This window comes from Macrosteles quadrilineatus, unplaced genomic scaffold, assembly GCF_028750875.1.
Source record: "Macrosteles quadrilineatus isolate MER2022 unplaced genomic scaffold, UCM_ALF_1.0 Scaffold_8__2_contigs__length_117827958, whole genome shotgun sequence".
Classification (NCBI taxonomy): domain Eukaryota; kingdom Metazoa; phylum Arthropoda; class Insecta; order Hemiptera; family Cicadellidae; genus Macrosteles; species Macrosteles quadrilineatus.
In genome coordinates this window covers 15,462,864-15,534,952 of record NW_026542601.1, presented here as the reverse complement: position 1 = coordinate 15,534,952, position 72,089 = coordinate 15,462,864, and the positions used below count along the sequence as shown (strand labels likewise).

Sequence of the window (72,089 nt, the reverse complement as noted above, 5' to 3'; positions counted from 1 at the left end):
ATGCAATGGAAGGTGATATCGTTGACTAGGCCTATACACTTCTCAGTTGATAATTACTCTTTCTACTGTAGGCTGCAATAACATTTGTCTTTATACGTGTAAACTAGCTGTTCTGAATTATAGGCCTACACCGTTTCCCGTACGTAGGACGGGCTAACACCTTGTTTTAATTGTGTCAAAAGTTGGGCCAACATAGCTTATTAGGCCTAAGCTTACTATGCTAAGTTTGAGGAAGCAATGATACTAACATTAAGCTATTTGATGAACTATAGAAAGATAAATAAAGTAGGAGATAGAGGTAACTGTAAAATATTGCAGTAGACCCAAGTAAACATTAGGGAAACTTTAGGTTACCTACTCAATAATTCATGGTAAAAATTAAATAAGCTTAAACTTAGTACAAGGAAGGGTAAATTCATCGTATTGAGATCCTGAATAATTTAAATTTTAAAACTAAAACCAGGCAATTTTTTTAAGGATACTGATTTAGAAGTGAAGTAACTTCTGACTCATCTGGTCCCACAGGTGGAGACTGCAGTTCTCCTTGCTCTTCTTCCCTGTAAATATCCTCATTGCACTGATCGACGTCAAGCTTTCTGAAAGCTGAACTCGATGTATTTTTAGCCATTGTCCAATACTACAAGTTAAAATTAAAATGTATAAACTTGTTAGCAAAGGTTTGGGTGTTTTACTTCTTTTAGGTTAGAAACAATAAAATATCGGACAATGGAGAGTGGAGTGGAGACGAGGGAACTGACAATTGACAACTCGACATCGACAACGACGACAACTGGGGCCCTATTTTTGAAATGGTTGACTGTTGAGTTGAGTGCTGACGATTGACTCAACTGTCAACCATTTCAAAAATAGGGCCCCTGAACTGAACTGACAGTAGTGACAGTGACAGTGACAGACAACTAGGGGACAAGCAGAAGGATGTAGTGTACAGTTGTGCAGACTATAGAGCAGAGACAGACACCACAGAATATAAAGCCCCGCGCGCACTGCGCCGTCACGGCCGGCCTTTTCCAAAAGTCGTTCCCATGTAATGTAATGGAGGTGCGCGCACTAGGACGGCACGGCCGTCACGGACGCCACCACCGCCACCGACATCTGTCAGAAAGTTTGGAGGAGCGAATCTCAGGACAATTCCGCGGCGTCCGTGCTGTCCCAGTGCACGCACCCCACGGCACGGACGTCATTTAAAGTCATATAACGTAGATAAACCGTGAGAGTATTAGCTTCCACAATTTTGGAGCTTAGTGGTTGTGAATTTAACTTTCAATTATTAATACGAGATAGCTTAGTTTAATAATTAATTAATTAATTTAATCTTCTCCTAAAATTAATCCAACTACCACCACGTCTTCGTCGATATCCATAGCTCCCACACTCTCACTGCTCACAGCAAAACAACTCAACTGCAAAATACATCAGTCCAAAATGCTGTGACGGCCGTGCCGTCGCAGTACGCGCACCCCCCCCCCCCTGAAAAAGGCGGTGGCGGCGCAGTGTGCGCGTACCTTAGTTATTTGTGCAGCTAGTGAGAAAAGTGAGCAATTGACTCACTCGAGAGAAATCCTTACTCACGAGCCGTAGGCGAGAGAGGAATGGTTTCTCGAGTGAGGCGAATGTGCATGTTCTCTCACTGATTTGAGAAAGCAAAGTGGCCCATTCGCTCATCAGTGAGACAACATTGTCTCACTCTAATTACTTTGTCTCACTCCAGATTTGCAACGTGAAGGCACGAAATAGTGAGCGCGTAACATGCAGACAAGGTCGTATGCGCGCGAAACGTTGGCAGCACTGGCTGTAAATCAGCTGGTCAGCTGTTGTAATGTTGTATTAGTCACAGCATTAAATGTCTTATTAATAGTTCACTTCTGTATAAAAATATGTTAAGTTTCTTTACCAACTTATTTGTTTTATGGGAACTGTAGGAAAATAATATTTTTTAAGTTAAAATTTTTAGACGTAAAGAGATTGACATGACTATTGCAAAACTGTATTTTGTTTTTTGTTGAATAAATTTGTTATTGTAGTTACGAGGCGAAGAATCAACTGAGATTTGTGGAGCCACGGCAGTAAGTAAGTAAGTTATTCGCGAGAGGTGCAATTTACTGTGCATGCAATGGACGAAGGCCCATGTACCGGGGAACAAGTCTTGGCTTGGTATAGACTAAATCTTTCTTTGTAGTAAAACTATAACTTCAGGTTCAGCATGAGCATACTCTCCAAAATACTTTGGTATGATGGATTACCTGAAGACAGATTATTCTGATCCAAGCGTATATTTTTTACTGTAAAGATTATTGTAATACAATTTACTTTAATAAATACTAATTCAACGGAATACAGCCATGATACAGCCCAGCTGACCAAATTAATTATGTAAACTAAAAAAAAATCCTTAAAAATTGTTTAACCCTAATGAGTGAAACATTGAGTTGGCGCGAGTGCACTCAAACGACCCCATTGCGAAACACTCATCACTGAAACACTGACTTGTGACGTTGCCAATTCTACCAGGCCGCGGCCTGAAAGGCAGCCGTGAATCTAAGGGAGTATGCTTAATCTATGGCATTAGTATTTACTGTTCACTGCCATCGCCATGCCGCCAGACGTGACTGACTTTGCTTTGCCTTTTTTGGTGGAGTAAAAAAACCGATTGACTTGAATGGTCGAATGGATAACAATAATAATTAACAAAGAAGAAAGAACAATTTTCGAATTTTCTTTCATTAAGTTCATTTAACTTAACTTATTTCTATAATGAAATAAAATAAATTGATGCGTCAAGCCGCCAACGAATACATCCGTTAATCTAATCGTTTTTTTTCTTTACTTCATTGGGTTCATTTTTATTTCATTTAAGATTTAAGAAGATTTCCAGCTTCAGCATTTTGCTTTTGCTTTTGATTTTACTACTGAGTACTGAGTAGTGAGTACTGACTAGTGACTTGACGACTTAGGACTTACACAATACACAGACGGTCGTTCAGTCGTTGCTCGTTGGTCTGTGGCAAGAATAAAAATATATGATTGTGAACAACTAGAACTAACATTAAATTACCCAGTTTTCGTGTATGAAAATGCATTGATTTAGGTAAGAAAATAGTTTTTATCTAATTAAGTAACTAAAAGTTTAGTCACTCATACTCCTCTTCACAGTAGTACAATAGGCCTAGACCCACGAATACTTGAAAAGGGTGTTTTACACCAGTATTCGTGCATAGACCTAAGTTACACTATAATCTTAAGGTAGTCTGTTTAACACATGTTGGAAAGTTTAACTGAGCTTGTCTATGACCAGTATTTTAAGGCATTGAACAGTGAGTGCTGAACACAAGATACTGAGGGATGTTATTATGCTTAGGGCCTACAGTACTGTAGGCCAACCTGCAACTTGGGAGTAGACCTAACCTTACCAAGGCCCAGCGCACATGGTGTGACTGTTTTACAACTGTCATTGCAAACCATTTGTGCGTGCAACTTTTTTGTGACCTCGGCAATGTATTGCAGTGGGGAGGCCCACTCGCCCACTTGATGCAACTGGTTGTTGGCGATCTCAAAAAACATTTGAAACCAGTCACGTACAACCGTGAGCTCGCGGTTGCAGTTGCGTTGCAGACTTCAGTTGCACGAGACCACGGGGGTGTTTTAGTGGTGTTTTGGGCTGCACTTAACTTTAGGTCCTACACTCATTCGAATGAAAATATCGAACAATCGATTGTTTCATTTGATATATCGTTTGGTTAGTTAGGTAAGGTTAACCTAACCTAACTAACCAAACGATATAGCCTACCGGTATCGAATTTAACAATCAAATTATCGATATTTTCATTCCAATGAGTGTAGGACTTAAAGTAAATTGCAGCCGTGTTTTAGAGGTATTTTGATGGCCGTAGTAAAGTAATAGGCTATTCCAAAAAGGTGTATTTTGTCGCACTGTAAAAAGATTTAAATTTCCTATCCACAGTCAGCTCCTGACTGTGACAGCGCTCGGAGCTGCTACAAACAGCCTAGAACCATTCTAGAACTAACATTCTTGCACAAATAAGGGAGAACCCAATGATCCTTCGGTATTGATAATAGCTAAAAACGTCTTCTTTGTCTGAGTCTGACATAGTAAGCGCACTTAGGGCCTTAAAAACAACTTAACTGCACTTTAAATTAACACTCCACTGATTGCACAATAGACGCAATTGTTGTTGTAAAACAGTCACACCGTGTGCGGGCTGAAGCTTTGTTTCAGTTGCAAACTGGTTTCAGACGCAACTGGGTTGCAACAGTTGTTGTAAAACAGTCACACCATGTGCACTGGGCATAAGGCTTGATTGCTCTAGTCAGGAAAGTTAACAACCTTATATAGGCGACTTTCATTCACAGCTCACTAGTCCATTATGTTGGCTGTCTTGTGGCCTCCGAAAACTTAGCTGCCATTTAAAATGTTGGAAATATAAGTTAGCCTAGGCCTAGGCACCTATTAATTTAAGGTAAACGCAATAGTAGTTAGTTGACACTTAAATGATGGAATGGGAATCCAAGCATTAAATTCTCAATGGGATTTATCAAAAAAATAGGTAGTGATTTTAAAAAAACATTGAGACTTTGTACAACCTTTGAAGATAATACACAAGTGTAAGCTATTAGCCTAACTTTTTTCAACTGAATTAACTGCCCTAATTAAAAAAGGGTAATTATTTAACCCTTTCAGTGCTAACTTATGCGACGATATATAGGCCTAATTGTGTATCTTTTTCTCAAAAAGCGCTATGGAACAATAATAGGCTATATCGTTGTTTGTGTTTCATCTGAATAAACTTAGTGCTAAGCGACGATGATAGGTATATTGTTCCGGAACGTCTTTCGATCATGTGAGTTTAAATGGGCGGGCATAAAGTTATCAGTTGACTCTAAATAACACCTAATTAACTCTAGCATTTTTCAAAAACTTACCCAAAAAAATCATTTGTAACTAATTTAGTTAATTGTCAAATGTAACAGTTTACACAAGAACCAGTAAGTTGATTGACACACGAATTTGTGTTCTCTGTTGTGAGTCGGTGGCTCAGTCGGTAGCGTCGCGGACTTCGGGCCCATGGCAGCAGTGTCGTGGGTTCGGATCCTGGTCACTGCCACTAACTTTTATCAGTACAGTTCACCTTTGTACTGTACCGGCTCACGCCTTGCTTTGCTGGATACGTTCCACGCACAGATCTGTAGTCTATGTGGACGGGCAAATGCAAGGTTAAAAGAGGCCGCCAACCTCTTTTAAAAAATAAAAAAAAAAATAAAAATTTGTGAATTTTAACTATAGTTGACACCCAGCACTATTTAGCTGTCCTCACAAATAAAATAGCGCTTAAAAATTGATAAACTTTTTTATAGCTGTTGCAACCGAGTTTTTATTTATTAAAAAAAATATGCATTACATTGAGATATTGCCAGTGGGCAGTTTAAAGAGTTAACCGTACCTCACAGGCCTCTTTCCAGGAACCGATTTCACATAATTTTGCTCTCACCCCTCCACCACTCTAACCCTATTAATCAGTTGAAGCCTAAAGAGTCGTATTTAACCACATAGCCCGCTCCCGTAAGACCTGCTATTGTATGCTATTTCCCCTTAGCAGTTAGTAGGCATAGCCTCCTCTAATAGAAGGCCGCGACAAGACAAAAGTTGCAACACTGCTGTACTTGCAAACCTTAACAGCTGTTAAATTTATAATGGAGCTCATGGGTAATGTTGTTTACACTTTTGTTATTACCATACAAAACAACATAAAAAAGTGAAATACACATGCCAGTGTGACATTGCCACACACAAACTCTGTTGCCTTAAGAAGGCTATGGTATACATGCATTGAGTGAACCTCTCTTAAAACTGAAATAAAAAAGGTAATTTTGGATAGCCAAAGAATTGTTTAGGAAAATTTACCAACAGTAGGCTATACAGGAATGAAAAAACATTGTGTGCGTGTGCGTGTTTTTTTAAAAGGGTTTAATTTTAATTTTTAAAAAATCATTTTTTTTTTTTTTTTTACAAAATGAGTTGCAATAACTGTTCAGTTAATGGTTGTGAAAGAAATAAGCTGAAAATCCAACTTAACACTTTTTCTTCTTCCCTGTAACTAGACCTCCCAACATTGTGTGTGTGATTAGGTTTTCTGTAACAAGGGTCTAAACTTAATTTTTTAAATATCATTTTGCTTTATTTTATTTTTTTCAGAAAAAATGAATCGCAATAACTGTTCAGTTAATGGTTGTGGAAGAAATAAGCAGAAAAATCCAACTTTACACTTCTTCTCCTTCCCAGTGACTAGACCTCACATATGCCAGGCTTGGATAAATAATTGTGCTAATGATGCATTATTTAGTTGTTCTGAAAAAACTTTAAATAAGAAAGTAGTGTGTGAACTGCACTTTGAAGATGATTGTTTTTTAAACACCATGAAAACAAGAGTGCACACTAGTGCAATTCCTACAATATTTGATCCAACATATGATACGGTTGTGGAAAACAACCAATTAAACAACAAAATAAATCCAAAAGCGACTCAGATTGAGTTCAGTAACGATGAAGGTGAAGCAATTGAAGTTGAAGTTGATATTGATACAATACAGTTAGGAAAAAAGAGAAAAAGAACCCCAAAGAAGTTTGTAAAACAGAAATGTCATCCTGAACACACAACCATGTCGAGTGTCTATGAGGAGCATTCACACACAGAATTGTCTCCTGAGCAAATCCTCCAGACTCCATTGCACAGAAAATTAAAAAATGTCATGGAACACCAGCAGACCCCAAAGTTAGTACCACTTGGAAAAAAGAAACTAACCAAACAAATAGACGTGTGACTAAGTTAGCCTCACAGAAAGTAAACTGATTGCATAGTAAATAAATGCTACAAGAAACTTATGACTGTGATAAAAACCGTGTTACTTGAGATCATGTTCACGGTAACAAATCTCATGAATTGGACATTTTTTAGTTACCTGTACAGATTATGAGTTTTACCTTCATTTCAGTGCCTATATATTGTTTTCAAAGTCAAAGTGTAGGCTAATTAATGTTTTATCAAAATTGTGCTGGATTAAATAATTTAAATTAAGGATATTTGTATGCCTCAAGATTAGCATAAAAGTTACCCTATTACAACAAAACCATATTTTACCAATTTTAACATGTCACTTGACCGTTATTATGTAAATACTAAATAGATTAGCTTATTGTTTTCTGTGCAGAGGTCGTTTACTGTACAGAAAAAAGATGCTTCAAGACATCCTTTTAAGATAAAGTAACTTTTCAGGAAATAATATAATTTGATTGTTAACAAGGGGTATTTTATGCTAACACTTAAAAAATAGTATAAAACAATTCTCATTTTGTACATGTTTTTATACTCTACCATGTAGGCCTATGTTTTATGCCAATGGCATTTTGTAATAAAGAAACTACAAGACTGAGTAACACTTTTTAGTAAAAAAAAAACATCAATTCCTTGTTAGTTTTTGTGAAAAAACTGAACTTTTAAATAGTCTTTTTGCACTATATGTATAAGCCTTTTAGGCCCTGTACACATGAGGGCGGCAGCCGCCGCGGTTGCTATTGTGCAGGAACCGTGGCGTTTGAAAGTACAAAGGAGCAAATGGGACCGTTCACATGCAACTGCCCACTTCCAATCAACCGCAACAAACCCAATCAACCGTAGATTTCCCTTCGACCGCCGCAGCTCCCGCACGGTTGGAGTTAACTAGAGTTGGAAGAGAGCGTACACTGAGGGCGGCAGCTTGCCGCACGGTAGACCTGCCAGTACTGTATTTACCCAGATTGGATGTTTGGTCTATTGTTAGTACTTGATAAGTCTTTTCAGCAGAAAAACTCAACTAACTCTTGCCACGCAATCTTTTTTTAGTTTATATCCCAAATGCATCTTCTTTTTGTACTTCTTTAAAGAACAACATTGAACTGTTCTTTAAAGAAGTACAAAAAGAAGATGCATTTGGGATATAAACTAAAAAAAGATTGCGTGGCAAGAGTTAGTTGAGTTTTTTGCTGAAAAGACTTATCAAGTATAACAATAGAAAAATAATTGGGTAAATACAGTACTGGCGGTCTAGTGACGGCCAAGCTGCCGCCCTCATGTGTACAGGGCCTAACAATGGACTAGAGACTCTGGATTATGTATAAAAAAGTCTCAAGTAGTATTATCCCATACTCTAATACGAGCAATGTTTGTATGTATGTTTGCACAAAGATCTCAAAAACGCCTCCGACTTCAAATGTTGTAAGTAGTTTATTTCTGGCCTTAAAACGAGTTTACTGCAGTTAGAACTGCCAACAAAGATCTAATTACGTAGAAAAATGAAACTGAAAGTCACATTTTTTTTAACATTTGTCTTATGGGTTGCTAAGTAACCATCTTGGCTGAATTAAATAACAAGAAAAGGTAAACAAAAGACTTGCAAGTTAGTTGTCTATCCACAGTATACTTACTAGCAAATTACAAATACAGTACAAAAGGAAAAACATCAGTTGTTGCTATTGAGCAAAGACTATACTGAAGATTACTCGATACATTGTAGCAGGACTTTTTTTCTATGATTATAGTAAAGGGTTGCAGTGTGGAGTGTGGGAACTGTTTATGACGTTTAGATTAAGGTATCTGCAATCCTAAAATGCTATTGGAAGGGAGGGAAACAGGTCCGCGACGTAGGAAGTGGTGAAGGAAGTAGTAAAGGTAAGCAGTCCGGAGTGTAGGAACTGTTAATAACAATTAGAGTAAGGTATCTGCAATCCTAAAATGCCTGCGCAATGCTAAAATGGGAAGGGAGGGAAACAGGTCCCCGGCGTAGGAAGTGGTAAAGGAAGTAGAAAAGGTGAGCCATCTGGATTGTGGTAACTGTTTGTAACGATTAGATTAAGGTATCTGCAAACTTTTTGCAGATACCTTAATCTAATCCTCACAAACACGACGTAGAAAGTGGTGGTGAAGGAAGTAGTAAAGGCGAGCTGTCCGGGATCTGTTAATGAGGATTAGATTAAGGTATCTACAATCCTAAAATGCTATGGGAAGGGAGGGCATCAGGTCCGCGACCTAGGAAGTGGTGAAGGAAGTAGTAAAGGTGAGCAGTCTGGAGTGTGGAAACTGTTTATGATGATTAGATTAAGGTATCTGCAATCTTAAAATGCTATAGGAAGGGAGGGAAACAGGTGTGTGACGTAGGAAGTTGTGAAGGAAGTAGTCAAGGCGAGCAGTCTGGAGTGTGGAATCTGTTTATGATGATTAGATTAAGGTATCTGCAATAATAAAATGCGATGGAAAGGGAGGAAAACAGGTCCACGACGTAGGAAGTGGTGAAGGAAGTAGTAAATGCGAGCTCTCCAGAGTGGGGGAACTGGTAAAGGAAGTAGTAAAGGCAAGCAGTAGTGTGGGAACTGTTTATGACGATTAGATTAAGGTATCTACAATCCTTAAATGCTATGGGAAGGGAGGGAAACAGGTCCGCGACGTAGGAAGTTGTGAAGGAAGAAGTTAAGTTGAGCTGTCCGGAGTGTGGGAACTGTTTATAACAATTAGAGTATGTTATCTGCAATCCTAAAATGCTATGGGAAGGGAGGGAAACAGGTCCGCGACTTAGGAAGTGGTGAAGGAAATAGTAAAGGCGAGCCGTGCGGAGTGGGAACTGTTTGTGACGATTAGATTAAGGTATCTGCAAACCTAAAATGCTATAGGAAGGGAGGAAAACAGATCCATGACGTAGGAAGTGGTGAAGCAGTAAAGGTGAGCTGTCCGGAGGGTGGGAACTGTTAATGAGGATTAGATTAAGTCAATTATTTGAGTCAGACAAAATAATCCATTTACTCCAAAAAAATTCATATTGGAGTCGTGTGTGGGGAATTCCTGACACTACAAACAGATAGTTAAGCTTCAAAACAAACCAAGTATGCCGTAGAAGTCCATGGAAAATTGTCTCCTCGTTCAGGGCCGATTTACCGAATAGGCACGGTAGGCACGTGCCTAGGGCGCTAGGCAATTGGTTTTTTTGAGGGGCGCCAAAAATTGGAAAATAAAAAAAATATTTTGTAATTGTATTTACATGCGATCGCGGTAAACCTCTGATAATCCAACGTGGCCGTGTTGACATCATTATCGTCTCCCGTGGCCGTATAGACATCATTATCGTCTTCCGCGATCGCGGCAAATTCTAAATATTTCCCACGGTCGTGAAGAGATTATCGTCGTCTACCGCTAATGAGGCAAAATTCTGATCTTTTCCCTCGGTCGTGTGGACATTATTATTGTCTTGCGCGATCGCGGTAAAATTCTGATAATCCCTCGCGGCCGATTGTGATCCTTCGGTAATGTAGAGATCGTAATCGTCTCTAGCGGTCGTGAAGACGTCGTAATTGCCTCCCGCGATTGCGGCAAAATGTTGATCATATCCCGCAGTCGTGAGCAGATCATCATCGTCTTCTGCGGTCGCGGTAATATTCTGATCATCCCTCTCGGCCTTGTGTAGACATATTATCGTCTCCCACGATCATGTAAAGGTCACTGTTGTCATGCGCGATCGTGGTAAATTGACAATTCCAGGTAGAAATATAACATTATTCATGCATAATTCCCGGATTACCCTTTTAAAAGGGCCCACCCTTTTATTTTAAAAGGGTCACCCTTTTATATGGGTGTCCCGTAAGTAAACAGCCAAACTCTATGGGTCTTCCAAAATGGTTCTATGGGTCAATATAAAAATAAAATCGAGAATAGAATTATTTTTTCTAAAATCATGGCTTCATTAACCAGATATTCGCCATTTCATTTTTTTCACATTAACATTTTTATCTTTAAGTTTTTCAACCGATCTTTATGAAACTTGGCATAGATGATATAGAGAGAGACCCATGTAAAAAAAAATTGACCTTGACTTATCATACAATTTCAAAATGGTGGCCATTTATTTTAATTTTTTTAAATCAAACTCCAAAAAAATGGCAGATTTTATGAAAAAATTTACTAAAACACTTTTATTTGGCATTTTTAATTCCCTATCGATCGATACCAAGTTCAAAAAGATCGAATCAGAAATAGCTGAAATATTACGGTTTTTAGTTGTAAAATGGGGTAGAAAAAGGCTAAGCAAGTCAGGTTTGTCCCATTTTACAACTAAAAATCGTGATACTTCAGCTATCTCTTATTATTCAATCTTTTTGAGCTTGGTATCGTTTGATAGGGAATTTAAAATTCCCAATAAAAATGTTCTTGTCGTTTTCTCATAAAATCTGCCATTGTTTTGTAGTTTAAGCTTAAAAAAATTAAAATGGCCTCCATTTTGAAGATTTATGATGAATCAAAATGATTTTTTCTAACATGGGTGTCTGTTACCTTAACATACATACCAAGTTTCATAATGATCGCTTGAAAAACTTTAAAGATAAAAATTTCATGTGAAAAAAAAAAACAAAATGGCGAATATCTGGTTCACAAAGCCATTTGTGTTATTCTTGATTTTTGTTTTTTTTTACCCATAGAACCATTTCCTGGAGTTTGGCTGTTTACTTATGGGACACCCTGTATATTTCAAAGGGGCGCTACTATTAGTTGTGCCTAGGGCGCTGACATTGTCAAAAACGGGCCTGTCCTCGTTATTAAAAGTTTATCAACATATAAATGTGATATTTTAGGGTAGGTAAGGTAATTTGGGTATTGTAACGATCGTGTAAAGACTATTTACCTACTACAGTTTTTAAAAACTAGACTTGACAATTCAGTTCTTAGAATTAAAAAGGTTTACTTACTTTACAGTACTGTTTTGTTACTTACCAGTACAAGTTTAGGCAACTGAGGTTCAAGAATTGAGAGAAAAGTAGTAAAATTGTAAAACCTCGAACATCACTCATCAGCTGTTAAGACTAATTTTAATAATTGATTAAACAATGAGTGAGTGGTTGGGACAATAAGTTGTATCACAATCAGTGGCAATGAGAAGTCATTAAGGTAAGCATAACCTCTCTATGAGTAGTGATTTTTGTAATTAAAAAACGGTCTTAGTTAAAGTACGATTAAGTATTAATTAAGAAGTTACAGTAAAACCTCACTAATTCAAAAACCTCTATAATTAGTAACTAATGTTTCTCTGTCCCCCTCAGAAAATCTCTGAGATTCAAAAAATAATATACCTACCGATTGCAGCCTCCACAATTTGAATTTGCACATACTCGAGCCACCTGGTTGTTGTGTAAAAATGTCTTTGAATCGAATGAATAAAATTTGAGAATAATGGATATACATCTTTTGGCTTGGTTTTGAAAATTATTAATCGGTTATAGGTATTGTAATGTAATGAACATTTTAATAATATCCTCTAATTTTAAGATGCAAGACAGTCAGTAATTATTAGCTATTCAGTTTGTTTTAAAACAGAACCTGCCTTAGGCTTTGCTAGGGGAAGCAATTCCATTATTGGCAATATTATACATTGAGTTTTTGTTTTGTTGTTATCCTAAATTTTTGCCCCGCTCTGAATATTTGTACTGGGCCCCACATCATCCAAGACTGGCTCTGGTTTCAAGATTACATGCAAGAGGTATTATCCGACCAAAGTATGAAAAATACTCTTCTTACCAAACATAAGATTTTATTTATTACAATAAACTATATACAACTTACACATATATACAAAAAATATATTTACAAATGCATGCAAAGCATTTTCAATTCACTAGGTACATACATACAAAACAACTTTAATCAATCACAATAATTATTCACTTAATCTATTTGTGCGTTGTGTTCCAAGAAAAGTATTGTTCGTACAAATACGGCTATGATTGCGTTATTAGAAGCAAATCTTTCTTCAATTGATCAAGAATGCTACCTCGACAGTGCCATAAACAGTAGACATGATTTACAAAACTGCTTCTACTCTACTTAATACAGGAAGCATTGCATTTGAAAGGCTTATTTTAATTAGTCTGTCTTATTGTATCAAACATTAAGAAACTTAAGCTTAGACATTAATGCATTATCACCACGTGTCACCTATACTCAGCAGAACATCATTTTTAATAAACCAAAAAAGGGTTTTGCAAGTTGGAAATGTTACTTTCCGTTCCTGCAAATAAATTAGTTAACCACTATAGACTCACTAAGACTTGCCAAAAAATAAAATAAAACTATTTTCACTTTTTGTTTATTTTTAAAGTGAGATACAGTGTTCACTACTTGAGCTAAAATATTTTTTTTTACTTGAACTTGAAACAAGACCAAGGTTAGGACTTTTAAAATGTTAAAAAATGCTATTTGTGTAAATAAAAGAAAAAGAAGATTGTTAGCCTGCTGATCCTCACTTTTTGGTCTGGTGTGAAATTCACCATTATAACTTAAATTGTCAGGTTTTTGTGATAATCCCATTGGCTTAGCAACATATAAAAAACTCCAGGACATTGTGTAATAAATGCAAAGACTTACTTGACTCATAGACGGTAATAGGATTACAGATATATATTTTTCCATGCAATGAATGTAGTTGGCATATCTATTTCTGAGTGTGCTTCAAGGATATCCATGGCCGTAGATAATGCACTTTATGCATTCTGGATAACAAATTGAGGAGATTGAAGCCTACAAGAATTTTAAAGTAGAAATACAATGATACTTCACTGTTATGTATTACTACATGAACAGTTATAACTTCTAACATATAAATGGTGTTGACAAAGTTACAAAAATTGTTTACATGTTCCATATTGTCGCAGGGACAAAAATGTAGAACTCAACACAAAAGCAATTCTTTCTCAAAGGTTATTTTCTATTGTTATTATTACATTTCCATAAGTCGAGTAAGGTTAAGTCAAAATACTCTAAAGGTGGGTAAAAAGCATTTTAGGGGTTCCTGTCTGTCACCAAACAATTACCACACACTTTACTAACTCTAGAACAGCAAATGATCGATAATTATTTAAGATGGGGCCGCCACCTTAGAATGGTGTGAGATGACTGTGTAGCTTTGTTACTGACCAAGATCAGCTGGTTCTTCGATAATTTATTTAAAGCCCAATGATCTGGGACAGCTGGGTCCAGTTTTGAACCATAAAAGAATCGTTGACCTTTCTCATGATCAAACCGGCGACATTTTGATAGCCACTCAGCTACCCAGCCAGTCAAATACAAATATAACAAACTTTACAATGTTACACAGACACATTGTTTGGACTAAAAGACAGCAGCAGGATTTTACTCTAACAAAATTAACCAGCTAACATGTAAATTTCAGAGAAGAAATAATAAGGCAGGAAAATTTCAATGGTACACTTTTAAGGCGACTAACTGGGGTCCTAATGGTCTTCCACTCATCAAAATACAACCAAAACCCCTGTATTGTGGTTTTATCGTCAATTACATCTCAATCCTCTTATCCATAAAACCGGTTTTGGGGATTGGTCAGGCCAAAACAACATTTACATAAAAGTTCTTTGTTTCATTCTTTTCTGTGACGAATACTAGTACTAACATGGAACAAGAAAATACTGCACTGGGAATAAATTATACAATAATGACAAAGCAAAAACAACCTGTGGATAACAAGAACCCATACTTATCTCTCTAAAACAAAATTAAGAATAAACATCTTTAGGCCTTATTTCATAGAATCGCATTGTTCCATTAATAGTACAGATATACATTTATTACATTTAAAATGTGTGTTATATAACAATATGGCAGTATTACAGTGAATATTAAATCACCAAACATTTTACTTACACCTATGGTTGTTTGATAAATGATGTTTTTCCCCCAAAATAGTACAATGCAAAGATCAAGCTAGCCTATCAACATTATTAAAAAAAAAATTTAGACCTGAGGTTAATATTTTGAACCTTAATCTCTTGTTTACCTATATACTTTAATGCAAATTAATAATCACACATATTTAGCCTAGAAATATTTGCATGGCGAAAATTCTTTAGATTAAACCTCTCCTGTAGTTAAAATCTGGTTGGTTGATACTCTATAAATCCCCCTTTAACACTTTGGCTGTGCCAGGTGTGGATGCGCCCCACGACACTAGTGATGATGTAAAAGTCCATAAACACAAGGAGGCAGTAACTGCTCCTGAATTCTACCACAAATTGTGAAAAATAAAATATCTGTAAATTGAAAACGTCTAACAGATTTTTACTTGAAACTTAGAAAAATTCAGGATTACGTCAATATTGTGTATTGTTGGTAATAACAAACTAAACTTGTAGAGGGACAAGAGTGGAGGGTACCTAAATACAGGGTGACACAAAGGAACCGGACGTTTTTTTAACAGCTGTTCCATTGTTGTCGTACGTTGTAGGAAGATTGAGGTTATGTCATTACCTTCAGTAAGGCTTGCCATTTTTGTTGAAATGGCTTAGTGGACCCTAGACCATCGCGTTTTCGCATACGAAACTTCAGTCCAAAATGGTGAATCCGTCGACAAAACCCAGTGGGAATTTAGTCGACATTTTAATATTGAACGCCATGGAACGGTTTCAAGCCGAATTACGCTATTAAGGTGGGTTTTAGGGTTCCGAACAACTGGAAATTTAACAAGAAAGAAACCACCAGGCTTCTAGAACTTCGAGAACACACGAAAACGTTGCCAGAGTGAGTGCAGTATTGAATGAATGTTTCCTAACAAGGTGATTTCTCTCTTTGGTGACATACCGTGGCCACCAAGGTCACCTGACTTGTCCTTTAGTGATTACTTCCTTTGGGGGTTTCTTAAGGATCGTTTTTATGCTCACTAACCACGCACTCTAGAGGATTTGAAGTTGGGAATCACAGAAGATATCAATGGCATTGAACAAGACCTCCTGACCGGAGTTACAGATGATTTTCAGACCAGAATGAACATTTGTAGAGAAGTACATGGCCACCATATGCATGACGTCATTTTCAAAAAATGACTGTTTTGTAACAAATGGCAAATGTTTACCTCACTATGTACAGTATTAAAACCATTTTATTCCATGTAACTACTGTGTACTACTTATTTAAAAAACGTCCGGTTCCTTTGTGTCACCCTGTACAATATTCTTTTATACTAGAAAAAATTGCTGAGCTAAAACTTATTTGAAGAAACAAAACTATGAAATTTTTAAAATTATTTTGTAACTGTTCAACCTTCCACTAATAAATGGTAGTAATCAGAAATTTGTCTTTTAATCAATGCTCACTAAATATCAATTAAATTGATGTCATGGACACAGTAGCAATAGTGTAATACACTAGTGAAAAGTGTTTACAGCAGCAGAAGAGGTGCATGATTAAAAGGTGAAGCAGATGAAGATGGCAAGAATGACAACATTTCCCTCCAAGTCATAGGCTACCTCACATTCCTACATGTAATATAGCCTGTGGTATAGTTTATCTATACAGCTAATTACAAGTATACATAATACATATTAAGTACAAAACCATTCATAAAGATAGATGCACCTAAGTTATACATTCTTGGAGACTTAATAATCAAGTCGGTAACACACAAATGCCATTGAAACAAGTACGCTATGAGTCTTTTACGTCACTTAAATTAAATATGGCAAACACAAAAACAGTTAAGTTACTGACAAGAACAATTCTCACCGAGACAGCACAGTAAAATAATTGCACCTCGTAACGTAAAGACACAACAGATAAGTTACCCGTAAAGTCGGCCTGTGAGTATTTACTGTCTGGCTTGACGCTACCTCTTACGAGGCCAGTAACTGCGGAGATCAGCCACCAGATGTCATTGTGACTTGCAGCTCACCAACTTACGACCCCTGGCCCTTGCTTCTTGTCTTGTGTTGGTGTACTCGAACCACAATACGTTGGGGATTAGAGTTGTGTCCCTCAACAGCAACAGTTCAGAGATTCGCCTGTGAAAGTTAATTAATAGTTGATTTAACAAATTTATGTAAGAGAAACAAACCATAACCTCTTCAAACCTTACACTTTTCTTTATTGCCCACCAAAGAGAGAGGAAGTAGTTGTGTAGAAGTATTATAACCTCTATGTGTTGTAGAGCACATAAAATATTCTTCTGAATGTGTTTTGAAAGTGGTAGCAGCTTTACAAGTTCAAACATCATCTAACTTAGCAATAATATATGATCCATCCAAATTTTTTAGATGACGTTATCACATCTTAATGGTAACTTCACAGTAACTTAACAAATAACATTCAAAGGGAGTTTGGTAAACTAAATCATACACTAACACTCGTTGTTTAGTGCTTTTTTAATGCCCTATTTTTCATGTGCTGAGAAGCTAAATCAATATTACTCTTTTGTACTGTTTCTTTACTATGTAGTTTTTACTATACTGAAGATTATCCAACAGCATGACTCCTAGTCAACATGAATAGTCATTTCCACCCATACAAATAAAAAAAACTTTCTACATTGCTTAAAAAAAAGTACAAAAGTATCCGTGTGTAATATTTTTTTGGAGAATGGGTAAAAATATTCATTTAGTACTAATGTTAATAGCAAACATTTGTCAATGAGGTACAATCAATTTTTTACTTTACGAAAGAAATCTGATTCAGAATAACACCAAAAATTACGACCAATACAGATTATTCTACCACTATGACTGTATGAACAAATGGTAAATATATAAATATTATTAATATTGGTTTAAGTAAAATTTATTATACTGTATAATTCAATGAATAGCCTGACTTACCATGTGACAACAATAGGAAAATATGGAGTCAACACAAGGTATGTAAGTGCAAACCATATTGTTCCAAACAAGAAGCCCACTACGGCACCCCATACCACTTGCTGCCAAGTGTGGTATTGCAGATAAACCCTGGAACAAAATAAAGGCCAATCGCAATGAAATTTGAAGCATTAACATGCCAGAATTTAGCCCTGCCATCATCTTAATTACTTAATTAATGTTCCTTCTGTATATTAGGGAAAACTTTACAACTTCCGTCACTCAGGAAAAGCAGTGGTATACAAATATATTGTTAAGTTAATAGTATATTTCATCACTAGGGCATAATAAAGTAACGTAGTTTTGCGCAAGGTTTCTCGTCATGACGAACATTTTAAGTATTATGAATTGTAGTTTTCTCAAAAGTTCCATTTAAATATTTTAGTTATGGTACTTTGGGTTGTATATGGATTCCATTATAAGCTACAAGCAATTAAATCGACTATATATAATTTTGATACATTCAATTTAATTTCTTGCGATTGAAGTTTACAACAGGTGGCTTGTACTCCCTGCGGAGTAAAACGGCTCTTTACTCCCTAGGGAGTAAAAGAGCACTTTAAACCCGTAACGCATGTATTAAAAATAGATGTTTTTGCTGCAGTAGGACAAAAAATAGTTTTAAGTTTGTTTAATACAATAGAAGAAGTAAATAGTAAACAACACAGCACCGTCATTAGTTGGGGTCCATATGTTTGACAACCTACAAAGGAGTATGTTTAATCTACAACTATCATAATAAATGCACAAACAACCATCAACTGTTCACTCACCTTGCTACACTGACGACAACGGCTAGCGAGACACAAGACACTGTGATCACTGCCTTCCACACATTCTCTAGAGTTGTGTTGTTGTTCATATGGTGAAGTCTACAACAGTCAACACACATGTCAAACAAATAATAAATATACTAAATATACACACCATGAAAAACAAACAAAAAATAACTTTCATACCTCTTAAACTGATGTAGTAAGTAAGTAGGCCTAATTAATGTTATTAACTAAAATCCCAAATAGGATTGGATAAAAAAAAAAAATCTAATTTCAACATTGAAAGACCGTTGTTACAGTTTCAGTTTAATTGAGTAACTTATTTTAAATATACTAAAATCCCAGTTTTCCAATACCATCCCACTACAACATCCCATTAACGCGTTCAGTGCGGCATACCTTCAACCAGGCGCTCGCCAAAGGTCACCTGGGCGCGCCACCAAATCAGCAAACGCAATTGGTATTCAAATATTTCAGTCTGAAGAATAACAAAAGAGCAGCGGTGATTGTGCTGCGTTGCGCCAGGAGTGGGCGTAGTTCACTGAAACACCCAAAGGTAGCAGCACTGCCTGGATCCGTAGCCAGTGTCTTTGTGATGTGGCTCGAAGAAAGAAAATCCCCGAAACAGGGACAAAAGCATTGCCAGACGGGATTTTACGGGAATTTTAGTATTAACCTACACCAAAATAAAGTTTGCATTCTAAGCTACAGGCTGGCAGCAATTAAAACGTTCCCCGGCAATTGCTGAGCTCATATTGAACTAATGTTTAAATTTTTCCCTAACTAACTTCATCAGGGTATAAGTCGTGGTCTGTTTCATTAAATTTTTTTCAGTTGTCCAACAACCAACAGTTCTCGTTCCCTAGCTAATTTTCAAACTGATTAAAATTTGTATTTTGTATTCAGCTGACTCAGGTTTGGTTTTACAGGGTTCAGTTAAAAGGAGTTTTATGGTATGTTTTATTTTACTAAGGATATTTAAAGAGTACACTTACCTGATGAATACAAAATAAATGACATAAGTGGCAAAGAACCATGTGAACTGAGCGTGTGCAGACGGCATCCCATACTCCGAGTAGAGCGTGTGAGCGCTGCGATGCATCGGCCGCGGCTCACAGATGGCCAGCTTCAACAACTGGTTCAGCAACTCATTCAGCAGTGTCCCGACAAAGAACACTGTCTGTAACATCACGTTGTTTATAACACTATGTCTTAGAAGATTCATTACTACTTATGTGTGATTTGATCATTGCATTTGTGATGAAATATTAATAAAATCAAGGAAAGCACATTTAGGCTACATCCCTAATAAAAAAATACATTTAGAAGCGCATATTTTTTCTCTGTACCACTAATTTGTGATCCTGTGGGAAAACAAAGACAAAAAGTGAATTTTAAGACTTAATTTCTTAAGGTACAGTACTTACCCGCTACCTACTAAGGTAGGTACTGGGAACATGGTTGTAACAGAGAAAAGGTTATTTAATATGCTCCTCGGATTATCCCAGGAGCATATTAAATTACCTACACGACATATTAATGACCATATTATATATGAGCACATATATATGACATATATATGAGCATATTAATGACCACGGGGACGATCAATAATTTTTCACGATCACGGAGGATGGCTATATGTTTCTGTGATTGCGGATGATGATGATGTTTCGTGATCACAGGGGTGGGAAACAAGATTTTTGCTGCAATTGCAGGTGCGGTGATTATTTTGACACAGCCAAGGAAAATAGTCACGATATTACTGCGATCAATTTACCAATTAGCGATGGCAAGGTCGATTAGCTGAGAAGAGTCTGATCCAAGTTCGGATTGGTGGGGTTGTATACAATATAAATATCTTTTTGTGAAACTTTCCTGAAATTTGTATAGATAACAAAGCAAAAAGTGGTTACTGTACAAAGTGTAACTATTCATACTTAAATAGTCAATACATTTCAGTCTAAGAACAGATTAACTAGGTTTGAGGCATTTTATAACTTCTTTTACTTACAGTGTGTAAATCTCTCCTAAAGAGGATAAGAGCAACAAAGCCAGACAAGATGCCGAAGGGGGAAAGACTCGCAAGTGCAAACAGCTTCCCCAACCAGTCACCTGCAATTATAAAATTAGTACCATTGAAATAAAGCATAACATTATAACTAAATGCTTTCCATAGTTATGAGACATTTTGAGTCTGTGGTTTGATAGGTGAAGCCATTAATAATATCATGTTTAAGGCTATAAAATATAGGTTATTAACTTACTTGAACGAACAAGGAATGAGGCCGATATATACTGATGAGCTGGCTTAATGATTATTTTTCTGTGCCTATTACATCTAGTAATGGTAGACTTAGTAATTTGTATTCACAACTACTTCACACAAATTCACAGACTTGTTAGTGCACTACTAGGATACATATCACTCATAAAAAGGCACAGGAATGAGGGTGCTTGTTTCTGAAAACTTCCTGTTATTATTCTAAAGAGAAACTCAAGTATGGGTTGACTGATATCAAAACACTAATATCATTTGTGATCCGGATAATAATAATAATATTTTACTGTAGTAAAATAATTGGTATTGACTGACTAAGTCATACAGTACAGTCAGAGACAGACATAGTCATAATGTATTAGCAATAAATTGTTAAAATTAGGCATTTAAACACAATAATGGTAGTGAAATCTTTAATTAAATCTAAAAGTATTTTTGGTTATTTTTTTTACCCTGCGGTACCTATTTAAAATTAATACAAGGCATATCAAAAAAATTATTTAGAGAACAAAAGGGCTTATCTAAAAGCCATTTGTAGAATTTAGTTTAAAAGTATTTTCAGGATATTTTGATATTACATGCATTAGCTTGTAGTACCTATGTATTTAATGAAATTACAATATGGCTTTTACAAGTTTTAAATAATGTAAAAAAACCATGGTTTTTTTCGGTTTTAATCCTAGTATTATAAACATGAGAATTGTGTTTGATTAAGTTGGGATTTTTTAGGATATAATACAAAGTCAAATGTTAATTACTGTTGGAATTTGTAGCCGAATGAACAGGGGTTTACAGTGTTCCAGTAGGGGTACACCCTTTTGTTAATCTAAGTTAACTAACTTCTTTTGTAAGATTAAAATTTAATCTATCTTGCTGCGATTGCCGTAAAATATAATATTGTATCTAAAAATATATTGAAAATAAGCAAAGTAGGCTGTAGGTATTAATATAATTTTGAGCCATACACTGTGTTAGTTTTGCTATAAGAAAAATTACCATTAAAAGCTTAGAAGTTATGTAATCCAGATTAATACAAAAAACTTAACATTGTCTACATAACCAACCGTCCAAAATATTTAATTCACACGGTCTAAGGCTAAAAACAGTTTTTTTTTTAGTTTTATCTCTTTGTTTATGAGGAAGCCATTGGATTCAAACCAGATAGAGGATACTAAGGACTACAATTTTATTCCTAAAAAAAAAAAAAAAAAAAAAACACTAGATTATATTGGAGTAGGTAGGCCTACTAATTACAAAGAAGCACTTAACAAGTTCTAAGAACACTCTATACAGTACTGCAATAAAATGTAAGATTCCATTGCAAAGTAACTTTTTAGATGACTTTTAATAATTTCATGTTGGCCTATTAGGTCAATAAAATCTGTAAATATTATCAAAAATCCAGTAAACTAATACAGTAGAAGTAAAGACTGGAAGGCAATTTAAATGCTGGTTTTACATTGAAATGAAGTTAACAATCATATTATACTATATCTAATGAGAGATAAGATAATGCCAATGTACTTTGTTTTATTCACCAAGTTAACATAAAACTAAATTGACACACAAACTAATTGTAAACTTAGGTGAATGTATATTTTGGTACGCTGTATTGGTGTGAATACAATTACCCTAAGGGGAAGTAAGTTTTTGGATTTTAGCATTTTCTATGGTTAGTGATTCATCAGGTTGATTATACAATGTATACATGTATAATACAAATTAGGTCTGTTACTTTCATCATTGCTTAGTAAAGTTAATTGGTTAGCTTTAGTAATCATGCATTAGATGTAATGTGCATTTTTCACAAAGTCATTGGGCTACAAGTTAGGTCTAACCAACAACTTGCGTGATCACAGTACCTACTATTATGATTGAGTCCCTTGATTGTGGAGACACCAATCAATCAATTATCAATTATTTAAGATGGGGACGCCACTATGTGTGTATTTTAACCCAAATATGAGTGAAGGATGAGTGTAGGATGAGTGGCGCCCTCTTGGATTTGATAGGGCGATTTGGTAGGACGATGTGGAAAATACGAATTACATACAGTGTAATTTATTATTACTAGTCATATAGTATATCATTTTGAAGAGGAAGAAATATAGATTCAGAGAGTGGCAGCCCTGCACTCAGGGTTATTTCTGTATGCTCACATGTAGACGACGTGAGTCATTACTGCTACAGTCTGTCAGCTGTCTTGTATTCGCCATTGTTTGTTTGTGTTGTTGCCGGTAATAGTATTCGTACTCGTGTTATCCGAGATTTATTACTAAATACATTATTAGTTCGTAGTGTTAGTGTTAGAGAAGTTTGTGTGTGTGTATAACAGTAATCTTCATGCATAAATATTACTGAATTGTGTGAAATAGTGTTCATAAAAGGTTGTACTATTTTGTTAGCATCATGTCCTAAAAATGACGATTCTGACATTCAGAGATTGTTGTACGAGACGGACCATAGTTCACCATGCTATATGCTATATAATGATATACCCAAGGTGTTATACATTTTTATAAAGGTAAATGAATACACTACAACATGTTTATAATGGTTTGGGGGTAAAAAATTTTGTAAAAAAGTTATAGCCTATACTAAATAGGCTACTGTATTTTGTTAGCATCATGTCCAAAAATGACGATTCTGACATTCAGAGGTGCTATATATGCTATATAATGATTTACCCAAGGTGTTATACATTTTTATAAAGGTAAATAAATACACTACAACATGTTTATTGGTTTGGGTGTAAAAAATTTGGTAAACAAATTATATAGGCTACTTAATACTGTACACTCCATTTTCTCGAAATGCGCAAACAATTCAAAACGTTCTCAAATTGATACATAATCATAGGTGAAAATAACTTTTTACCATCATACTTATGACTTTTTTGGATTCCTTACTTCATTAGCTTTACAAATATGTAGGCTACATAGGCTATCATCAGCCTACATAATGTTTCACAACACAAACAAAAACTGTAGGCTATAGTTTACACTTAACTTATTTGCGGTTATTGTATTATTATGTCCCTATTACGTGCCTACAAAATAAATATTTCTAACATGTTATACATTTTTATGTAGGTAAATTGAATACACTACTGTACAAGATTATTAAGTTGGTTTGAAGTAAAAAAAATTTGGTACAAAAGTTGTATAGGTACAAAATACTGTGAATTTTTTTTCTCGAGAAATCGCTAAAATATAAAAACATTATTTTATATACGTATGTTTATAAGTAAAAAATTATTTTTACAATAAACTTTATGACTTTTTTTGATTCCTTACTTCATTAGCTTTACAAACATGTATAGGCCTATATCATTATTAGTATACACATATTATTATAGAACTTTTTACAACATAAACTAACACTGTACGGTTTTCAATTTTTTTGGTTCTCCGTTTGTCATTATACTTATTTCGCCCCAAAAACTTATATAAAAAAAATATTTTCCTAACATGTTATATATTTCTATGTACCGTAGGGAATTAGATTGTCTACAAAATGTACATAATGAATTTCCCATAAGAAATCCGTGGAAAAAAAAATACCGAGGCCGCTTTTGAAATTTAAAAAAAAATTCAATTTTTTTTATTTTTTTTTAACTTTACCGATAAAATAGGTACACCGTCTAAATCATTATGATATTACTATTTCTAGATTCTCCTGTTCTTTCCGAACAAAATGAATATGAGGTTGGCTAGGTTTACTTGTACGGTTGAATTTTTACGAATTTTCAAAAAAAGGTCTGCAAAATCGCCAAAATGGGTTGGCCATTCCCCACTTCTAACATTGGCCACTGCTAGGGTTAACCAAACGATATATCGAATAAAACAATCAAATAATCGATATTTCCATTCAGTTACCCTCTAGCCAGCCCTGCCCTTCAGAGTGCCCCTAAGTTACGTTCTGATGCCAATCTTCCTTATTAGGCTACCATTCTGTGTGAATGTGTTCCTGATCGGTGATGTTTATTTATAAGTATTCTACATTGGTTAGGTCTACTACACAAATAGGTACCAAATTTGTAAGTTATCACTAAGTAATTAGGCTAAGCTATTGTAATAGGCCTACCAAGTTTTACATAGGCCTAGGCCATTAAGTAAATATTTCCTGTACTTAGGCCTAGACCCTTTTTTTGTGGCTCTAAGTAGTTGGAGAACAATAAATGAAAGAATTTGAATGTACATAGGCCTAAATATATCCTCAAACTAAGTGTATCCTCAAACTCTTTATAACTTAGGCCTACATGTCTAAAGATAGAAAATCTAACTCTGGGTGCAAAAGGCCTAGGTCAAGAGGAAGCTAACATCAAGTAAAGTGGATCCCTTTTAGGCTACGCCAGTACTAAGGTTTGGTAATTAAATTTTGGCTATACAATACCTTTAGGATACTCGACGAATGTCATTGAAAGAGGTACCCACACAAGATCACTATTAACATTTTGACCATCTGAATGGCCGTAGTGTTCGTCTGCGACGGCCATTTTCAACTTTCAAGACACACACACAACACAACACAACACAACACAACACAAATCACGATCAAAACAAACGCAAGGAAGTAAAAAAAAACATAAAAAACTGTGATTGGTTACTTGATTTATGGCAGCTTGTGGTTATTCACTATACAGTGTCATTGATTTTATTCCATACTTACTGAAAGAGAATATTGCGTTTGCGCTATCTTTGTAAGTACGAGCATAGATTAAACATACTCCTCAAGGAGGAGTATGTTGTATCTATGGTACGAGCTTACGTTCACGGCACGGCCGCCTTCAACTACAGGCCTTGGCCTGATAGAATTGGCAACGTCGCAAGTGGTGTTGTTCAGTGACAGACGTCGTCAGGTCGTCTGCAACATGGCGGGTGACCAAGTGAACTCTGATTGTGGTATTTGTAAAACTAAAGTTTTAGACAATGACTGTGCTTTAAAATGTGATGGGTATTGTAGTTTTTGGTTCCATTCAAAATGTGTACACATTAATAAAAAAGACTACGAACAAATAAGCCGACTCTCTGAAAAAGTTAGATGGTATTGTGCCGACTGTGATCTACGTGTGCAATCTGAAGTTCAGAAAAACGATAATCACCTTGATTTAAAGGTTTTGCTTGAAACAGAGCTGCGGGATATTAAAGTCATGATATCATCTCTATCTTCAACTCAAGTGAACATAAAAAACAAACTAAATGTTCTAGTGAATCATGGTATCAAAACCAAGTCTAATATTAACCTTATTTTAGAACACTGTGGCCTTACTACGGATGTAACCACGAATTTTGACGAGATGAAAACCATCGAATCATTGGACAAGTTGGTTGGTACCTCTGAATCTGCCGTACTAAATTCGTCGCCAAATGTTACCCAAACTGCGTTAGAAGAGTCTGTCAAGCTGTCAAGTGTCAACAGTGATTTTGAGGTTAGCCTTTCTAATCTTCAACCAGTTAACAACAACAAACCCTTTTCTACTTTGGTGATTGAAAAGAAACAGCCTACTAAATCTAGCCTACCCCAACAAACTACTAGTCAGATAACTGGTAACACATTTAACAGTAGTAACCCTGATAATAGATCAACTGCCATCAGCAAACCTAGGCTAAGACCTACTCGCATTTTTTCTAACACCAATGAAAATTTGTCTGAATCTCGAGGAAATGTCCCCTCTTATGCTGACATTACAAAGCTTCACAGGCCGAATCAAAATTATAGGCCTAGAGTTCGAGGTCAGTCTCAGCAAGATAAACCTATCATCGGAACGAAGGGAATGAGCGGTTCTTCTAACCTCAAAGTCGTCAAGAGGAAGACATGGATATTTGTTTCAAGACTTTCTCCTGGTGTGTGCTGTGATGATCTTAAAACCTACTTAATGGACAGTAATATACAAAACGCTGACTGTGAAGAACTACCTACACGATACACGTCCTACAAGTCTTTCAAAGTCGGTCTGTATCCCATGGATGCTGAGAAAGTGTTGGTCAGTGAGTTTTGGCCGGCTGGTACTCTCATATCTAACTATGTTCAACGCAAAAGAAGGACTTATATTGACTCAGGGTCTGTAAATGAGACTAGCAATTCTTTAAACGAAGAGCGCCCCAGTCTCCCTGCCACAACCTAGGTAATGATCATGACCTAGGCCTAGAACTCAATATCACATCGAACATTAGTAAAGACTTTTCTACAAATAGGCTTGTGCTAACATTCCTGTTTCTAAATATTCAAGGTTATGGTGATAAACAAACTTTGCTAGAAGATATGTCACTGCAACATAACTATGATTTTATATGTCTCTCTGAACATTGGATATCTAAAATAAATGTAGACTTCTGCACCCTTAAGGGCTACAATCTAGTCAGTAAATTTGCCCGTGATAGCTCTAGCAGAGGTGGAACTCTAATTTTTTCCAAAAGTGAACTTCAGTGCTGTGAAATTAACCTTTCAGACTTTTGCATTGAAAAGTCTATTGAAGCGTGTGCTGTAGTTATAAGTAAGCACAAGCTTATTCTTATCTCTATATACCGCACACCAGATAGCAGTGTATGGCTATTTCTTGAAAACCTGGAAAAAATCCTCCACCTTATCTCAAAATGGCCCAATTACAAAATTATAATTGGTGGTGATGTTAATGGCCAGTTCGACGTTACCAAGCCAAGTACTCCGGTCACCAGACTCCTGAACCTATTAAGACAACATAACCTGTATCACCACAACGACCAACCAACAAGATATAACGCCTGCCTTGACAACGTGTTCACAAACTGTGGCAGCGACAACCTCTCCACCTCTGTTGTTCCTTGTCACTTTTCGGACCATGATGGACTCGCTCTGTTTGCTATTGTATGTAAAAACCTTGAGCCTGTAAATACAGACGAGAATACCTTTATAAGGCCTTTCTCTGAACACAATCTCACACTTTTTAAGTCAAAAATGCTCAACACTGATTGGACAAAGGAATTGACTACCCTTGGAACACTACAACCAGGTAACATTTTTCAAAACTTTTTTGACACTTTTATGCATGAGTTTGCTTTGTGTTTTCCACTGATTAGATCTAAGCCTCAGAATAACAAGAACACACTTAAACATAGTTGGTTTGATGATAATTTATTCAGGCTCAAGGAACAACTTCATCTTAAATACCTTAACCTTAAGTCTAGTAATAATTGTCCTACCCTTAAGTTGGAATATCAAAATTCTAAGAAGTTCTATAGAAAAGCAATCAATGATGCCAAGCTAAAACACAATGCCAAGGTAATAGAGAACTCGCAAAACAAATGCAAAACTGCTTGGAAAATTGTAAAAGAGAACTCTGGTGGTAGTAGAAAAAAAGTTGACATTCCTTTGCATCCCAATGATCTCAATAAAGGTTTTATTGACTCTGTAATTAGTATTAGATCTGAGATAAGTAGTGTAAATACTTCTTTTGATGTTTTTCTAAAGAATGCACCTCAAACAAATGCATCTTTCAGGTTTGGTTATGTAACTTGTGATGAAGTCCTATCGGTAATTAGGAAAATGAAAAACTCAAAAACAAAAGATATTTATGACATTTCTAACTGGTTCATCAAAGAGACCTCCTCCTGTGTTGTTTTCCCTCTCACAGTATGCATAAATGCTTGTCTTCAGGAAGGACACTTTCCTGAATTTTTAAAATTGTCAAAGATCTGTCCGATTTTCAAAAAGGGGGATAAAGCTAGTCCTCAGAGCTATCGGCCTATCAGTCTGGTACCGACTTTGGCTAAGGTAGTCGAACATGTGATTTATAACCAGGTGAGAAATTTTTTTGAGTATCATGCTCTGTTCAACGAACAACAATTTGGTTTCAGGGCTGGACGCTCTACTACGGGGGCCATCGATGCCATGGTCCGCACAGTCTTCAATTGTTTTGAAAGTCGAGAGGCTGCTTGGGCCACTTTTATTGACCTAAGCAAGGCCTTTGATTGTGTTGACCATGGCATCCTCCTCCAAAAGCTGGAGTATTATGGTATCCGTGGTGCGAGCCTCAGCCTATTCAGGACATACCTTGCTGATCGAAGACAGGCAGTTTGCATAGGCAATACCTGGTCCTCTGTCCTATCCACTAACTGTGGAGTACCTCAGGGCTCAGTATTAGGTCCTCTCCTGTTCCTCATTGCCATCAATGACCTGCCCTTCAGCCTCAACTGTGAAGCATATTTGTATGCAGACGATACCACCATTCTAAGTAAGGGTGCAGATGTAACGCAGCTTGTAGCTGCAGTGGAAAGTAGCCTAAGTTTGACCTCTGAATGGTTTGCAGCAAATAAATTCCTTGTCAACGAGGACAAAACACAGTCTATGCTATTTAGCTTGCGGCCTATACCTCAAATGGAGGAAACTATAAAAAACAACTCAAATGTTAAGATTCTTGGAGTAATTGTTGATCCCCAACTAACTTGGAACTCCCAGGTACAACATATATGCACAAGACTAAGTAGGCTTACTTTTTTATTTAGAAAATTAAGGAACCTTCTGCCTCTAAATCATCTAAAAAATGTTTACTTTGCACTTGTCCAGTCAATTCTAAGCTACGGGATAATCCTTTGGGGAAATAGTTACCACATCAATGATGTTCTTGTTGCCCAAAAAGAGATTATTAGAACTATATTTAACAAAGATCAAAAGGAACATTGTAAACCATTATTTATTAACTTTAATGCTTTGACTGTGATAAACCTTTATATTTATAATGTATTGTTATCTAGTTTTAAGTTGCATGAAACCTTTGCTCTAAGGGGTGATTTTCATTGCTTTGACACTAGGAAAAGAGAAAACCTTGACATTCCTTTTACAAGACTGGAAAAGATTAAAAGAAGCCATATTATTATGGGTAGAAAGTTGTGGAACAAACTATCGCCAAGAATAATTCAACTCCCTTACAATAGTTTTAAGAATACAATTTATGAATGGCTTGTCAGAAACCCCCTGTATAAGATTGATGAGTTTTTTGCTCTACAACCAATGACATAACCTCAAATGATTATTTAATACCAGCCTTGCATGTATTTTCAGCCTGTCTATAGCTTATCTGCTTTTGTATGATTATTTATTTGCATGATTTGTAATAATTCTTTATTATTACTATTAGTTGCTTGAACTTGACTTGTGCCTCTACCAGCATGTATTTATATAATTTGACTGTGTCTCATGCATTTATATAATGTCTATAGACGAATAAATATCATTTCATTTCATTTCATCATTTCATTTCATCATTTCATTTCATTTCATTTCATTTCATAAGATAACATGGCAGACAGGTGACATCAGCTCATTAATTCGCACTTTATTGATTTAAATTTAAATTTATGAACATAGGCTACATTTATTAAAATATTGAAAATAAAACATACAGAATTGAAAACCGAAACAATACGAATTAAAATTCTATATCTGTACATTTTAAGTGGAGTCAATATTGTCATAGTCCAGTAACCAATCATTCGTAAATATACAAATACCATTAGCTGCTTCCAAACAAAACAGCTGTTACAACACCACTTGCGACGTTGCCACTTCGAAGGCCGCGGCCTGAAGCGGCCATGGTCTATGTAGTCAAATCCAAGAGGTATGGAGTAAAAGTTATTAAGAGTTAAATTCCTTAAAAAACCTTCAAAATAAAAGTTATTTGTGCAACTAGTGAGAAAAGTGAGCAATTGACTCACTTGAGAGAAATCCTTACTCACGAGCCGTAGGCGAGTGAGGAATGGTTTCTCGAGTGAGGCAATTGTACTTTGAACTCGAGTTGCACATTATACTTTTCCTACAGTTACCATAAAACAAATATATTGGTGAAGAAACATAACCTATTTTTACACAGAAGTGAACTTTTAATATAACATTTAATGTGAAGTGACAAATACAACAGCTGACCAGCTGATTTACAGCCAGTGCTGCCAACATATTTCGCGCGCATACGACGTCTCGCCTGCATGTTACGAGCTTACTATTTCGTGCCTTCACGTTGGAAATCTGGAGTGAGACAAAGTAATTAGAGTGAGACAATGTTAACACTGATGTTAACTGATGAGCGAATTGGCCACTTTGCTTTCTCAAATCAGTGAGAGAACATCTACATTGTTAGGTAACTGTAGGAAAACAAATATAACAATTTTTGAATTCCAAAAATCCTTTCTTTTGCACCTTTCAATCCAGACAGAGCGTATCTTTTTTTGGAAATCTAAAATATGACACCTATGTCGGATTGAGTTTTGGTTTTAGTCTTAAAATAGGCAACTTCATTGTATATAGCTAGAGCAAAATCCATAACTAACTTCTTTTATCTCAGAAAGTAAAGTAAAGTTTTTAGAAAGTAAACTCGTATAAACACACAGAACAAACGTGCACTACTTACATAACAGAAAAATCCTCTAAACACGATAATTATAGAGTATAAAATAAAAAAAATATATATATACATACGGAATTATTATTTTTTCCTTAAAAGTACCTGTGAACCAAAATTTCCTCGAGGAAAATCATTAGTACCGTATTCTCTGAGCGTATTATTTTGTCAATGCCCAATGCTATTTATCCAAACAAATTTTGTGGTTTGTGGGTTTAGCATGTATCTAGCGGCAAGGCGGCCGTTGCCGGGACTGCAGTGACGTCATCGCGTGCAGTCCGCTCTGTCTGGCTCACCTCTTTTACTCCATACATCTTGAGTCCAATCTACCTCTACCTGTCATGTCACCTGTGCCTGTGACCTGGTCGTCCTGGTCTGTCAGCTGTCTGTGAATATTTGATTGTGTGTGAGAACAAACATAACCTAACCCTTATTATTGAATTGATTTAAAAAAGTTACTTCTTACTAAGTAATTTCCTCGTAAATATATTGAGTATGTCTATGACTTCAATATTACAACGAAGTATTAATTCATGCATGTTTTCAATTATTTGACTTGATTCTTAATCGGTCTGGTCCAGGTGAAATAATATAGGGTACATTGTTTGTTTGAAGGGAAATCTACTAACTTACACCAGAAATGACGGAAACCCAAGCAAATCAAAGAAATACTAATATTTCTTCTGCGTTGACATTTAATATTCTAGCATGCTGTAATATGTCAATGGCAAGGACAGCGATAATGAAATTACCACATTACGATGTGGAAACTCCAGTTTTCATGCCAGTAGGAACACAGGTAACTAAACTTACATTAACAAAAGTGTACAATAGATAATTTAGTGCAATTTCTTTGATTTTTTTGGAAACTATTTACTGTTTCGAGAACACAAGATCAGTCCTTCTTGAGATGTCTACTAAGAGGATCTTTAGCTGGCAGCAGCTGGTGTGTGTGATCCTATCTACACAGCGGAGACCAAAACGGAGAGACCGTTGCTACAAGCCAGACCAAAATACAGTGGCAATACCCTGTTAACTTGATTTTAAAGGGATGATCGACAGAAATTCTGTTTCCCACCAGAAGTCGATAAACATCAAAGGGTGTTCCAAACATTATGAAACAATTGTTTCTGAACCTCTACGATGTTTGCAACCCTTCCCCGCTACCCACCGCACCTATTGACCACCACATGACTACTTGCCACACACGCCGCCGTGGCCAATGAAGATCCTCTTCTGTAGACATCTTCAGAGGGACTGACCAACTGACACTGTGTTCTCTTTTTTGTAAACACATGTTCCTAACCCCAGTGTAAACGCGGCTTTAGTCTGACATGGCAGTAGGGCCTATGTACTCTTTGAAGGAGTGGTGAATCCTTAATGCTAGTCTAATCACAGGTGCCCTACCGTCCAGCTATTCATGCCTTAAGGTTAAAGCTGAAAGCTAAGGTATTTACATTTTCCTTGGAGTGTGGCATACTATACTTATATCTTTACCTTTTAGAATCTTTCTCTTTTATTTTTATGAAAACCTGCAGACCCCAAATTGTCTAGGTTTTAGTATTGCTTTCTGCCTTATTGAAAGCTTTACAGTTTTATTTGAAAAAAATCTTTTGGCCTCGTTTAAAGGAGCTTTATGTATGTAATTATTGACAAATTGATTTTATTTCACAGGGCACATTAAAAGGACTTCTACCAGAACAGTTGAAGGCACTGGACTGTCAAATTATGCTTGGGAATACTTACCACTTAGGAACTCGCCCAGTAAGTATGATTTTTGCTTTAGGAACTATTAATTGGATTTTATTCAAAACGTTTGAAACAAAAATACTGTTGGTTGAGATAACTTCAAGGTTTTTTTAAACTAAGTGTGTTTTTTACTAAGTGTGTTTTTCAACTAAGTCTAAGTGTGAAATTTTCTTGTGGAAAATTCACCTGGCTTAAATTTTTTTAATGTTTAAATTTTTGATCTAGATCCTCTGAAATATTGTGAAAATTATATAGGCTAGTCCTAACTTAAAAAAGGGAGTTTGTCTTTATAAGACAAAATAATGCCCATGATCTTGCACTTAATTTCATGTGATCCAGTAGGTTGTTAGACTTATTCATATTGCTCCAGTGCAAACGGACGTGAATTCATAATTGCAACTAAATTGACCTAGATACACCCTCAAATAAATCGGTTACCCCGCCGCAGCAAAACAGCAGAATAAGTGAATTTCCATTTGCCTAATTTTCAATTGAATATATGGTACTTACGTATTATACGGAGGCCACTTATTTTACAGCGCGCTGCGGCGGTTGGGTTAAGTTGGGTTATCATAAATATGTTTGTAGAACTTTCCTAGTTTCGATATGAATCGAACTACGAGATGAGTCATAAAAACTTATGATAACCTAACCTAACCGCCGCAGCGCGCTGTAAAATAAGTGGCCTCCGTATAATACGTAAGAACCGAATATATTTATATAACATTAGGTTCAACAAGTGCCTATGCTTGCTGCAAAAAGGGGGGGGGGGTGGGCTAATAAAGTGTGCTTTTAAGTAAAATTTTAATAGTTTGGTATAAAATAAATAAATTTGCCAAGTTTGATCAAATTATATCCGCAAACAAGCAAACTACAACAGTTTAAATACTTTCATAAGGATGAAATAGGAATTTTAATTTTACAATGTTGTAAGGATAAATTGGGAAATTATCCTCCCAAGTTAGTGAGTCGGTGGCTCATTCGGTAGCGTCGTGGACTTCGGGCCCAAGGCAGCGATGTCGTGGGTTCGGATCCTGGTTACTGCCGTAAACATTTTATCAGTACAAATCACCTTTGTACTGTACCGGCTCACTCCTTTCATTGCTGTATACAATCCACGCACTGGCGGTTAGTCTATGTGGATAGGCAAATGCAAGGTTAAAAGAGGCTATCAACCTCTCTTTTGTAATAAAAAAAATTACGTTTTGAGGGTCGAAAATAGGAAAACCAATTTTTACCCAATAAAATACTGTTTCCATGATCTCGCCCTAAATATTCAACCCAAATTTCATCATAGGGGTTGGACAAAAATTACTCACATTGGCCAAATACTCGCTAAGGTCCACGAGCAGGAGCAAGCATCCTCGGTTCCCATGGCTTTGGCCTAGCGGTAAATAATAATTGTTCGATTTTCCTTCTGCATATTATCCCATTATTAGCCAGATGGCATTACTGCCGTTTCTTTACTATTTTAAAGAAGAAAAATAATTTAGTGATACGATAATTAGGCTACTGTTGTTTTTGCTGGGTTATTATATATAACGTATATATATTACTAAGCAAATCAAAATACCACAGTACCCTAAAAACATTTTATTTTATATTACTTACATGTTTCGGACATTAATGCCATGATCACAGTATAGTATATAACCTATTAGTTTCTTTTATTTACAAACATTATTAGATATTTCTTATTAAAGAACAGGTGATAATTTTTATATTAAGGGAAGGAGGTGTTTTCTTTAAGATGTATAATTTCATTGAATATTACGTTTTGATTTTGAATTTGTGTCAAGTTTAGTAAATTGTCTTTGTCATTAATATGGTGAGTATAAATATAAAAGTCTTCCTTTGTATTCATTTTTTCACCTTTATTTTCAATATCCAGAATGTGCATATTTTTATTCATTTCTGAATATGTATGGTCGGTCTGAAGTATATGTTCGGCGTATGATGATTTTTGTGTTGTCATATTGTTTGATCTGATTGCCTGTATGTGCTCTTTGTATCTGACTTCAAATGTTCGACCTGTTTGACCAATATAGTATTTTTCACAGTTGTTACATGATAATTTGTAAATTCCTGATTTCTTATATACATTTGGTGGGTTGAGTATCGGATTTGTTCTTTTTTGTATTATGTTGAAAGCGTTATTCCTTGTTTTATAACTTAGTTTAAATTTTGAGTTCGGTAATGTCTTTCTTAAGGTTTTGTTTAAGGATGAGCTGAATGGAATACATATAAATTCTTTCTTTACGTTTTCTTGTTCTTCTACTTTCGTTCTTTTTGTTTTTTCATTTTTTATTAATTTTTCAATCATTTTTTCTTTGTATCCATTTGTTCCTGCAATTCTTTTTATAGTTTTCTTTTCTATTTCAAAGTTGTCTTTAGACATTGGTATGTTAAGTAGTCTAAATACCATTGATTTGAATGTAGAAATTTTGTGTTGCCAAGGATGGTTTGACTCAAATGGAATGATTAGGTCAGTTTGGGTAGGTTTCCTATATATATTGAAATTATGTCGATTGTTTTCTTTAGTAATTGTTATGTCTAAGAAATTTATCTTCTTTTCTTGTGTCTCCATCGTATATATATAAAACGTATATATATATATATAGGCTATATCCCCAAAAGGTTTCCTGGCTACGACTTTGCACAGTTTAAATATGATCTGAATAACAATTTGTTGTTGGAAGGGCCCAGAGTTGATCAAGAAGGCAGGTGGATTACACAAGTTTATGGGTTGGGACAGAGCTTTGCTGACGGACTCTGGAGGCTTTCAAATGGTGTCACTGTTGACTCTAGCTGAAATCACTGAGGAAGGGGTCAAGTTCAAATCACCTTACACAGGTATATTGGAATACTGGAATTATTGCGTTTTAAATTTCCTAATATTTTCTTGTATTTGTGAAAATATGTCTATGTTTTATTGTAAGTTTGTAATCAATGGGCAAAGGAGATACAGTTCTTTGAACAACAAAACATAATCTACAGAAGAACTCCAATTGTCTGAATCAATTGGGAACAAACCTTATTCGCATAGTAAAAAATTTGGATAATTGGATTTTTATTTTTACCAAAATTTAGGGTACGGTATTTTAATGAAAATAGGACGAGTCATGCAGAGCTTTTACTATTGCTCTTGCCGCGATCACAGCGTACAATTATGATTTTCTGTGACTGCGGCAGATAATGATGTCTACAAGACCACAAAAGATATTCAAGATTTTGCCACGATTGCGGAAAACAACAATGTTGATGTTTCTCTGAGCACGGGAGACGATGATGATGTCCACACGATCGCAAAAGAGGTTTTTTGTGAATTTTGCCGTGATCCTGGCATCTGCCTTCTTCAGGCCTATTGACGATTCTTATTACTGTGGTTTTAAGTTTTTAAAATTAATTATGTACCTAAATGATTTGGATAGCTTGAGTTCGGATTTAATTGAAGTTCTACTGCAATTGTGAACTAGCAATATATACCTTTGGACAGGTATTTAGTGTACTGGTTACATTTTTAAATCTAAAACCAAACAACATTTAGCTAATTGTCATCTGTGTGTATAAATAGACCTAATTATGAACATCCATGGCACCCGTAGGATTTTTCAGGGGGTGTTGGGGGAAAACTGCCATCTTGATCTAGAGGTAAAAGCTAAATTTTTGGCTGGCTGTCTAAAACCTGAAATCATCTATAAAAACCATTAAAATTAACTTTACTGTCTGTGTGAACTGCTTTCTTCTTTTGTTATATTTAACTCTTTATAGCTTTTGTTTGTAGTGTTTACACAAAATTAACATTAATTTTTCATGAAATATTTCAAAAGCAAATATTAAAGAGTTTTTTTGCATGCTAATAAACTAGGTGCAGGCCTATGTAATGCAGTTGTCTGCTTGCAATATTTAGCGGAGCTAGCATATTAATCCAATACTTTATAAAGTCCTTGCTACATCTGTTTCTCATAAATGAGATTAAATACTTGCAGTTTCCAATGTCAATTATATATTTGGTTCACATAAATGGAATGTCTATTTGCAGTACTGTATTCAAAGTCAATTATAAGTCTGGTTCATGTAAATGCAGGAACCAAAGTCCAAACCATATAGAGTGCCTATTTGCAGTATCCAAAGTCAATGGTACGTCTGGTTCACGTCAATGGAATGTCTAACTTACTTGCAGTATCCAAACTTACTTGTATAAAAATAATAATAAATTTCGATACATCACTTGTGTTAACAATGAACTCTTACACTTTCAGAAGACCAGGAGCTAATGTTAAGCCCTGAGACTTCAATAAAAATCCAAAATGCAATTGGTGCAGACATAATCATGCAATTGGATGATGTGATAAAAACTACGTCCACAGGACCTCGGGTGGAGGAAGCCACATACAGGTGAGTTGGTTACTACACTCCATTCAAATTGTGACATTTATAGCCTGGAATGGCTGAGGTGTCTCGTGTAACTGTACTGGCTATAAATACCTTAAACACTTTAATACTCAGCTATCTAGAATCATCCTTAGGTGAACATGGATTACTTTAAATTAATTACTCCTTCACGTTAAGTTTACCACTCTTTGAAATAGATATTTTTTTATTATAAATGTTAAATTAATAAATTTTATTTCAGTAAACTCATCTCGTCAGATTTTAAGTAAGCTGATTATACAATAGCTGACAACAATATGCGACAATAAACTACAATCAATATCTTACTTTCATTAATTTAATTACTTCCAATCAAATTTTACAAGTGACAAACTAGCACAGCTAATATCCTGATTGAACATTGAACCTCTTGACATATGCATACAAAAGGCAATCTGGCACAAGTCCCTCAGTATTTCTGCAGACCCCTCATCAAATCCAGCTCTAAGACTAAACCCACAAGAAACTCATCACAAGTCCTCTTTTGCCTTCCAAACATCATCAATAGCAGAAAATACACAAAATATCCATCCAATACCATACCCAACAATCAACAAAATCCCACCTTGGTGTTTTCGACCCCCGAAAATTGAGCTAGAACTTCCAGGATTCACTTCAAAAAAGGATCATATAGAAACACAAAGAGCCGTGGCCATAGAAATGATAAACACAAGGTACAACAACTTTTACAAGATCTACACTGATGGGTCTTTGGACCCCACCAAACCAAAATCTGGAGCCGGCTATTTCACAGAACACTCCAACACCTCCTTTTTTGTTCCAACAAATTCATGCTCAAGCACCGAAACCGAGCTTCTAGCCATCAACGCAGCAGCTGCCCACTGCATAAGTTTGGAGAGTGAGAACATATGCATCCTCAGCGATTCAAAAAGCGCACTACAGCTTCTAAAACAATATAAGCCTTCAAACTATTATCATATAACAGAAGAAATATTTCATCTCCTGGATCTAGCTTCAGGCAAAAATATTTGTTTACAATGGATACCGGGTCACTGCGGACTGCACGGAAATGAAGAAGCTGATAAAATAGCAAAAGCAGCCTCCAACATGCATCCAATACCACCGAAGCAACCAACTCTCTCCAGTTGCATAGCCACAGCTCACAGAACTCTGAGACACAGGTGGGTAGAGAGATGGAACGATGAACCTACTGGCCGCCATCTTTATAGCCTCCTCAAAGAACCCAACAACATCGAAGTCTTCAAACACCTTCCCAGATCAGTAGCATCGTTTGCCTCAAGAGCAAGAATAGGACATATAATTACACAATCCTATCTCTTCCGATTTAACCTGGCAGAGTCACCCCTGTGTCTCGTTTGTCAATTGGAAGAAGAGACTCTAGAACACATCCTCCTGCATTGTCCCAGCAAGTCAGACGGGAGAGATGAGCTAAAGAGAAAACTCCAACCTGACTGTTCCCTCAAAAGAATCCTGACTGAGCCTAACTGTTGGAGATTAGCAAGCTATGTATACGAGAGACACCGTGTGGTCGGCATCACTTGAAGCTGGAAGCACGCACCAAGAAGTAAGAAGTAAGTAATATCCTGATTCTAGCAGATTCGTTTTTTCCCTAGGCTGTGTATTGGACGCATGTTTTAAAATTTAAAACCAATTGTTTTTCCCTAACTATTACACACTACTATTAACAGGACTACAAGATGGTTGGACCGTTGTCTTGCCGCCCATGAGAACCCTGGCACACAGAACATCTTCCCCATCGTGCAAGGAGTTCTGGATGAGCGACTCAGAGTCGAGAGCGCCAAGCAACACGCACAGCGCGACGTCAGGGGCTTTGCTATCGGTGGCCTTAGGTGAGAACCACAAGATACATGGTTAGACTTGGTTCATCTCAATCTTAGTTGAAACCTACCTAATGGCAACAAGGGTGCCTAGCCTCTCCTTAAGAAGTGTCACTTTTCACTTTTAAGTTACCTTTTTCTGTAAAGAATTATCTATTGTTAATAGACTATCTGTCATACAGTAATACGGAAAGTTCTTGAATTTTGAATGCAAAAGTTGATCACTAAGTAAATTATGAGAGCATTGAATTTGCATGGATCTTTTTGGCCAAATTATAGTGTTTAGTATCATTATTCACCTCACCCCACCTCTAATCTTGATGTGGGTTTGTGTCCCAGTGCTGCCAATATTTGTTCAGCACAGTTCATTCTTTTACTGATGTGACTCATCCCTTGTTTTGCTTGAATGTTCCGCGCACAGGGCAGAGGCCCTTGTGTTCTGGCAAATGCAAGGTTAAAAGAATCTACCGCTGCAGCCAGGATCATAACTATCCTTGTGTATAAGTGATACTTTTCGTGTTTAATATGTTAATTTATTTTGATGTCTTAACATATTGCATGCTTTAATAATGTTGTGCTTGTAACTTAACTAGTCGAAGAAAAATTTGGCCTACAGACGGAGGTATTTTGTCATAAAAGAAGCCCAAAGGCTATAAAATATGTGTTCCACAGTGGTGGAGAAGCCAAAGATGACTTCTGGCGGATGGTACATCTGTCCTCTACACATCTGCCGGATGACCGTCCGCGCTATGTCATGGGCGTCGGGTTTGCGGTGGACCTTGTAGTGTGTGTCGCCCTGGGCGCGGACATGTTTGACTGTGTGTTCCCTACCAGAACTGCTGTAAGTAATGTTACTATTGATTACAAACCATTAGGAACATAGGGAAGGTTACCTCTGCACAAGTATTTAGTTTAAAAGGTTACAGAGTATAGGTTTGATAATCTGACCTTAGATATATATCCCCTATAAATACAAAACTGACTGTTAGAGAGTTTTCGTCACTCAGTTGTCACTTGTCTGTCATCGGTAAAATTAACGTTACATGGCCCAAAGTACGTGGCCTGGTGACAGCCGATATTAAAAATTACGAAAAGTTCTGAGCTTTGGTGAGTGTAGAGAATACCAAATTGGGCTCTATTTCATTCGCATATATTTTACAAAGGTTATTTTATTATTTTTACAAGTTTTATTTAGATTTTTGTCACTGGCCCATGTCCTGGGCAGGATTCTGCATGCACAATCCTAAACATAAATTCTGTCTTATCCGAGACTATGTTATTTACCAAGCACTTTAAACGTTTGATATTATTTTTGTTTCATAGTAGTAGTTACTTTATTTTTATTATAGTCTTTTTATAGTATCCTATTATTAGAGTTATTGGTTTTATTTAAAAAGCTCATACTATGTGTGAGTGGCACACCCAGTGTGAGTTTTATTTGCGCTCTGATTGAAAAAGGATAAGTGATAAGAGCAAACCGTACCGGTTTAATGTGTTATAGTTAAAATAAAAATTTCCAGAAAGTTGCCAAAATTGTTTATTGGTGTAGTGCCAATTTTTTCCCCAACTCCGACTTTTTTCCTCCAACCATGGTATCCTTAATATCGCCATTCTTTATGAACTTAAAAGTTGGCATTGCTTCAACATTGTACTTTTTCGCAATACTTTGGTGATTGGGTACGTCTACTCTCAGAAAGATAACATTCGGAAACAGTTTGGCATATCTATCAAAGTGGGGTGATATTAATTGGCAAGGTTCACACCACACTGCAAAGAAATCTATCACAACAAGCTTTCCATCTCTGTTGGCTTCATTCAACTTATTTGTCAAGTCTTCTTCGCTTGTCACAACTTGTAGGTTGGCTAGAACACATTAAAATTATTAATTATTAGGCCAAATACACTTTTACTTTATATACAGTAGGACCTCGTATTTCAAATCTGAAGGGGATATGATAAAAATTTGAGTTATCGAGTTTTTTTTATGAAATATTATGTTAGATTATGTGTTTTTTATGTTAGAGGTTCGAGTAATGAATGTGCTATACCAAAAATGTCAGATACCCTAGGTATTGAATTCTTACAACGATGTTAACCTTTATAACTTGACTATTAAACGCGCAAAAGCTTGTTAAAGTGATTTCAAGCTATTTACGTACTGAAGGGTAACTGTGGAAGCCAAAGCATGCATGCAAATGGTATACTGAATTACTTTCTCTTACTTAATCGGCCCTGATTTAAGCCACGTCTCCACCTAGCGCACATGTTCGTCAGTGTTCGATTGTCCACCGAACATTGTTCGGTGTTGTTTTGGTGGAGACACCTTTTCGAACATTCTTAGTGTCAGCGTCCCTAGTGTTGACTCCTGTTTGGAATCCTGTCCAAATTCAATTATGACACCAATAATAACAAAGAAAATCGTTTTTTTTTAGCGAATTTCCCATATAGGGAATAAGCTATTACCGTAGTACTCATGGTAAGACCTGGACGCGGGACCAATTTTTTTTTTCGTTTCGAGGTCCCTAGAGGCCAAAAACACCATCCGTTCAAATTCATATATATATATATATTTATATATTTATATATTTATATATTTATATATATATATATATGTGTCCGTTAGCACGATAACTCGAGCAAAAATGATCCGATTTTGATGAAATTTGGTACAAACGTGTAAACCTACGTTTATTCGAACGAGTTCGCGATCCAGCATGATCGGACCATGGGAACGGGGGTTTACGGGGGGTTTTATGGGGTAAAAATAGGTTTTTCGCATTTTTGACCCAAAAAACATAAAATTTAGCAATTTCTTTCCAAACCATTTTGTAGAGCTTAAAAAACAAATAATTTAGTATATTGAAGCGTTATTATGCGCCTAATGGTTACGGAGAAAATTCCAAAAAACTGTAAATTTAAAATTCCCATGTTATTCTTATGGAGAATAAGTAAACTGTTGTAGTTTGCTTGTTTATGATCATATTTTAATCAAATTTGGATAATGCATTCATTTCATACTAAGCGATTAACATTTTACAAAAACACCTTTTTACCCTCCCTGTTGCAGCAAACCTAAGTACTCGTTAAACTAATGTTATTTAAATAGGGAATGAATGTGATATTTTTAAGGAGGCATTTTAGTGTAAATCCAATCAGGCAAATGGAAATTCGCTTAGTCTGCAGGTTTGCTGCGGCGGGGGTATTTATTTTAGTAATGTAGGTACTCTTTGTTTTAAAAGTTTATATTTTAAGGCCTAATCTAAGAGTACAATAAGTTTATTATTGTTAACAGTACATGCTACTAATCCTTTGCTCTGCTAGCCTCACACTTGGACTATCATTCTTGTGCCATTAACACTTAGTATTTATCAGCCTTGTTTTAACTGTAATGTGCCACTTAAAACTTTAATCTATCTCAACAACAAATTCTAATTACTAGAAGCTCACCAGGAGGTTCCCCAGGTTGTTGGTCCAAGGGACGCCACCACCACGTAGCTCCAACAAATAAAAGCAGTGTGATCTAAAAAAAAAACAAAAATAAAAAAAACTAGCTCATGTACCCAATGCTTTGCAATGGCAAGAACAGTGTTAAAGGATGTAGTCCCTTCACATAAACCACCTTAAAAGTTAAAACCAATACCTCAGATTAAAATTATGGCTTAGACATTCTATTTCTCTCGAAATTATCTTCATTTTTAAAGAAAAACAATGAAAATCTGTGGAGTGGTTGTATCAGAATCAGGAAAAAACCCCTTCACATTTTAATATTTGGTAATATAACATTTTAAAAGATTTTCATAGATGTAAGAGTATTATTTGGAGCAAACTGTTACTTCCTTGACCACTTCAATATATTCAAAATATATTTTATTTTATTTTACTGTTACCGTTGCAAATAAAAAAAGTTCTCTATTCTGATATTTTCTCACTGAATCAAATCATAATAAATAATTGAGTTTTGGAGAAATTTCTTAAGTAATGACCTTGTTATTTTTTAAATTAGCTTTAGCATATTTTTAGCATTTAGCCTACAGTTTATGTAACATTAAAATAACTCCTTAACCAGTCTGAAGGTAAGGTTCAAGCTAAAGTCTATCATTTTATGTAGATATAAATAGTGTTCATTAAAATTTTAAGGCTTAAAAGTATTACTATACGTCAAAACCTCTACCATAAATTCTAAACATTGCTTTAGGCAAGGTTGTCTAAACCATGGTACTATCTTGGTAATACAATTCATTTTTCAATGTTTCGCAGTTTTAAAAATTGCTGCAAAATACCCTGAAAAAAAAATTAATAAAAAACTATCATAAAACTTACCGGTACCAACAAGATCAAATACACAGGGGGAGGGGACATGTTCGTAGATCTGTTACTATCCCCTTCCGTTGATTGACTGATTCAATTATAGCTGCACAGATGTTGTGTATTTGTCATCTCAATAATTAATTATGGCAACAATTTTATAACAACGTTAAAAACATACAAGTAGGCTACTATAAACATCCCATGGATATATCAGTATGGAGCAGATCAAAATATAAAGTATAACACCTCGAGTAAAATCTTTGATAAAAAATGTCTTCCTCCTCAGCAAACAATAGTTTTTGGATAAAGGATGCCTCAAAGTGCAGTAGAAATAACAGCACAGTCCAGAAGTAAAAGTCTATTAAGAATAAAACATCACGACAATAAATCAATAATGACATATACATTATGTTTGTATTTGACAATTGTGAGATTTGATCTAGCAAACCTCTGGGTCCTGTATGAAAAAAATACGTTTATAATAAAATTTAAAAAATTATTAGTATCATGAAGGCATCAAAATTGCATTAGTTTTAAGATGAAAATGTATTATTTATATACCAAGAGTTGTTGAAATATATATTTATTAATTGGATCATATATTGCTAGATTGTATAGAGGCTATTGTTCTGTTTCTAAAAAAGGATATAAATATACATCCATTTTAGAAATATGTCCATTTTTAAAAAATGAATTGTTTTATTTATTTATCTTTTTTTTATCTGATTTACGAGGAGAACAGTTTACGTTAATTTAGTTATTGTTGTACAAGTGCTAATCAGGTACGCCAGCCGCAACAGAAGGGCTGGGCTGTATGTCCATTGTTGTATTTAGTGCTAACAAATTTATTATTGTACATTTATTTTGTAAATAAAAGCACTTTTTAATTTCATTTCACTTGATCTTTCCATCTGTCTGGTGCTTACTGGTCTCCCCTCAAATACTAAAATAAGAGCATTTTCGGGTCTTCTCGCCGCTTATTAAGTTGGCAAAAAGTTTTCACCACTTACTTGAAAGAAATTGAAAAAAAAAAACTAACCATACAATTGAGTTTTGTGCCTAAAATCAATAATTGATGAGCAACTATTTCAAGGTAAATTTAAAGAACAATATTTTCCTCTTCTTTCCCCTGCAATAGGGGTATTGCAAAAAATAGACAATTGCAATAAGCACTTCACAAATATATGCCAAAATCCCCATAAAAAGGAAGGGTACTCTGCTAGCAAGGAATTTAATTTACTACTGTATTTTTTTTTTAAATTTTACAATGTAAGCTAAAATTAAGATATTTTAGGTCTTTGAAAACATTTCTGTCTCAAATTGAAACCTTCCTTGGTTTCAAATGCTGTCAGGGAAAAAGATATTCTCTTTTGAATATGGTGTGAATAACTCTTGCTTAACTAACCATTGTCATTGGTGACCAGAGGTTCGGGTGTGCACTGGTGGACAGTGGACAGATAAACCTGAAGCACAAGAAGTATGAGGAAGATTACCGGCCCATACAGGATGACTGTGACTGCAGCACCTGCAAGCATTACACTCGCGCCTACCTGCATTGTATAGCTACAGCACTACCAGTGGCATGCCACCTGCTGACCGTACACAACCTGTCGTACCAGGTAAGACATTGGGTTCAGTTTTATCATTTTTATTTGCTTATAAGCCACAGAGATTATTGTATCATGCAAATAAGTGGATATCTGTGAATGTACGTTTTCATCAAGGCTCGGGATTGGTGCTAATTGTTTAAAGTACACGCTATATTCCATTTTGGTTACAAACATGCTACAACTGTCTATAAACTATTATGTTTTAATGGATAAAATTTAATTCAAATTCTGTCCTTAGAAAATTACAGCTTAAATGTAATACTGCCTGAAGGCCAGTAATACGAGGGTTGTTCATAAATTAATGTCTCCTTTGAGCTCCTGTCGCAGTCAAGTGAGCCGGTTCAAATCTGAGACCAATCTAGTTTCTTCAAGTCTAGCCAGTTCTCACCACTTTGGGAGTATAAATTTCGTCATATGAAACAGTTGTGAAAGAAAATAAATACTCCAGATACTGAGGTCTTAGTCATCAACTGCTTTTAAAGTCCGTCCCCAGTTGTCTGACAAGAATGGAGTAAGGTTTTTGGATTTATAAAATGCGAAAGAGGTGGGGTAGACTTGGAATTTCATCAGTCTCGTTTGAGGCAATGACCAAAGCTAGAGAAATATTTGCTGTGGATCACGGTGTGACCGAACAGGAGAGATTCCCAAACTAATTGAAGAAGTCTCTCTTTCAGCTATAAAATAAAGCACAACAGCAAACACTGGTAGCCCTAAACACATTGGCCATCAAGCAAAGTTTTTTTAAATTTTTTACTTCAACAGGTTTCCTACTGTCCGTCTCATTCAGTTTTGTGAAGTCTCCACTCCAGACACCCAGTACAATACACTGTCTCGGTGAAAACTGATGAACACCTGTCGTTTTGCAAATATGTATGACCCGCTGTGAGCTGTCTAAGCCACATTTTATACGTCAAAACACTTTTCTGTATGGATATATATCAACTGGCAACAGATTGTAACATGGGTTGACCCCCTTCCTTCAGAAACTTAAAGTTAATAACATAATGTGACATAGGCTAATAGACTAATAGGCCATTAGTAATATGAAACAATTAAAACCCTCCCATCCACTTTAATGAAGTAAAAAAAAGAAAATTGGTTTAAGATTACTGCTAGCTTGCTTGGCTGCAATAAATCGATGAAGACCTTAATTTACAGACATCCCTCGAATATTTTTTAATTGCAATAGATCCTCTATAATCCAACATTGTGCCACTCCGGCACTCCAGTAATCTGGAGTCTTTTGACGGGTGTGGTCTTCTGCAATCGCGGCAAAATTCTGATTATCTCCTGCGGCCATATAGACAAATAGACATCATCATCCATTCCACTCCCGCTTTCATAGAAACATCATCGTCATTAGTTTGCCTTAATAAAGAAGCATTTTCATTCATTCATTGATTCATCGTCATCTTGCGCGATGTTTGACAAAAATCTTGAACATCTCCCGCAGCCGTGTAGACATTATCGTCTCCCACCATCATGGAAATGTCATTGTCGTCATGCCCGATCGCGGCAATAGCGGTTTCTGATTGTGCGATCTTCGGAGACGTGTTTTAGTATATTTTAAGTGTTTTTATTGATAACATTCCCGTAATCCGGCATTTTCACGGTTCTATATCTACTGGATTACTGAGAGTACTGTAATTGATTGAGTAAGATATACAATCATGCTACATAATCATTTTCTGTTTTTAGATGAGGCTTATGAAAGGAATGCGAGAGAGTATAAAGGCTCAACGATTCCCGGAGTATGTACAAGGTTTCATGAGCAAAATGTACTCAGATAGCAAGTATCCAAAGTGGGTGACTGACGCTTTAGCTAAAGTGAACATTCATTTGACACCAAGTCCCAACAGAGAAAATGTGACAGAAGTTCCAAATAAAAAACCTTTAAAAGACTCTTGTAACACTTGTACATAAAGTATTTCATATAGATGTTTATGTTTACATCAATAACCAGTCCTTCCTTTCCTTTCAGTAGTGTCACAACGACCAAAACAATTTTTGAGCTGTTTCATGACATCCAATATAATATTTGACTGTTGCACATTCTCACCATGTCCAAAAATACAATAACTGCAATAAACATAGCCTTTCTACAAGCTTTGGACGTCATGGGATTGGTCGTCGTGCAACAGCGCACTTTATACTCTTAAAAAAGTATTAGTAGCACCACATCCAAAGCCGCTGTTAAGCCATTTGCACGACGTCCAATAGCTCAGCTCTGTTGCACGGCTTCCAGAGCGCCTACACACTGTGAATTGTTTTTTTTTTGTCTTTATTGCATACTAACCTAACATAACCTAATTTAACCTTGATCTGATTGCATTTGTGTTCAATCAGACAATAAAAAAATTCCCTTATTTGAAGATTAATTCAAATTTCGAGTGTGTTTTGAAAGTAAAAACAATATTTACTCAATCAATTGCCTAAATAATTGTTGGGACCTCCAGAGACCTCAGTATCTGGAGTTTTTTATTGTCTTTCATAACGGCTTTGGACGTGGTGCAACTGCTACTTTTTTTAGAGTATAAAGTGTGCTGTTACTTGACGACCAATCCCATGACGTCCAAAGCTTGTAGAAAGACTATGTTTCTAGCAGTTACTGTACTTTTGGACATGGTGAGATTTGGACGTCGTCAACAGGCAAATCTTTTATATTGGACATCGTGAAACAGCTCAAAAATTATATTTTGGACGTCGTGACACTGACTTATATCAATGGACGTCCTGCAATGCATCCTTTACCATTAGAAACATTGTTGGTCAGCAAGTCATTTTGTCTAAATTCTAGACTTTAGGTCAACTATGGACCAGACACATAACACAACTTGCAATTTATACATTCAAGGTCGGACATTACTGTGGAAATCAAAAGGTAAGTTTTAAATAATACATCTAGTTGTATTGTATGTAAATTTTACATCTATTTATAGACAACACTATCAATTACATTTGTACAATTTTATGCATATACACAACAAATATATATATTTCTATAACATTAAATAATCACCAAATATAATTTACAATGCTCGTTAAAAACTTAAAAAGGTAAACAACGTAAATACAACAAAAATTCAACTACACGTTCTTACTAAAAATGTAAAAACAACAATAAACATCATGTCAAACATGAATCTCTATCTACAGACTATCATCTTGTTTGGAATCATTGAGAAGGGAAGGATTCACACCTATACGAGCTATTGTACCTATTTATTATGTTTGTTTGCTATACTATTTATCGGATTATGATTTATTTTTTTATTGTCAGAAGTTAGAAACCTCTAGGTATGTGTTCACCAACCTAAAAACTATACTTTTTAAGCTTTACAGTCCTAGCTCTAGTTAGATTGTAAAAATAAATCAATTTAACAATGTTTTTGATTAGGTAGTGAAATTTAGTAGAACAGTTATACTTAATTAGTATTTATAGAAAACCCATGTTTTAGTCTTGGAAATAATCGAAGGTATTTTGTATAGATTTGTTTGTATTCTGATTACAAATTTACAATATTTAGCTAAAAACGTGTGTGTAAAGTAAAAATTTAATTAGTGTTACTACAAATGAGACAATATTACATTTTTTGTAGGTTAACCTAGTTAAACATCGGGGGTGGAATTTTGTTAAGAAAATTTCCTAACTCTCAATGTTTTTTATGAATTACATTTTCAGGCGGTGGAGTCACACCTAGAAAAGGCCATTGATAGTCGAAGGTTCAAGCCATACAGATCTGGACAGGCGCAACAATCAAAACAAAATATGATAACAACTTATTAAAAACTGAACTATTCTACTGTACATCTAAAGCTATATTCAGTCGACATGTAACACCAATACAACAAGAAGCTTTTCCGCTCGAATGTGACATGAGTATTATGTAGATACGATGACGGGCATTGCTTTGGTGTAGAATACAAGGGGATCTTAACATTAAAGGAACAAAATTGTTCACACATTTCCTCTAACACTAATCGGATTGTAACATGTAATTTTACAGTTATTTGAACCAAAACGGGTTTAAAACATGATTCAATATTTGTGAACATGAATGACTAGTTTATGACTTATTCAATGTCCTGATTTCAAAAAGATTCGTAAAGGGGTGTTTTAATAAGATGTTAAAGCAAACACAAAGGAAAATCGGTCTTTGCCACAAATAAAAAAAAAAACTAAATGTGGATTTGAACTCAACTACATACTTTCTGAATTTTGCAAGGTATGCTTTCGAGTACATGATAGAATATGCTCAATCCTAAAACACCCCTCAATCTGATTTATGAACTTTCCTGAATTTCCAAAAATGTTTTCCATTGGACATAGTTCAGTGTCGTTTAGAATCATGAGTCAATTAGCTTAACCAAAGCTCCACAACAACTAAACTTAATTATTAAAGGAATATTTACAATGAGTCACAGCAACAATGATTAACTTAACCTAAAGTAAATCTAAATCTACTGATAACGAATCAAAGAATTTTGTCAAATGGGCTTGTTTATTACACCAGTCAAACAAATTAACCCTTTGGCTGCCAAGAACTTTTGCTGTTTTCTGTGCGAGAACGGCCAGCTGAGTTTTCTGTGTGTAACCGACAGCTGCCAGGGCTATTAGCCATATGACAACCAGAATTGCCAGGCCAAATCATGTGATTTTGCAATGTTTTTAAAAAATAACTATAACTTCCCTTATAATATAGATAGAACCTTATTTCTTTTTTTGTTTTAAAGATAAATATGTGCTCTAAACGTTGATATATATTTAAATTAAAACTGGTCAAAAATTTTTTGCACAACTAATAAAATGATATAAAATAAAAATTTTTATAAAACATATTTATTTTTTCAAACTAAAAATTTTTTTCTAAATTTCACTTAACTCATTAACCAATACTATATTTCGATTTACTATGTTGTTTTGTCATAGTACACCAATTTTCATTAATTTTGGACAATAAATAATAATAAAAAAAATATTTTAGAAAAATAGTAGTGTTGTTGCAAAAATCTGTCATTATAGGCCTACACCCTAAAATAAACATAAAACTCAATAGCGTCAGGCAATTACATGTAGTTTTTTGTATTTTTTATATTTTTGTTGCTGAAATATAATGAACATTAAGAAAAAAAATAAAACTTAAGGAAATGAACAGCATAAAAAAACATATTTTACTTACATATAAGTGAAAGCGGCTCAAGAACTGGAGAACAAAAGTTTGGAAACTCTTGAGGTAAGTTCACTTAAAATCTTGAGAAACACTAAATAAAAGTAAATTCACAAAAACAAAAATGTCAAGTCAATAAAACGTTTCCTTAATATCTACTATTTACATATATAATACATTTTTGGTTATTTTTTCGAACTAAAACTTGCAGTTGTGCAGCGTGACACAGTCCAAGTGCAGACCTCTCTTACACTTGACGCAGACAGTCCTGGAGCGCCTCCTCTTCCCCTCTTCGTTTTTAGATCCACTGCATTCAATACAATCCTTTTCCCTTTTTCCATCTAACTTTTCCACTCCACACGTTCGATTTCCTTGCGGCGCATCTCCTCCTCCGTTCTCACCTCGTGCTTGATTTTTTTCTGAAAGCCAAACATCTGCTAGTGATTCAATGACAGCTATCTGGAATTGTAGTCTGGACATTGGTTTGTCTGTATTCATTTTATAAATTACGTAGCTGTTCAGGCACATTCTTCCAAAAATGTTAAATACAACTTTCTTCCAGTGCTTCATTGTCCTCCTCTCGTCCAAATAAGTGTATAACATCTGATCTGTGCCGTCGATGCCCCCCATCCCATGATTATATTCGTATACAATTTGGGGTTTGTTTTTGATGATAACTTTCCCAGATCTCCTAATTGTATATCTTACATTTTTGGCTTTGGCATTAGTTGACATTATTATAAACTGTGTCCTATTAGTCGGTTTTTCTCTATATGCCATCTGTAGGATTGGCCCTTTTCGGACGTACACCTTCTTCCCTACATCATATTTCCCTCGAAGCTGTCTGGGAATACCTTTTCTGCCAACTCGCACGGTTCCGGTCAAATGGGTTTCATTAGTGTACAAAAACCTAGCCAGCTTAGTTGTTGTAAAAAAATTGTCCAAATATATATGGAAACCTTTCTTCAAAAGGTTTCCCATTTCCAAGAGCTTTTTGACAACAGCATAGCCGACACCAAACTGATCAGAGACACTCCTATCTTCGAATGCAGCTCCACGGTAACAATAAAATTGGAAGCAGTAGTTCGTTACAGCGTCGCACAACACCCACAACTTGATGCCCCAACGATGATGTTTTTTTTTGGGGATATATTGTGTGAGGGCCACTCTTTTCTTCGTACCAACCAATGACTCATCTACGGATAGCTTTTGATTGGGGGTATAGAAAAAACGAAACATTCTGTTGCAGTGGTCAATCAATGGTTGAAACCTTCCACATGGGTCATAGCCTGGATTCCCTTGAGGCACTAACATGTTCGAGTCGACAATGTGGAAGAACTTTAGCAAAAGCTGGAATCTGTTCCTCGTGAACATATTAGAAAACCATTTTATGTTTTGGGACGAAGAAACAAACCAATAGCTTGGAATGGATGGCTTTTGGTTGATGCCCATATTCAAAACAACTGATAGAAACCCCTTCATTTCAGACATGGTCACATCCACCCATTTCTTGACTCGACTGTTTGGTGACAAGTTATTTCCTCTTGATTCAATAAACCTTTGAGCATATTTGTTTGTTTCCACAACAAATGTGTTTATCAAAGTGGCCGTGAAAAATAGATCGAAGTATGAAATCGGAGGACTATTACGGGGGGGGCAATGTTTTGGCCCGGACAGTTCATTGAAAACAAACGAATGTTCATATCCACGGTCAACGTCATCAAAAACTTCTTCCCAATCACTACTTTCTGGACTTTGTGGACGAATTTCTGGATGGCTACCTCCTCTATGACGGCCTCTACCACGCCCTGTAGCTCTTCCTCGTAGGTTTGAACAGCCTCTTGGATTAGTTATAGGAGGCATTACGGGTGCCGGATCATCTGCATCCTCTTCAGAGTCATCCAAATCAGGCCTTGAAAAATGTCCATCCCTGGAGGTCCCGGGGAGGTTCAAATCCAAATTAATTCTTGGACGAGGCAAGGATAACTGGAATCGAGGCCTTGGAGTAGTACTTGGGTCATAATCTGGGTCCTCGTCCGTGTCGTCGACCATTTCGTCACTACTCTCTGTCCCAGAAGAGTCAATGTCATCTAGTGATTCGACATCACTATTGTCATTGTTGACATCATTCACATTCACACCACTTTCACACAAATCACGTATAAGCGTTCCCTCACTCACAGGAGAATGTGGCCGTTTATTACTAGGCCTATTCATTTTGAAACAAACCACAGTAATGCTCGGGAAACTCACAATACAATACTGTATAAACAAACACAAGGCACGCTGGTTTACATTAGCCTAAGCCATAACCTAACATCCAAAAGCATAATAATAATAAGGTATTCCCGCTAGATTGACAAATCACATGTTAAAAAAAATTGGTTCCACGCAGTCTGAGAGCGGCAGACAGCGTGACGCCCAATGCCACAGCCATCCGTATAACCTCAACACTTATGACTTTAGAATGCTATACGAAATTAATCCGCTCATTTTTCGTTTACCAACGCATATTTTTCAAGTACTACAACTCTTTAGCTTTAATTTGAGTTGTGGTAAGAACGTTTACTGTTAAATATGCGTTTGCTACAATGAATTAACAAAATGCCGATTAGATCGGCGGCGGGCATTTCTCGCGCAGACGCCAGGCGCCGATGTCATCGGCAGCTGGCATTTCTCGCGACGGAAGGCGATGCCGATCACATCGGCAGTTGGCACTTCTCGCGATGTAATTAAAAGCCGATCTAGTCGGCTTTTGGCACTCAAAGGGTTAAATAAAAATTACACTTTGGTGTCAAGCTACAACTTTGCCACATATACCATTGCAGACTACATATATACCAAATATCAGTATACTTTATAAATTATGCACTTTAATAGCGATTGGAAACTTATTTAATCCGGACTTTATTTAAGAATGGTTGATTAACAGCTAGTGTTATTTACAGAGCAAAACAGCAAAAATGGAATTGAGTTGATATTCGGTGTGTAAATTTGGACAATACAACAGCTGAAGCATCTAGTGTTTATATTTAGCCTAAACATGAAAAGCAACTGTTTATGAAGCAGTAAGTTTTACAAAGACCAATGTCACATTAGCTACAATACAGTTCAATCTGACATGATTACACAAATATCTACTGACAACACATACCCAGCATTGAAACCATTGAACAAAAAATGTATTTTATGAGCACACTTATAAATTCATAATTCATGAAATATGTATTACAAATACATTGTACACATTTTTTGAACGATCAATTGTGATGTAAGAAATTGTTCTAGACTACAGTAAAAAAATATACAATGAAATACCACTTGGAAAAATTCAATACAGTCTTTCAATTTTAACACTTTCGTTTTACATGATATTGATTGGCAGTGATACTCTTGTTAGCCTTCTTTGAGTTATTTCAAAAACTATTCTGTATTGCTCTATAAATAAGTTGTAGCCTATCTAAACTAACTCCATCGTGAACAGTTTAGCTACATATTTCCACTTCTATTCTAAGGCACAAAAGATTTGGTTCAAAATCTAATTTTATGCTTGTTAAGATTTTGAAAATAACCACAGAAATAAAATATGGTATACGCTTGTTACATAAATTCATAAAGTATAACCTTTTATCCTCTTACACAAATAAACACACTCAACATCTAATGATCTGTTGACAAAGATGATTATGCCTTGTGATGGACACGGACACATAATCATAGGTAAGCCAGGAAGCCATTACCTGAACAATTTACTGTTGATAGTAATACCTGGTCAAAGTTTACCTTGAGAAATAATACTTAAACACATCTAAGAACCTTCTAATGTGCGCCACTTACAACAATCAGATTTAAACAATTTGTATACATAACGTAAGTGTTTTTATACATAACAAATCGTAACAGTAATAAACAAATTTTACACAGCAAACAAACCTCACTATGTAGGAATCTAAACATCAATTTAAACAGTAACATTGTGATAGCACCAAAATAAATTTCAAAATATACGCCGCTACATTTATTGTAAAATATGAATTGTACACATATGTATATATCGGTATAAATTAATCGAATAGAATAAATAAAAGGAAACATTCCGAAAAGAATACTGCCAGTAGCGTGGAATGGGAAGTCAGACACCGGCGAACCCGTAGACTTCGAGGACTCGAATCTCAAAATCTCCACCGGAACAGAGTGGAGGATTGTTGAACGTGAGGCAACTGTCTGTCTTGCCGTAGCGGACACTCTCATCCATCCAGATAGCTTGGCCCTCCCTGAGTGAAAACATATACAGGTTATTGTCAAAATACAGAGTCCCCACTCAAATTAAAAATACAATTCTTCACAGATATTTGCTTATTTTTTGTAATGTTGAGATGAACAACAGGTGCAACGGTAGTATCGGGACATGAAGCTAAATGGAGCAATACACAATGGAGGGGTAAGTTATACAATATAACAGGGTGTTGCAGACTCGCTGTTACTATAATGACACTTGCTTGGCTCCGTTGAGATCCCACATTGGCAGATCTGACAAGAATAAACTGTATGGATAATTTTACAATTTTTAGTTGTAGCATTGTGATTTCAAATACCTGAAATGCCTCAAAATAGAACCAGTTATTAAAAAAACTGGTGAAAAAATTATGACCAGTAGGGAAGGTAGTAAGGGAGTAGGACTCTTTCTAAAAAGTAATGACAATTTGAGTTAGATAAGAATTTATTTTAAAATAGCTTCAATTTTATGTTCATACCAGTTTTAATGAACATAAATTTTTAAGAACAAATATTTGGCAACACCATTATCCAACTGCAATTAAACCTTAAAATTTCAACTTACCTCTTTGTTATGCTATATTGTCCTTATCTAATCTGTTCCCTTGACTCTAAAATGTATTTGGTTAAAGTACAAAAACGTGACAATAGCAAATTAGTCATGCACATTTCCCAAAACCATCAATGTACCATGCAATGTTCAATATTCTTGTATTCCCTGTATCTCAGCATTAGTTAATAAATATTAGACGGCTGCCAAATAGTCTGCTGTCTGTTGTCAAATACACATAGTTCGTCCACCTTTGCTGAAGAAAAAGAAATGTAAAAAATACATCGGAAAATAAAGAATATAGCGTAAAAGAAAAGGAAGTCAGGGCTATCACCAACAACCATGCTTTAACAACACCAATGAATGAGGATGGCGTACCGTCTTAGACGCTTCCAAAACCGTATACCTCCAGCACTTTGATCTCAAAATCTCGGCCGGGGCATAGCGGGGGGTTGTTGAACGTTTCACAACGATCTGTTTTTCCGAATCTCAGATTTTCATCCATCCAAATCGCCTGCCCATCACTAAAAAAATAAATTAACATGCTCACCATAACAGGTTGGATGGAAATGCAGGAGATCTTGCATGAACACGTTCTGACTTGCACATGGGAATGTTAACTATACATGTGATTGATGTATCAACATCGTGCAAATCTATACTAATGGTTCTTTCATTTAATTTAATTTCATTTCAATATCTTTATTCAATAATTGTACATTGTACATTGAATAGTGTCAAAACAACTTTTCACGTTACAACTTTCTTGTAACTGTAAAAATTACTGTGAAACCACAATAACACAAAAGGTAAGGTAAGATGGTTAATCTTCAAGATACAAAACAACAACAAGAGACTAAGCAGTCACTGCTTTCATGCCATTTGCACATTTTTGTCAATTTGAGGCTTTGGGCACATTCAAAAAAGTTATTTAGTCTGCTATCTCCAATTGGACAATCATTATGTCTATGTCATGAATGAATAGTATAGGAATTGTTTAACAAATGTTGTATAGACTAGGCCTGCATCAATTTGGTTTCTGTTCTCAAGTTGCTTTTAATGGCTTATGGCCCATGGGAATGAGGCTACTGAGATAGTTAGTAGTAATCACTCTGAACTGACTAAAGCCAATGGATCAACCAACAGTTTCACATTTTCTGAATGCTTTAATAAGATGATAAGTGATGACAACCATACAGTTATATGACCACTGTTAAAAGCAAAGCAAATATGTTAGTTATGTGATTTTCAATAGGCTTGTCACTCAAAATGTTCTAAATTCTACAGAGCCATGATCTGTATATGCAGACATTAAAAATGAAACAGCATAACATTTACCACAACTTAAATCCGTTTGAGAGTAGGTCTATTAGTTGAAACCTTTTTGGAACCAATAAATCATCAGTGACAAGAAATTTTGAACCTAGATAAAACCGAACTCAGGATAAGTATTTTTTAGTCCTGTTTGTTTGCCCTGCCCCATGAACTGTCTGTTATCAGAATAGTTTTGGTTACCATCCTTTCTGTCTCCACAGTTGAAAAACTAGTTTTAGATGTCTATGTTTCATTGCTTGTAACTCCATTCTCAGGTAAACACACAACAATTTGTTCTGCATTCATCATGTAGAATAAAAAAAAGTTTAACAACAACTGCTACCAACATACATATGCTTAACGAACGAGTCTACCTGAAGAATGAAGAAAAAGTGTTTGTATTCCGACCTGCTGACGACTATGACCAATAGTAATCTACGATTAATTTTAACAGTGGAGACAAAACGGTAAATAACCAAGACTATTCTCTGTAAAAATACATGATTGGTGGTAAATGTTATGAGTTATTACTAAACCAACTAATCATCCAAGCAAAGATCCAGCAGTAATAACACACTCACCCTCCACCGATTGTTATCATCTTTGAGTCTGCCGCCATGAAGAGTTCCGCCGAGTGGTTCACAGAGTCTCCGTCCATGCCCACCCATGGGTACTTGGCCCGCTCCGGGTACAAGCTGAACAGAAACGTCTCTCCCGTGCCAAAGTACGCTGTCCTGTTGCCTCGGTCGTCCTTCAGGTTGCGCTCTTGCCACCGTGACGAACAGTACGCGCCAAAGACCTGCGGAGAAGTGTCATTAGCAACTACATTGAGCGAGGAGAGGATCCTTCTTTTTATCCCACTACCTCATTCTAGGATGCTATACTCAATAATAGGCCTACTTCAGGCTAGGCCGAGAGAGTTATCAAATAGTTCAAAGCCATAAGTATCGGTACTTGTAACAAGGATACAACCCTGTGCATTAGAACTAGACCATCTCGCTCTCCCAATTCTTCAGTCACTTGGTTAACATATTTAATGGCTTATTCAAATTAGAGAATATTTTAATAGAAACAATAATTTGGAATTTGCTCTTCACAAAGATTACAAAGAAATATACTGTAAAGGAAGGGCTATTTTTCTTTTTTTGCTCTTTTCCTCTATACATAGTATGTAGAACGTATTTTAATTGTCAAAATTTTTGAGTTTGAGTTTTGGATCCCTCTGAACCCAAAAAAGTGGTTTTCAAAGTGATGTCTGTGCATCACTGCATTAAACATTTTGATTAAATTTAGTATGTTATGACCCTTTTAGTTAAACGTTTAGAGTTCTTAAAAAAATTGGCACAACCCTCAATAATATAAAAAATACAGTTAAAAAATTATTAGGGATGGATGAGATTGGACTTTTAGTTCGAGACAAGACGAGACGGGATTTTTTTATTTCTCAAAAAGTTTTGAGACAAGATTGAGACAGGATTTCCCTTCTCATACGTAACGGCAAATGCACGTTCCACATTTTAACCTGATTGTTTTAACATTTTTAAGTACCTAATGATTTATGACAGACTGGTTGGATACAAAAATCATAATCAGTTAGTATATAGTTCAACTTTGAAAAATATCAAATTTATAAGTCTAAAACAACAGTATTACTAGTTAATTATCAAGTAAAAATTTGTAAGTCTTGTGTTATTTTTAGAATGATTTTGGAGTGACTTATTTTGGCTATGTTTACAGTATTAAAACATGTCTCACACTGCGTACACTAACAAAACTTCTCATAATTTGCTATGTCAAAAAAAAATAAAACAATAGAAGCAATATTTCCATGTAAAGAATTAATAATTAAATAAAAACACCTTCGCAAAGCTTTTTTAATTTTTAAACTTTTGAAATTTGTTTTAAAATCTCGTCTCAATAAATCTTGACAAAAATAGAATTTTGCCTCGTAGAACGAGATTCAAAATTTCCTGAAATTTCGAGACCCGTCCATCCCAAAAATTATTTCAACTTTTGCAATTACCATCATAAAATATTATCGTTTTTGTTACTCCTATCGGTTGTCCTTGATAAAAGGGTGGTTGAAAGCAGGAAGAGAAATGGCTAGAGGAGAGTGAGTCAGATTACAGATACCGTTTATAAAAAAAAAAAAAAAACACTCTAAATAAGCTGCATTAGGAAATATGACGGTTATAATTTACTGATATACTGCTAGTCTAAAGCCAAGCCAACAATTAGATCCATTTTATAACTTCAAACAAAATATATCTTACTACTTACTATACAAGTTTTAAAGACATTTTCACAAAGAAACTGTTTTTGTTTGTTTTACCAGCGTTCGTTTTCTTCCAAGGCCACAGATTATAATATCAGACCATATTTTACAATTCATTTAAATTCCAAACATATAACTTCCTTTTTCAGTGGGACCTGAGGCTGAAAATGAGCGGTTGTATAGCTCACCTCGTTGTTGACAGTTTTGATCATGAGCAGTGTGGGTTCGTGGTGTTCAACCCGTACAAAGAACGTCGTGAGTGAACACCCGTGTTCCTCCGTAGTGTACAATAACACAGGCTGGTACATGGTGATGCGTACAGGCAGCCAGGACCATAGAGTAAAGAGCTACAACATGCAAACGTCGAGGTAATTAATACACATGTACAAGACAAATTTTACAATGGCGCATTTCAATATTCATTACTTTAACTGAAAGTTATGGAAGAAGAATACATGAAGGAACTTTCACTTCAACCCAAAGCTTTCTTGATTGAAAGTGTACATAGTATACAATTTTGTTTATTACAACGGAGAGGACATTTTCCCATTCAAGAATGCCTGTTATCCTTACATAATTCTTAAAACCAAGGTTTGGATAGGTGATTTGCATTGGATATATATTCAGCTTTTAGTTGTGCTTATATTTATTGAAACTTAAATGCATTATACTTCGAACATATTATTAAATGTCTGGCTATAATTTTAATCTCTACTTCCAAGACGGATTGGCTAAGTTTTTGTTTTGTTTTAATTTGTAGAGAGTACTTACACTCTCATTTTATGTTTCGTATAGAAACAGTGATCTAGGGTTTATGAAAAACTAATAAGAATTGTATTAACGTATATTAAGGTGAGTAAATTTCATGCCTCTCATGCCTCCCAGATTATTTTAGATTATTCTCGCTTGTAAATAAGTTTTCCCTCACAAGACAGTACGTTTTAACACCACTTGTTATATATTTTATCCAACCTAACATTTTCCGATTAAAGGTTTCAAACTAGATCTGTCCTTGTTTCTGTTATGAGTAGAAACACCCTGTATATTGCTATCTGTCATATCGTGTTAATATTAATGTTCCAACATAGTTTGAATGATCAATTCCATTGTTTCAATATTGCAATACTTAAATCATTAAACAATTTGAAATCACTTGCCTAACGGGTATACTGTTAAATCCAGTTTTTGAACATTTACTTGACATAAATAATGTTTTACGTAAGCCCAATTACACTTTAGACTTTAGAAATAAGCCTACTATGAAATTCATTATGTATCACTTCAAACTTTTAACATTTATTTGTTACATTTTACAATGAAACTTGCAAACAGTTTATGCATGGTATATACTACAAAAATTTATCCAAATCATATAATTTGTCTTTACCTACATTTACTGACAAGTTCATTCTGAAACAGCATTATAACAGCTTAACATGTGTTCATCTAAAAAAATGTTTGTATTTATTAGAAAAAAATGAAGTCTTTGGCAAATTCTATTTGACAGCAGCTTAGCGGGATTTGGAGCTTGAGCGGCATTTAGATCAGATGATTACAATTGTGAAAGGAAGACATCTTCTATACTTATAAATGTCAAATACCACTCACTCACTGATCACTATATCTCAAAAACTATGAGCCATAAAAACTCAGGAATTGGCATGGAGGTTCTAATCAACCTCTAGGTGTGAAATAAGAAGCATTTTCAAGAAATTCCATCAGGGTTCTGAACCCAGTGGCGTTTAAAGTTCCCATGTTATCCTCATGGAGAAAAGATTTGTTTGCAGAACACATAGATACTTTTGAATCTGCATTATTTTTGTGGCTTGAAAAAGTGTTTAACTGCATAAGAGATTTTTAATAGTTAAATGAAAATAATAATTAAGAAGTGTAGGCCCTGCTCAGATTGTTAAATTTTTGTGAGCGAAGCGACAACAGGTTTGCTAGTAATTAATAATTGACAGGAATCTGATGATATGAAAATATTCAACGAGTAAATTGTGTGATTTTGTAAGGATTTAGAAACTTGATTCATGGTTGAAAGTCAAAAGTCATTAAGCTCACTACCATTCCTGTTGCGACTTTTGAATGTCGTGTAATATTTCCAATGAGATTTCTGCTTCATTAAACTTCTGTCACTACACCACAACAAAATCGTTATTTATTTCATAACAAATTTAATATAAATAGTTATGTCCTTTAAAAACCCCATGATACATAATACACTTGTGAACATAACAATTACAACATAGCATTACCGTAATGAATCAACATGCATCATACATTGTATAATTTTCACAGCAATACTTGAATAGTGACACATAAATATTGAGGCCAATTTTCATAGTAAAAATGCATTTTATTAAACCAGTAAGTATGATATATAAATTAAAATAAACATAAAACAACACAGGTATCTAACATTGACGAGTCTTCAACCCTAACTGGTGAAGCTAGAATATTAAATCTCCTATTGATTAGGGTTTAATGCAGCTGGGGATCTAAGACTACTTCTCAAACTGTAAAAAACAACAAAATAAGCAAATAATATTGAAATACAGCTGGTCAACATAAAACAAGCGTGAATGCTATGCCAGCAAAAGTTGCCGTTTGCAGCGAAAAGCTAGCATGGTGGTATGAAGCAGCTAGCATACCAGTAACTGGTATACTATACAGCAATGGGATCCTCTGAAAATGGTTTAGTAAAATCCATTACGTCACATTTTTCAACTGGGAGGTTAAACTAATATAAAAAGATTTAGTAATTGATTGTGAAAACTATAATGGACATTTTTAGGAAGGCTTTGTGGCTCTTCAAACTGGTAGGGTTCATGAAAGATTTGTTTAGAGTGTGGTTATGTTTAATAGCTTTCTACATTTTTTTTTTAATTTGTAGTCAAAAACATTTTTAATTTTCCTACAATATTAACACAAAAATATATTTGAAAATTGTATTTACTGTAGTAGTAAAATATGTATAGGCATATTGAAGCCTGATTTAGTGCCACTTAAAAACCCTTGAGATATAATGATTTAAATTAAAATAAACTGAACACAAATATTTTATAAAGGAAGAAATGTGGTAATCAACAAAAACCATGGTTCAAAGAGATTTTATATCATAATTATAGTGAATGTATTTCGTGTGTTAACTGTTAAAATAATTTGAACAATTACCAGAGTGAAGATCTGCCACAAAATTATGTAATCAGCAAAAGTCATCAATGATTAATCAAGAATGAAAAAATATACAATGAAAAACATTATTTAAAATCTTCAGCATATTATTTTAGTAAATTTGTTATAGATTCATGGTTGATTTAAAAATTTAAAACAAAACTGTTAATAAACTAAACATTTTTTTTATAAATTGCCAAACATGGAAAAAGCTCTTGGAGTATTTTAGGGTAACAAGCATAAATCCGTCAATCTTAAAACGCAAAACATTTCAAAGCAAATTCATTCAACATAACCATAAAACTAAAGATGGTGCCACTTATCGGGCATGCTACTGGTGCTGAAATACTGCTGAAATAAAAAAAAACTGGGACGGAACGGAAACTGGGCTGAAACCACTTACGTCATCTTGGTCAACAATATGAGATTTGACGTTATAGATTGGATAACTTCCCATGGACTGTACTCTAGGTCCAGGGGAGTGTTCTCCCTAGGCCGCGTGAAACATGGACAAAAGCTCAAACAATCACAAACTAGACAAGATTAGAAATTGTTCATCATATTATAACTGAATTCTTCTTGCAAACGCTTACAGTAGGGTCTACATTGTTAAGAGTTTCTGACATAGCTCACTATATAACAAACTGAAATAAGCATGGAGTATTACAAAAATCTCTACTACTGACCATAATTTTAACTAATGCAAAATAACCCTGAACAATCTTTCACGGCACAGAAAACCCTAAATGGAAATCCCACTTTATCTTTTAAAGCTGTACCCAAACGCAACATATTGAACATATATTTGAAATAGGATCACAACTTTAAAAGACAGACAATACATGGAACCTCCAACAATGAAGTGAATTACACACCAATCGATTGTTCAATTTGTCTTTTCTGTTTCGATCACGAAGCGAGGAGAAAAACAGTGGTTTACTACCTCTCCTCCCACCTTTGAGTAAATCAATCAGTTTTGTTTTCTGTAAAACAAAGTTGAACTGTAATCGTGAAGAACGCATTTTGGTTTATCAATCTCACAACCATATCACCACAAATTGATCGGAAAAACAAAATTCACAAGTATAATCCCTTTTAAGTCTTAAACATCCAAAAGAAACCAACTACTAATTATTGGAACAAGCTATTATTAAATTTTAATTTTATTCAAAGAAAACATAAACAAATTAAACCAGTATATTAAACTATAAAACAATGTCATCTTTATAGACAAAAGGTGTAACAACAAGGTGATTATTTGTAATTTGTATACAGTACAGAGTGCATGAAGGACACGAGACACCTATATGACAATTTATAATATAAGTGAAGTTGAAGAAAACATAACAAATAGGACTTGCATGGAAACCAAGTATATTTTAAGTGCTCTAACGGTTTCATTCCGTACAATATTAAGGCATTACACTGCAAAACATAATTTTAAGTTTAGATTAACCTTACAACACTTTAACCAAATATTTACCATGATTGTTTTTTTAACAGAAATTAAAAACTACTTTAACATAGAAACACATTTAAAATAATTACTAATCCCTGGTATTTTTCTTTAGTGTTAACGCTAGTGGCTTTATGTATAAAAGGAACCCAAACACTTTGAAGGAATAGAGGTGTCAGCCCTCAAAATGTTTATTGATATGCTGATAATTGAACCTGTCCCTCCTTTACTGACGTCTGACACACTAACCATTAAACTAGCAACAAACCCCTAGAGAAATATACTTCTTAGAGAATTAGAGTATTATTGATTACTAATCAGGAAATTTTAAAAAGAAGTTGCTATCAAGTAAAAATCCAAGACAGATATTTTCAACTTCCTAAAAAGAAAAATGGTGGGCTTAAGTTCCATTGTTGTTGGACCCTTGAATTCGACCAGTCACACACTTAAGTTAACCAATCATCCAACGCAGACACACCCAGACATCCGACCACCCACAACGCCAACCTATCATTCACAGCCCAGTAACATTTCAGAGTCTTGTCCTCGGCCATGCTGTTGTTAGTCCAAGACAAGCCACAGACAACGCAACGCCACTGTGCTGACATAACCTACCAGTGGACTCAACGCTCCCGGTAGATTCTGCAGTCTCTCCCTCACGCTGCGTGGGCTGTTCTATAATAAACCCAACACCAAGCATCACCATCACAGATACGGTAACGCTTACCACACTGTCAATGTCATGTCATCCTACTAAACACCACCGTCCAGCGTAGCTACTGGTCACTGCGTTAGGCTTGAAAATATTTACAACCAGGAGAAGAGTGGGGAAATAACATAATAGAAATAAGTAACGTAGAGTAACAAAACAACCCAACATGGAACAAAAATCAATTTAGGAAATGTAATGTACCAGCTGGCGTTTTAATGTCACATGTTTTTAATATTAATTTATTGTTGATATGTTTTGAGTTTAGTTGTTTGTTTACAAACTTTGAATAAACATAAACTGAATCAAATTTGTCATACAGTTTATCTCATTAGTTCCTAAACTAAAAAAACTACAAAAAAACGTGTTAACTTTAGAATCTATAATAAATATTATTAATTTGTATGTTTTAAATTAAGAGGTTGGCTGCCTCTTTCAACCTTTAATTTGTTCAACCACATGGGCTTCTGTCTGGAATGTATAGAGCAAAGTAAGAGGTGATCCGATATAAAATTTACTGGAGGTGATCCGATATGAAATTTACTGGAGGTGATCCGATATGAAATTTACTGATAAAATTTGTTAGCAGGACGTAAACCCACTACAGCATCACTGCTAAAGCCCTACTAACTACCCTATTAACTTGACATTAGGCGTTTCTTTTTTTCACATGAACATTTAATGATATTTTTAATTTTTGGTTTTAAATCATCTCAATTGATAAAATATATTGTTTGGCTATAAGAAAATTGTATACTACATATTTCAGCATCAACTGGTTATACAAGTCCAGAAAAAACTTGAAATTGACTTTTCATATACCGTACAATTTAGTGAAGTTTTAAAGCCAAATTTACATTTCTAGTGTGCAAATGAGTCAAGTTTTTGGCCTCAAAATAATTTACATTTGTTTTTTAATGTTCCAAATAAAATTTTTTTGAACAAAATAAAGATCTTGTTAGTAAAACAAGCAAGTTTCATCATTGCTTTTTTCTTAAAAGGAAAAAGTCTACGACAAACATTATAAAGTCATTGGACATACGGAATATTGGAATTACAGATTTTTAGTCCCTCAACACAAATTTAAGAAACAAAAGCATGAAATCAAAACCAAACCACAAAGCAAGGCAATTGAGTGAGTTACGGGAAGCACTCTGGTTAAAATTACAAAATCGACCAGTAGTTTGGCTTTGGGGAAGAAAACTGAGTCTCGTTTCTGTTTTGCCCCGTTCAAACATGACATTGGCAGTGTGCTAAGATTCAGGCTGAATGGCGGAGTTGCTAAAACCACCAATAAGCAAATGTGCCCACAACCATTCTGTAATGAAATCAAGCTTTAGGTCTGAGGAGTACAGTCATCTGGAACTGCTGAAAATATTAGGTTAAACATCTGTAATGACAGTCAATGAAAGAAAACTTATAATAGTAAACTATGAACCATAAACTGATTCAGAGTGTTATAAAAATAGCGAAGAGAATGGTTTTTCACCACATGATAAGGTAAATACAGTACCAGTATGTAAATTAGGGTTAATGAGGGATAGTATTAAATAATTTTCTTTTGAAGAAAAATCTATGTTATTGGAAAAATATTGCTTTTACTTAAAACTGTAAGAGGATTCAAAGAAGTCTTAGCAAATTCAAAACTAGTCACTTTAAAAGTTTGACTAGACGTGCTAGAATTATACTTGTTAGGAACAAAATATGCTGGTTTTTACTAGATTTTTAGTTTTACAAATATATCATACAGGTTATAATAAAACCAGCATACTTCTTAACTTGCAAATTTTTCATTAAACCGATACAATAATTACACACAAAATAAAGGTATGGTCAAGTACCTAATATTTACAAGACACAGACTTTATTTTATGCAGTTCCTTAACCTTATGAAATACGTACAAAATGAACAAAATTTTTATTGTGCTCCTTTAAAAATTAATGGCTTCGATGTACAACATTCTAACTGTCAACAATGAAATTATTCAGAAGCTAACCGAGGGACCTTATTTCTTGAGAGGCAATGTTCCTGCTAGTTTGACCATCCAGTGCTGCCAACGTAACTCTTTAGCAAAACAAATTTCCCCCATTCAGAATGCCAGTGAGAACGTTATTCCACAAAATCTTTGAATTTAAAATAAAGTTAGAACGTTATACAGTGGAGCCATCTGATGATGAATTGTTGAGAAACATAGTAGCATTTCTCAAGTGCTCACCTCTCGTATGGTGAGCGTATGACTCATCATCTGGATGTTGACCTGCGACTGACTCGTAGGGAGGTTCTCTGTGGACCTGGATCTTGTCAGCTGTCTAGAGCCCATCATGACTGCTTTGCTCTTCAACGTCATCTCTGTTTTGACAAACACTCGCTGGATGTAGGCCGTGGACAAGGCTCGGATGCCGAACGCAGCCCTCAACACTTTCCTGGGGCTCACCTGAACACCCGTTGTAGCTACATGTTAATGCAATGACCATAGCTACTTGAAATTACACTTTATTGAAGGCCCGCAGAGAGATCTGCCGTTAGATTCTTCGAAAGTTGAATCGCTGCGCGTGAAAAAGTTTCAGCATGAATTTTCAAAAATCGGGAGATTGTGTAGCTTTGACTTTAACATTGTTCTTATGCTATTTTTACTTTTTGAGTGTTTCTGCCAGTGTTATTATAGTTTTATTAACAATCCATATTGTAGCCCTTGCAATCCTTTATTAAAAAGTACAGGTACTGCTGTCGTCCAGTCCGATTAGTGACTGGTATGATAGCGCTATCTTTGTTTGCTACATGTTACGTCCCTGTTTTGTGTTGTTTTATGTATTTATTTATTATAACCACCTCTGGGATCCAAGAAGATAAGGACACTTAGGTTATCAGAAAATATTACAACCATGTTTTAAAATTAATTTTATATTAGTAACTTTAGTTTTTAACTGAAACTAAATTGACCTATATAAATTTAGTAGTTTGAATGTAACTCAAGTATAAACTTATCTCACTTCAGTGGTCAACTGTAATATCTTATCCAGCAGGAAAACACACATAAAGATATGGTGTAATCACTGCCACTCTATACACTGACATTGTCTACTTCAGTTGGTACCATTATCTATAACTACCTGATAGGACGTTGAATGAATTTAAATATCCTACTTCCTACTGCCATATTCTCATCTTGTCTTACATATTAACACTAAACAGCTAGGATCAGCAAACCATTCTAAGTATGAACGGTAAGAAGTTAACGAATGAATACATATCAAAACCACTTTTATGAAGGCAGTACTACATACAAATAAGGTAGACCAGAAATAAAACCTGTGCTGACCAAACAGTAATAGCCGAATTTGTGAGGAATCGATTATTTACAAAACTATAGACAAAGAGATTTCTGTATGTGTGTCAAACACATTTTGCTATGTGAACCTTTTGAAGTTCAAGCTAAACTAATCCCCACCGAGTAAACCTGCAGGTTACCGAATTACCATTTGCCTGATTTAATTTTTAATTAAATCTATTTTCTTATCTACGTCAGTGGTATTTTTAATTAAGTTAACCTAAACACTTTTAAGAGAAAGCTGTCAAAACCTATAGAAGTTTTGTGGATGTGACATAAATCGAATCAGTCCCTACTGCATCGAAGTCTGAAACACTAAACACAAGGCTAGCATCTCACCCAACAATACCCAACTGGTTTAATTAGTAGATAGGATGGCTGTTACAGGGAGGGTAATATTTTTTTTATATTAATAGCTTAGTTTAAAATAAATATTTATTTCCTAGTTTGATCAAAATATATTCATAAACAAGCAAAATACAACAGTTTAATTATTCTGAAGAAGAATAATATGGGAATTTTTAATTTACAACTTTTTGAATTTTCTCCGTAACCAATTGACATACAAAAACTCATCACTATATTAAACTGTTTGTTTTTTTAAGCTCTAGAAAATTAGCTTTAAAAATAAATAGGCAAATTTTATGTTTTGAGGGTCAAACATAAGAAAAACCTATTTTTATCCAATAAAACCCTCTATAAAACCCCGTTTTCATGGTCTGATCATGCTGGATTGGGAACTCGTTCAAATAAATGTAGGTTTGTAACATGTTTGTACTAAATTTCATTAAAATCACATGATTGTTGCTTGATTTATCGAGCTAACTGACACATATACAAATATATTATATAGCCTAGGCCTATATGAATTTGAACGGAAGGTGTTTTTTGCCTCTGACGACATCAAAACAAAAAAGTAAATCGGTCCCGCCCGGGTCCAGGTCTTACCATAAAACCAGCGGTAATAGCTTATTCTCTATATGGGAAATTCGCTGAAAAGAAGTTGAATGAATGAACAGTTTTCCATTACAAAATTATTGTGCACATCATCCATTAAATAAATGCACAACATACCAGAAAACCTTTTAGGTAATGTTTCTTAAACCAACATTTTCAAGGTACAATTCTTCAGGCCCTCTCAACAAATAACGACAAAATAACAAAATCATTATGTAACTAAACATTCGATTTACAAAAATTAATGAATAACATGTAAGTTGAATCAGATCAGTTACAACATCGCAATGCAGCCATGCAACAAATTCTAGTCCAAAGCATACATTCAATGGTAGGGGATCGAAAATATTCTTGCATCTGAGATGTCCAACTAACAAGTAACATAGACTAACCAACACAAGTAGACTTCTCATCCCATTGTAAATTTTGAAGCACGTTTTTCGTGTCTAGTTCATGTACGTGACACAAAGGCGCTAGTGTCGATGAAACTTTGTTTCCATTATTTTAGGGTTAATTTCTTGATTTGTGCCTTACTGATTGGTTATATAACTAGGGGACAAGTTATTGTTTATGATTAGATCGTATTATTTGGTTAAACGAGGTTTTAAATGGCTGTAATAATGGGAAACAAATTGTAAACAAAACACGACCTCTACATAAACCGTACATGAACTAACAATAAAATTGTCTTCAGCTGTTCCATAAGGATGAGAAATCTACTAAGGGAGTATGTTTTATCTATGCAAGTAACAACTACCGTTTCACTTGACTTAGACTTGTATGAGCAGATGTTGTCAAGGACAAGAAATTCTCATAGTTTCTTTTGTGTTGGCCAGACCTTGCAAGGCAAAAGCATTCAATACTATTTTAGCTAACTATTTACTAATGACCTAAGTAATAACTGCTTCATAATTGTGTTCAGCTGTCACAAACACTTCAAATTACTTGACAATGGTGAAGGATTAAAAAAAATATATTATTTTTAGTAGGTACTAAAACTTGATCCATCACATAATATGTACTGTCGAGGGTTACAGTCTGATGATATGGCATTGACAATAAAGTAAAGTTTAACATACTACAAGCAATTTATATTTTCAATATTTATTTTATTCAATATAAAAAAATAAAGAGTATTGGATAAAGAGCAGTTAGATTTATTATTTTAGATCCTACAGCTTTTTTGACGAACCAGTTATTTTAGGTATTTTAACATTGATCAAGTCTTGTGACAACCGACACACCAGTATTTGTGTGTTGAGATGATCAGTGGTCTAGGTATAACGAACTGAGTTTTTATTTGCATTGAAAACTTGGCTGTTTGCATAGTAAACAAGGTTGAAATAGCCTCAAATCAAATAATAGGTTCTACGGTTACTCATATTCCTAATATGGCTGGGTTTTGTCATAGGGTTCCTTTGAAGGTTAGATAACAGTTTCTTGATATTCCAACAGCAAAAGTAGGTGGAATGAAAATTTCTGGAAGCAGTGGTCATTACTCGTCTGTTTCCTTACTGCAGTTGATAGAGAGAGTTATTGAAAATTCAAAGATTGACTGATGATTACTTGAGATTGTCAATGAATGATTATTGCTTTCCCTGAATGATTGGCTGGTATGCAGAACACAAATGAGTCAGTATTCCAAAAGCTTATCAACTTCAATTTTAACTTTGTGAAAGGAGATCAATAAACTAACACAAACATTAAAACCGCCATTCATCGTAATATAGGGGACGAGGCTGTTTTGGAAAACCTATTTTTTTTCTGATGGTAGTAATTTGTAGGTTGTTTTGGTTCAAAAGTAGTTTTTGTCCTTTAAAATTACTGTTATCATAAAATCTTTGAATACACAGCTCATTTTCTAATTAGTTTCAGTATTTTATTATGGTTTCCGTTAACCCGAGTATGGTTTTACCAGGGTGCGGTTACCGGTACATGGGGATCTAATGTAGCTGTACAAAGTATATAATTTTAACCACTTACAACTTCTATTACTCTATTTGAAACAATGTCCCCTTTAGTATTTACAACTTGAATTTAATGAAGTGGAAATGTTTCTATGAAAGCTGTACAATGCACGTATATAAAAGGTTGTTCATGTACTATTAAGGGAAAAGTATGTAAGCCGAGATCATAAAAATACACAATACAGTCAAACAGTACTTAAAAATTTGAAAAAAATTGTGTGTCCACAAAAATACTAATAAATTGTCATAACATTTGCATTTCCATTACACCTAACAAATAACTGGCTATGACGAGACTAAAGGTTCTTTGCCATGTCCATGCTATACATTGAGGGGGTGGGGTTTACCGGTATCTGGCGACAGAACTTGTTGAGGGCCGCGTCAATGCCGTGATCGGAAATCTCCTTCATCCAGTCAGAGTTGGGCGAAGCTGAGTGTTTGTAGAACAGCTGCATGATCGCCATGGCAACTCTGTACAACACCTTGATGCCTTCATGTAAGTAACAGTCCATCACTCGTACCTGTAAAACAACAAACATTGCTGTCAACGTGTGCGATACGAAGTAGGGTAAGGTGTGTGTGTGGCTTAAACAATGGTTTCTGAGGTTGGGTTAAGTGGTTAAATCTTAAGTTTTCATTTTCATTAATTGACCACCTATGGATTCTATTTCACAGAAGCAGAACATATGTTAACTATTGTGTTCACATATAGGTTTTCCAGCTCCTGAGTGTCACACAAACTGACACTTACATGTCAGTAGTTAGAACCGGAAGACTGGGCTTTGCAACAAAACAACAGTAAAGAAGTATGGGGGGGGGGGGAATAGTATCAAAATTGAAAACAAAAAATGGCGCTGATGCAAATGTCTCAAATCATAAAATGTCACCGTTCCAAATTCCTCAAAAATATTCTTCCACAAAGTGGTGCTTTTACGGACAAAATCTAGTTTGTTTGTGAATAGGAGATTGAAGCAGTCGGCCGCATAACATGGTAATATAGATCTCAAAACAGAATGTTAAAGTTTAAAAAATGTCCCAATAAATCAACCCCTACCTATTGGGACTAAAATAACTATGTTGTGACAGTCAAATCTTGGTCATCTGGACATGTCGCCATTGAACTCGTAAAATACTGTCCAATGCCGATGCGTTCTATCGACAAAACTGATATATATATATATGTTTTTCTATCTGTTATATTGAGTTAACGATATTTAGTTTTAGTGTGTTCTTATTATGCTCTTCCGGTCTAACCTAGAATCTGTAGGTTGAGTCGACAATGTGATTTGGTCTGTTAGTTAGTCTCATCTCATGTACCATGATGTCTATGTTTCTTTTATTATATGAATATTAAAGTATCAGTATTTTCAGCAAAGTGAACTATTATTTACGTACAGTACCTTTCGCCTTATATACATATCAAATGGCGACGAAAGTGATAAAATCCACGTTGTGTAAGCCTAGTGTTGGTTTTTTAGTGGACTAGGCACATGTTAGCCTGTGTCAGTTTTTTCTCTTTCAGGTGAAATTACCAAGTTTTGTAACCTAAAATGGGTAAAGGAGAAAACAAGTCGGGGGATGGCAGTGTAGCTACCTCAAACGTGTCTCGGGTACAGCCTGGATCCTCAAGAGTGTTGGGGAATATTGGTCATTATGTGTTGGGTACTGAGCCCTTTGAAAATTATCTGGACAGATTGGAAGCCTTCTTTGCAGTCAATGTAAGCACGGACTCTGACAAGGTAAATTCTCTTATAGTACTAATAGGTCCGGAGATGTACAAAACTCTCAAGAATTTAGTAGTACCGAGTAAACCGTTGGATAA

At 35.3% G+C, this 72,089-nt stretch overlaps 4 protein-coding genes across 4 annotated transcripts; 2 read left to right on the top strand and 2 right to left on the bottom strand.

Moving 5' to 3' along the window:
• Positions 1-12,627: 12,627 nt before the first annotated feature.
• Positions 12,628-25,305, bottom strand: LOC129000919 (dolichyldiphosphatase 1-like). Its single transcript, XM_054428003.1, has 6 exons — positions 25,193-25,305; positions 20,531-20,631; positions 19,512-19,696; positions 18,514-18,612; positions 17,702-17,830; positions 12,628-16,891 (listed from the first exon to the last, which is right to left on the bottom strand). The coding sequence occupies exons 1-6, from the start codon at positions 25,293-25,295 to the stop codon at positions 16,762-16,764; spliced, it is 747 nt and encodes a 248-aa protein (XP_054283978.1). The 5' UTR covers positions 25,296-25,305; the 3' UTR covers positions 12,628-16,761.
• A 236-nt stretch (positions 25,306-25,541) lies between these two features.
• On the top strand, positions 25,542-31,529 carry LOC129000214 (uncharacterized). The gene is made up of 5 exons (XM_054427169.1): positions 25,542-25,701; positions 26,053-26,783; positions 27,440-27,643; positions 28,433-29,233; positions 31,389-31,529. Exons 1-5 carry the CDS (start codon positions 25,542-25,544, stop codon positions 31,527-31,529), a joined length of 2,037 nt encoding a protein of 678 aa, XP_054283144.1.
• Positions 31,530-31,570: 41 nt separating this feature from the next.
• Positions 31,571-47,013, top strand: LOC129000213 (queuine tRNA-ribosyltransferase catalytic subunit 1-like). Its single transcript, XM_054427168.1, has 8 exons — positions 31,571-31,968; positions 32,844-32,933; positions 35,618-35,771; positions 37,181-37,316; positions 39,023-39,184; positions 39,845-40,013; positions 44,905-45,099; positions 46,789-47,013. Exons 1-8 carry the CDS (start codon positions 31,810-31,812, stop codon positions 47,011-47,013), a joined length of 1,290 nt encoding a protein of 429 aa, XP_054283143.1. The 5' UTR covers positions 31,571-31,809.
• Positions 40,695-43,753, bottom strand: LOC129001683 (uncharacterized). The gene is made up of 3 exons (XM_054429075.1): positions 43,493-43,753; positions 42,620-42,692; positions 40,695-41,035 (listed from the first exon to the last, which is right to left on the bottom strand). Exons 1-3 carry the CDS (start codon positions 43,529-43,531, stop codon positions 40,710-40,712), a joined length of 438 nt encoding a protein of 145 aa, XP_054285050.1. The 5' UTR covers positions 43,532-43,753; the 3' UTR covers positions 40,695-40,709.
• Positions 47,014-72,089: the final 25,076 nt, after the last annotated feature.

Excerpts from the sequence above, each read along its gene's own strand:
- LOC129000919 (XM_054428003.1), bottom strand. The coding sequence starts at position 25,295 with ATGGCCGTCGCAGACGAACACTACGGCCATTCAGATGGTCAAAATGTT. Across the intron at positions 20,632-25,192 it reads ATTCGTCGAGTATCCTAAAG|GTGACTGGTTGGGGAAGCTG; the intron begins GTATTGTATAGC and ends TTATAATTGCAG. Across the intron at positions 16,892-17,701 it reads TTTCCTATTGTTGTCACATG|GCGAATCTCTGAACTGTTGC; the intron begins GTAAGTCAGGCT and ends TAACTTTCACAG.
- LOC129000214 (XM_054427169.1), top strand. The coding sequence starts at position 25,542 with ATGTTGTATCTATGGTACGAGCTTACGTTCACGGCACGGCCGCCTTCA. Across the intron at positions 26,784-27,439 it reads TGGATGCTGAGAAAGTGTTG|TTCGACGTTACCAAGCCAAG; the intron begins GTCAGTGAGTTT and ends GTTAATGGCCAG. Across the intron at positions 27,644-28,432 it reads GACTCGCTCTGTTTGCTATT|GAAGGACACTTTCCTGAATT; the intron begins GTATGTAAAAAC and ends GCTTGTCTTCAG.
- LOC129000213 (XM_054427168.1), top strand. The coding sequence starts at position 31,810 with ATGACGGAAACCCAAGCAAATCAAAGAAATACTAATATTTCTTCTGCG. Across the intron at positions 32,934-35,617 it reads ACCACTTAGGAACTCGCCCA|GGCCCAGAGTTGATCAAGAA; the intron begins GTAAGTATGATT and ends TGTTGTTGGAAG. Across the intron at positions 35,772-37,180 it reads GTTCAAATCACCTTACACAG|AAGACCAGGAGCTAATGTTA; the intron begins GTATATTGGAAT and ends TTACACTTTCAG.
- LOC129001683 (XM_054429075.1), bottom strand. The coding sequence starts at position 43,531 with ATGTCCCCTCCCCCTGTGTATTTGATCTTGTTGGTACCG. Across the intron at positions 42,693-43,492 it reads ATTTGATCTTGTTGGTACCG|ATCACACTGCTTTTATTTGT; the intron begins GTAAGTTTTATG and ends TTTTTTTTTTAG. Across the intron at positions 41,036-42,619 it reads ACAACCTGGGGAACCTCCTG|CCAACCTACAAGTTGTGACA; the intron begins GTGAGCTTCTAG and ends AATGTGTTCTAG.